The sequence below is a fragment of the Nyctereutes procyonoides genome, unplaced genomic scaffold (genome assembly GCF_905146905.1).
Source record: "Nyctereutes procyonoides isolate TBG_1078 unplaced genomic scaffold, NYPRO_anot_genome, whole genome shotgun sequence".
Classification (NCBI taxonomy): domain Eukaryota; kingdom Metazoa; phylum Chordata; class Mammalia; order Carnivora; family Canidae; genus Nyctereutes; species Nyctereutes procyonoides.
In genome coordinates, this window is record NW_026575040.1 from 27421032 (window position 1) to 27493120 (window position 72089).

The following is a 72089-nucleotide window of genomic DNA, read 5'->3' on the forward strand; positions in this document are numbered from 1 at the left end:
GAATTGGTAAGAGAAGGGATTCTCCTCTAGTGGTTCTGGAACAGAACACAGCACTGCCAATATCTTGATATTAATCCAGTGAGATCTGTATCAGATTTCTGAGCTAAAGAACTATAAAAAAATATTCGCATTATTTTGAACCTATAAGTTGGTGGCCATAGCAGCCATGGAAAACTAATACAATCATCCTTTCATGTTTACTAAAACTATGTATTGCTCATTTTATTAGTTTGAAGTTTGAGCAGAAAAAAAAATCTGGGTCTAATCACCACTAAGAGTTGTATTCTTTTTTGTGTAATAAATCTAGAGTTAGTCAGCTCATGTCAGGTGCTACTGCTTGAGGCTGTCATCTAGACTCAGACTCATTTTAGCTTCTTGGGCCATCATTCTTAGCAGGTGTTTTTCATTCTTATTGTTGCAAGGTAGCTGCTGGTTCTCTAGATATCTCATCCTTATTTCAAATAGGAAGGATAGAAAGAAGTGAGCAGACAGCAAGATGGCATTGTATGGTATTGCCTAGACAAGTTCATATGGCTCCTTTAGTTGTGAGGAAACAGAATTTGAAATTCTTAGCTAGGTATATCACTACCCTGAAGAAATGTGACTGTTAGGAAGGAACAGGGGAAGTAGGTTAGAACTTATTATTGCCTTTTACCTCTATGACTACATATTAAATTAATTAACTAATTTTATTGGAGTATAATTGACATGTAATATCCTATTTGTTTCAGTTGTACATCACAGCAGTTCAAGATTTTTATACATTACAAAATAATCCCCATTGTAAGTTTTGTTGCCATCTGTCACCTACAAAGTATATTGACTATTGTCCCTAGGCTGCGCTTTAATAGCCCCAAGACTCATTTATTTTATAACTGGGAGTTTTTCCTCTTAATCTCTTTACCTAGTTGACCTTTTTCCCTATGCCTCCCCCACTCTGGTGACCAACACTTTATTTCCTTTATCCATGCATCTGTTTTTGTTTTGTTTGTTTTGTTTTTTAGACCATAGATACATATTTTAGGAAGTACTGAGCTACTGCTGGAATAAAAAAGATATTTCTGTACTGTGAAAAAGTAATGATGAATAAATTATATAAAGGGTTAGAGTACAGCATTCATGATTTGGGCGCATGAATGATAGGGAATAAAATGTAGAGGAGAATTGCTTGGCAAAGGGATCTGTGATTAAGATTTCTTCATCAGCCTATTCCTCTTGTCTGGTTGACATTTATTTTGTCTTCCATTTATTCTTTCAGGCCTTTCATTGTAGAAATAATCTAGAACTTAAGTTCAGGACTTCTCTTTCTGTTCTTTGTAGAAGTTGTCTATGAAACTCTTCTGATAATTTTGAATATCCATAGATCCATATTTAGTGTATTGCCAGAAGTTAAATTGGCCACAGCTAATCTAAATTCTCTGGGCTGCTTTTTAAAGCCCTTTGCCAAGTTAAGGGAATATCCTTTCACCCTCTCCTCCATTCTCTAAATAAGAGGTCAGTGAAACTAGGCTTGCAGGCCAAATCCAGCCCATCACCTAGTTTTAATAAAATTATATTGGAACACTTATTTACATTTTGCCTATTGTGGCTTTTGTGCCACATTGGCAGATTTGAGTAGGTGGACTAGAGACTTATGTCCTGCAGAGCTGAAAATCCATACTATCCGGTACTACAGAAAATTGCCAATGCCTGACATAAATTAATCATCATTATTTTATGTGATGGAGTTTAATTGGGTAGAGTATATAAGTAGAGACTGAATCAACCTAATCACTATGAAATACTTTTTCCTTATTCTAGGAGTTTATCTCCCATCTCCTTATGACTCTTCAGCAGGAGCATTGCATCATGTAAGTTTTGTAAAAACACCTAGTGCTTTCATTAACAGATGAAACACCCAGAATTATTAACCTTAAATAAGAAAGGGTCAAAGCAATATGAGACAAAAGAGGAGAGGATGTTACCAGATGGATCTGGTTAATAGAAACAAAAATCCAGGCAAGTATCTTGCCTAATCCTAGGATTGCTGTAACTCCAAATTTCATAGTAAATTGTTGAGTCCAAAATATTCTTACAGTTAAATTAGAGTTATCCTAACAAGATGAAGCACAGAGTTCTACATGCTAAAAGAATAGGGTATATAAAGTACTTAGAAAGGGAAAAGAGGTTATTTCTCAGATGCAGTTGAGCTGAATTGTGAAGGATGAAGGAATCATACCAGGGAGACAAAACAAGGAAAGACATCTCAAGGTATGGGGAGGAAAACATTTAGTACGTGCTGTTTTGGGGACTTAAATAAGTGTTATTTTTTGTATTAGTTTGCTAAGGCTGCCCTACCAAAGACCACAGACTGGTGACTTAGATAATAGAAATTTATTTTCTCATGATTCTAGAAATCAAGATATTGGCAGGGCTAGTTTCTTCTGGAAACAATCTCATAGATACCAGTCTTCTCACTGCCTCTTCACATGGTCTTCTCTCCATATGAACCTTCCCTAATTTCCTTTTCTATTAAGGATACCAGTATTACTGAAGTAGTGGCCACCCTAATAATCTCATTTTAACTTAACTACCTCTTTAAGGTTCCTTTTTTCAAATACAGTCATATTCTGAGGTACTAGGGATTAGTACTTAAACATATGAATTTTGGGGTGACATGTTCGACCCATAACATATGTATTCATAGATTCAGAAGTATGTTGATTCAACTATAGGGTAAAATTATGAACTGGGGGGATGGTGAGATATGTGACTGTAAAAGTAGCCAAATCCTGATTTGAATAATGCCATACTGAGGAGTTTAGACTTACTTCCAAATAATGCAGAATGGAAGACTAATTTTAAACAGGCATTATTATCAGAATTGCATTTTAGAAAAAGAAGTTTTACAGTACTGGAGAAAGTCATAAAGTAGGCAACACTAGAAGCAGAAAGACCTGGAGGTTAGGTTTTCTAATAGGCTATGCCATTGAAAATGGAAATATGAACAAAAGCAGTGTAGCATTACATGGAAGGGAGGGGACAGATTTCTAGGATATTTTAACTTTTCTGACTCCTTGAAAATGGAGTAAAGAGAGAAAACAGAATAAGCTTGGGTTGTGGGGTTTATAGTAGTTCTTATTAGTGGAGATAGGAAGAGAGATGGTTTAAATTTGGGAATGTTTTACATTGATGTACTTGTCATGATTAGTTTCATATGTCAAATATTCTAGGCTACAGGATGCCCATATATTTGGTTAAACGTTATTCTGTGTGTGTTTGCAAGGGTATTTCTGGGTGATGGTAGCCTTTGAATTAGTAGACTATGTAAAGCAAATTGCCTTCCCAACGTGGGCAGGCCTCATCCAATCCACTGAAGGCCTGAATAGAACAAAATGCTGAGCAAGGGAAAATTCACTATTTGTCTGATGGTCTTTGAGGTGGAACATTGGTCTTCTGCCTTCAGGCCCATACTGGAATTTAGACTATTAGCTTTCGTGTTCTCAAACCTTCAGATTACAGACTTTGGAGATTCTCAGCCTCCATAACTGTGTGAGTCAATTTCATATAATAAACCTACCCTCCCCTGGTTTAGTCTTTTTTTTTTTAAGATTTTATTTATTTATTCATGAGAGACACAGAGAGGGAGAGAGAGAGGCAGAGACACAGGCAGAGGGAGAAGCAGGCTCCATGCAGGGAGCCTGACGTGAGACTAGATCCCAGGTCTCCAGGATCAGGCTCTGGGCTGAAGGTGGTGCTAAACTGCTGAGCCATCCTGGCTGCCTGTATTTTTTCTTTTAAAGGAGTATGAGGGCAGCCCCTGTGGCTCAGCGGTTTAGCGCAGCCTTCAGCCCAGGGTCTGATCCTGGATACCCGGGATCAAGTCCCACATCAGGCTCCCAGCATGGAACCTGCTTCTCCCTCTGCCTGTGCCTCTGGCTCTCTCTCTGTCTCTATGAATAAATAAATAAAGTCTTAAAAAAAAGGAGTATGAAATGATTGTGAAGAAGAAAGGGGCGGGGGGAGGGAGGGGCATTTTTTCCTCAACTGTGAATGTAGTCTTAAATTTTAAAAATGTGTAAATTGATCCTAGACCAATATTGAATTTTTTCAATACATTAATACGCACTTTTTACATAATTTTATCTTGTAGTATATAACGTCAAAAACTACGGGTAGACTCTAATCTATGAATTATTGACAGCAAAGCCAGGAGTGAGTCCTTTGAGGCTCTTACAGTCTATTTTATAAAAGTGGGGTTTTTAAATGTGTGGTTCAACAGTGTTTTGCAGTGCCAAAGAAGTTTAGAGTTGAATTCTACTTAGAAACCACATAAAAATTTATGTAGGTCATGATTATTGAGAGAATGATAGTCTTATCATTTAGTGATATCTGAATTAGTACTATTTTAAATAAATATACTTTTATTTATTTCTGTTCTCACAAAGCATGCTTTATACTTTGAATTTATAATAATAGCAAAGTGTTAGGATTTTGATATAACTTCTTTAGTAATGAAGTCATCAATATTTTCAGTACATAGAGTAAGGAATATCCCAATTTGGTGGTAGGTTCTTAGGAGGGTAATGGTTTTGTAAATGAATTTTTGCTTTTCATTTTAACAATTTTATTTTTATTTGCTTTCAAAATTTTATTTATTTATTCATGAGAGACAGAGAGAGAGGAAGAGGCACAGGCAGAGGGAGAAGCAGGCTCCCTGCAAGGAGCCTGATGTGGGACTCGATCCTGGATCCTGAAATCAGGCCTGGGCCAAAGGCAGGCGCTCAACTGCTAAGCAACCCAGGCGTCCCTCATTTTAACAACTTTAAAAATGACCCTTCTCTCCTGTATTGCCCACTTTCATATTGTCACCCTTCACTTTCTATACTCATGTCCTTCTTGACTTTAATACTTTGCATTCTACCATGCTTCAAACAAATCTCTGATAATTAACCAAACAACATGGTTTTTAAAAGGCAGACCAATAATAGCCAGGCTATGTATGAGTAAGTACATCACATAGGATTTCTTTCTATGATAGAATTTATAATTTCTTAATGCTGCTGTGCTACAGATTATACATGAAAATCATTTTGTAAGCAGAAATAGAGAACAATACATCAGAAGGTTAAAAGCACCTCAGTGTCGGACAGACCTATCTCTGAGCTCCGTCTGGACCATATATTAGACATTTGGCCTTGGGCAAGTTGCTTTAAACTGCTTAAGCTATAATATTTTAGTCTATAAAACATAATAAAGGAAGTATCCAACTGCTACATTTGTTATGATAATTGAATTTCATAATGCAGGTACAGTGCTGGCACATATTAAACATTCAATAAAAGTCAACCATTCTTATACAGACTGGAACCAAATACCTTCTCTCTAAGTCACTGATACAAGTCCCTTCTTTGTAATGCTGTCTTTAAAATAATTCGTACCTACATGAATATTAGCAAAAATGAAAAAAGTCAAACTCTTACCAGGGAACACCCTGACGTTTTAGTGGATAGATCAACACCACATGTTAGTTTTTATTTACTTCATATTTTTATTAATTGTTTGCAAACATTCTTGTATCAGATTGTTAAGTAAGAAATTGATGGGAGCCATCTATGGTAAAATGTTGCCCTGTTATTACAGTTTTTAGTAGTAAATCCCCTTTAAAAGTAGACTTATTTCAGTTTGTCTTGATATTATAATAAATTTAAAACTAATGGAGTCCAAATAGAAATTTTTTCCTTTTTCTATTTCGTGGGCTATTATGGCCACCACCAGTTTGGAATGTCAGTTCTGCTTCATCATTCTGCTCTTTGATAGAAAAAAAAGAAAGAAAGAAAAAGAAAAAAAAAAAGATTTTCGAAGATGAGAAAGCCTTTTTATTTTCATTTCAATTTTCCAGGACAGCCCAAGCTTTGTCTAGGCTAGAAAAGGCTTGAAAGAGTCTCACTCATCCACTGCATCCTTTATAATATAAACCAAATTAATCCCAAGGAAAAGAGCACCTCTCTTCAATAACTGTGAAGCTGGCATGGTAATTATCTAGCCCTTGTATACCCACCTGCCTCCATTGAGCATTAATTCCATTCTTAGCCTGTATAATATGCTTTCTACACCCAGGGCAGAAGTAAGCTTGGCAAGGGGTCAGAAGGAACCTCTTCAGCATGGCAGTCAAGAAAACCTCGGATGAATATGGGAATCAAGAAATCCATTGGAATGGATTGGAATCAAGAAATCCATTGCTGTTTCTTGGAATCAAGAAATCCATTGCTGTAAAGGGTTTTCCTATGCATTCCCTCTTCCTGACTCTACTCAGAAAAACTGTTGCTGTCCTTAATAAAGTAACTGAAAGTCCCTAGACAAAAAGCTGTTTAGCAGACTCCAGCTCAGGGTCTGTATTGGTACATTTCCAGAGTTCCCACAGAAGGCTGGGGTGCAAGATCTAGTGAATATCTAGTGGGAAAACAAATGGGAACTATGACCCCTGAGAAGTGAATCCCGACTTACCCTCACCAGTGCTCTTCTTCCAAGTGTGCTTCTATCTGTACAACTCTGTGCCATGCTGGTATCTGTCTCTGTGCTGGCAACTTTCAGGTCCTCCTAAGTTAGGGAATATAGGTGTGCTATATGCCCACTGAATTACCCCAAAATTGATTTTCACCAGAGCCAAGAGGATTTTTTTTAAAGATTTTCATTTATTTATTCATGAGAGACACACACACACACACACACACACACACACACAGAGAGGCAGAGACACAGGCAGAGGGAGAAGCAGGCTCCATGCAGGGAGCCTGAATGGGACTCAATCCGGGGTCTCCAGGATCACGCCCTGGGCTAAAACATTGGGCCACTGGGGCTGCCCAAGCCAAGAGTTTTTAAGTGGCAAGATATTGCATGTAAGTTCAGAACGTAGAATCTTTTTTTAAAACTACTTTTTGGGGCATGAGTGACATACAAAAAGCATATTTAATGTATGTAACTTGATAAGTTTGGAATAAGCATACATAGATGAAACTGTCACCATAGCCTGTGCCACAAACATATTCATCACCTCCAAAGGTTTCTTTCCACCCTCTTTATTAATTGTTAATATATTTTGTGATAATAGCACTTAGCAGACTTTTAAGTATACCATAAAGTATTAACTATAAGCACAATGCTGATCTCTGTAAGTAGATCTCTAGGACTTATCCATCTTGTCATTGAAACTTTGTACCCTTTGAGCTTCTCTGTTCTGTAAATTATTTTGGAATCTTACCTTCTATTCAATTTAATAATAATTAACTGAGGAAACATCAAGAATGGAGATCTGTGCCGAGTACTCTGAAGTATACAGAGTTGAAAAGGGCAAGCTTTTGATTTCCCGTTTATGAACTCAGAATGAGCAATCAATAGAGAAGCACAAAAGTCCATGCAACTACACACAAACAACTTTTCTATTTTCATCTAACCCCATAATGAAGCTTTAAAAAACATAGAATGATGAGCTTTTCCTTTCATACGATATAGTTGCAGATACTTGGCCTCTTAGTCTGTGTTATCCATAGCATTGTCTACTCATTAAAGGACTGATGTAAAATCTATTTTGGGGGGTCTGCAAGGCCCTGTAGTTAACTGAAAACCACTTTAGTATCACTATAGATTATGAGATACAGAGCTACTTCCTATCTAGTAAAATCAAGTATAAACTATTTCTTGAACATCAGGTTACTTTCCTTCAGTATGTTAGGCGATGTACTGGTCTGGATACCATGATGACATTAGATGTTTAAAACATCATTTCCTAAAAGCAACTTTGATTTGCAGTTTAGCACTTGTTGAGGTATAACGTGATAACTAAAATGTAAGCAAAAAGAATGGTCCTAATAAAGTAGAAATGTTGCTAAAGTTATACACTTCACTGGAATGACAATGTTCTTTGAATAAGTGAAAGAGAGAGGATTCTCAAGGAAATTTGTTAAAGCTCATCCCATGAATCAACTAAGTACATACACAACCTAAAGATTGCTTTTGTCATTTTTGTTTCAAAATTGAAAATTGACCACTGAGAATTTAAATTAATTTATTTCTAATAGTTTCTGAGTAAATTCATGTGGAAAATAACCTACAAAGTTGATGGTGAAACATCAGTTGAGTGTTGTTAGATTCAGCCTGGAGAAAAGTTTATGTCACCACCTAGGATTCCCCCATTGCTGTCCTATTCTCCACTGGGGTCTTTATCACCACCTGGAGTTAATTGTATTTTTGCCAACTTCTGCTTAGAATTAAATATTTATGATTGAACAATTAAATATGGGATTATCTGGCAAAGGATTCTCTTGTGCAACCATTTCCAGAAATAATATGAAACAGATTTCCTTAAAAAAATCATTCATAATGCATTATGGTACTATTATGATGGTGAAATGACAAACCCTTCACTTGAATTATTAGACAGCTTATATTCCTTCCCCTCCCATGTGCTCCAATAACACCTCACACTTGAACTCTGCAGTAGAGTCTCATGGTTAGAATTCCTGGAGTCAAGACAGTCAAGACAGTCTCATTTGGCCACCTTCCATTTGTTTTGCCCTCAGCATGTTATCCAATATCTGTATGCCTCAGTTTCCTTGTTTGTGTACAGAATGAGTAATTATTACATCTATATCATATAACTATTGAGAAAGATTTAATGTGATAATGAATATATGAATTTAAAGCTCTTTTCACAGTTCCTGATGCAGAAATCTCTCTCTCTCTCTCTCTCTCTCTGTCTCTCTCTCTACACACACACACACACACACACACACACACACACACGAGTTGACTTATTCACTTCCTTTGCAGATAAGCTCTTTCTCCTGATACCCTCATTTTGGTGAATTAAGATCAATATCCTTCTAAGTGCGAAGATTCAAAACTTAAACAGCATCAATTTTTAAATTTATATTGAAACAGCCTCTCTCTTTGTAGCCAATGTTATCCATTGCTGAATTCTAGCAGTTCTGGGTTCTACCATATATCTTTCTAAAGAAAGATTTTACTTATTTATTTGAGAGAGAGAAAGAGAGAGAGAGAGAGAGAGAGAGAGAATACTCATGAGCAGGGGTTGGGGCAGAGAGAAGAAGAAGCATACTCCCTACTTAGTAGGAAACCCTAATGACACAGGGTCAGGAGCCAGAATTGACCTGAGCCAAAAATAGATGCTTAACTGACTGAGGCACCTAGGACCCCTCACTGTGATGTCTTTTGAACATCTCATTTATGTTCCATCTATTCTCACAATCATGTATGACTTCTCATCTAGGTTATTGCTTCCTCACAAAGGAAGCTCCTACCTCTCCTTACTCTAATCCTTCTGAAATAGAACTTCCAGATTAGTCTTTCTAAAATTTTATTTTGACAGAGATGAATGTTTGTAATAATGTACTGAGTTTGATTATTATTCATTTAACAACTATTGATTGATCAAGTGTTATAGTCCAGGAAATGTTCTAATCACTGGGAATATAACAGTAAATATAACACAGATAAGTCTCTGTCCATAGGAAACCTGAATTCTGGTGATCATACTAGTTCTAAAATAATGATTTAAAAAATTAAAAAATAATATAACAATGTAATTTATAAAATAGTTAACTACAGTAATGCTTATCACTTGTAATCATTTGTTGTATGCCTAAACATTTTTAACTATAATGGCATATATTTCATATAGATTCCCTGTAAATTTTAGACACTTTTGGAAATTAAGCATGATTTGCATTTTACAAATGAGATAAGTGAGGCTCAAATAGATTAACTTGCTTAGCATTATGCAGTTAGTGGGAATCAGACCCATTATGTAACTTTAAGTCCATCTGATAACAAAGTCAAGCAATTTTTATTATAACATGTAGCCTCTGTTTTATGACTTAACAAATGGCTAGTTTGTTTAATACTAATCAAGACACCATCAGCGCCTGCTCAACTATTTTTTATAACTTTATAGTTCTCATATTCTACCTTCAAACCATATAGGGTCACTCACTCTTCCAAAAACTGCATTCCACTTTCTCCCCTCTGTACAATGTCACCTTGATTTTCCTAGACCTAAGATTCTCCATCTTTTTCTGTCCCTCTTCTTTCTTTCCCTCACTCCTCTCTTCCCTACCTTTCTCTCCTAGTATCTAAGATCCAAGAAACTTTCTAAAACCTCCCAACATAACTGAACGTCCATAATATAGACACCATTGAATCTTTTGTACTTTTATATACTAACTTTAAGCTACCTTTTATTATAGAATTTGAATAAATCTTTGATTCTGTTCAATCAACTAGATTCATTCTTTGATCTATCAATGTATATGATAAAGTGTTTGTAAGAATGCTCTACAAAGTGTATGAGTCCAATATGTCAAATGAAAATTGGGGAGAAGAAACAAATGATCTCTTAATTTGCATGAGGAAGTGACTGCCAACCACTCCATATTTAGATGGGCCCAATTGGTAAAAGATATAAAATCTTTAAAGAATTAATAAAAATTATGGCTAAACTATAGTTTGTAAATGCAAAATCACATGAGTTTGATCAACTTAGAGGAAGAGTGATGAAAAAAATAAGTGATTTTATTGATTTAAATGACCTATCAGATGTTGGCTTGAATCCACCTTTTTCCTTTTTTCAGTAACTTTTTGTCCCAGGTCCAATTATTATGGGATTTTCAATGGCTTCCTTAAAACAGGCTAGTAGTACTTTAGGATTTATGTTTGGATACTCCTTTGAGATAATTCCAAAGACACAGGGAATATTTAAATTTAAAGCACAATAAAATGCACCTGGGTTTTCATAACCTTGCTCTAGTTTGGAATGTTTTTAAATAGTGGGATTTTTTAAAGAGCAATTTTTTTTTCTAATACAGTGAGGCAGAAAAGCCTCAGTTCAGAAACATCAACTTTACAAAAAATGCCTTGAGGGAGGCCTAAGATGTATTATCTAGAGGCCTTTCACCTCTTCCTTCAGCCCTGGTGCCTGTCATAGCACCATCAATCCATTTCTAGCATTTTACTTAGCTATGAACTTCTTAGAGTGACAAGAGAGTGATTCATAATATATAGTAAGGCTTCCAGGAAGCTTTTTTACTTTAAGCTTCAGGGTAAGTGAATCAGCCTTTTGCTTTCTCGCAGGAACTACTTATCTTCAATCTTTCAATTAAAGGTCAAAAAATGAAAGAAGACACTCTGGTTGTCTATTACGGTGTTTTGTTCCCATTGTCAGCGAATCTGTTCTTTACATAGTTGTCTCTCAACCTGTTCAAGATTTATGCTTTTCTCCTCCTGTTTCTGATTAAAGATGTGAGAAATTTTCTCAGGATTTTTGGAAATCTTCATGAATTATCAACAATAACAAGAATAACAAAAGATGGAGAATTGTAATCACTTTCAAAAAGGAAGAATTAAAGCGCCTCCCATAGAAAGAGTAATGTTTAAAGCCTTCCAAATAAGGTTAAAGGCAAAAATTTGTAAGAGTCAAACTAAAATAACTTTTTGGGAATTTAAAACCATCCTTCCTGGTGTCTCTCTGTGTCTGCATAGCTAAGTGATGAGGAAGATAAGTAAGTTTATGCAATTAAAAAAATAGTTAACAATCAATCATTAGATGCTTATGATGTTCCAGTCTTGACATGAAATGTATTCAATCCTCATGGCAACCCTATGAGATAGTCCTGTTAATACTTCTACCTTACAGGGGAGAACTCTGAAGGATAGTAAATTGCCCACAGTGGAAGACCCAAGAAAGGACCAGGAAGAGACTTTATTTCTATGAGGTGTGATTTTGAGCACATATTCTTAACCACTTTGCATAATGTCAGAAACTAATATGGAAAACTCAGACTCCTAGCATTTAGAATGGATTTGGAGTCTGAAATGTTTTAGTGACTCCTCAGCTCTTCATTTTATATGTACATACTGAAGTAGGACACAGCTATGAACATATTATTCTTTCTCAGTCCTTGAAATAACAGTGAGGGACTATCAAATACATCCCTTAATCCAAAATCAATTTATACTTATTGAATATCTCATGACCTATTTGGATGTTCAACAAATACTGTTGGATGAATGTATGAAACTACATATTATTTAACTAAATTCTCTTATTCTACTACATTTGTAAGTCACTGTGTTAGCCGCTTCTACATACATTGTCTTACCTAAACCTCAAAATGCTTCTGGGAAGTATATTATCCCACCTTGATCTGAAGTTGAGATCACCAGTGTTTAACAGAATGAAAATAACTTTCTCTAGGTCAACAGATTGAGAGGGACAGAACTGATGTTTGGAATTCTGCTAATCCTGAGGGCCAAAAAGTTTACCAGTCATACAGGGTATAAATCACCTTTAAATAATAATAATAATAAAAAACTCCTTTGCTGAAATATATTCCTTCATGTCTGATGTAGAATGATGGGAGAATTATTTCAAGGCCAACCTTCCAAATGATAAAGAAAGCTTCTAGCAAAAATTCATTAATGGAATATATTAAAACAGTTATGGCTGGAGGATTTAAAGCTGTCCAGGTATCATAGTAATAACATGTTAACAGTATTTCAAGTACTTCTGTTTTTAGGGACTTTTAACTTATCAGAATCCTAAGCCCCAACTGTTAGCAATTAAAAGTCTTAAGAATGCTTTGTATAGTACAAATCCTTCTATATCTTAACTTATTCTGTGTATAATGAAGAGTTATTATAATTTCCTTCTGCAAATCTTAAGGAATTGCAGAATTCCTGATTAAAACAAAGATGATTTTTCAAAAGAAAACAAAATTCTAGAACTTAGAGGGGAAAATAGTAAGGTCTGAACTTCTGTAGTTCTATTTTCAGAAATTTTGCCACATTTTATGAGGAATCTAATTAAATGAAATGGATCAAAATCTCTCAGCAAAATTCCTCCATGTGTCATTGGAGTCCAAGAGAGATAAAGTCTCTAAAAAAGACATATTGATGAATTCCACTAACGTTATTATGGCTACAACATTAATATTGCTGGGAACTTAGTTCAAATTCCTCTCCAAATGGTATTTTATCCACAAGCTGCAATAACAGATCAGTATATTTGGAGATTTATAAGGCAAAAGCCACTTTCTGGTGTGCAAATACTGAGAATCAAACTTAATGAATTTGCAGAAGTAAACCTATGATATTTCTGGTTCATGGATACCTGTGTAGAATGACATTTACCTGAATAAACTTGGAAACTAATCAATAGTTCTGTGGTAAAAATATCAATAGAAGAAGGTGAATTAGACAGAGGGAAACCTTTAAATTCCTCAACTTGTCTTCAACCTTATTCAAATGTTGGAATAGGAATCTTTATTTGGCACATCTGCTACTCCAGACAACTGGATATGTCAGAAGGTCAGAGTTTGACAGCATCATCCATTAGGGTTTTCTTTTTTTTCTTAAATTGTATTTTATTGTTGTTAGAATACCTAACATGAGATCTACACTCTAAAGATTTTTTTAAAACAACATATCATTGTTGACTATAGGTACAAATGTTGAACAACAGATCTCTAGCACTTATTCATTTTATGCTTAACTGGATTTCGATGCACACTGACTCATAAGGCACATACCCTCTTCCCCCCAGCTCTTGGAAACAACCATTGCCCTCTTTGCTTCTATTAATTTGACTATTTTATATTCCTCATATATGTACAATCATGCAGTACTTGTGTTTCTGTGATAATTCATTTCATTTAATATCCTCAAGTTTCATCTGTGTTGTGGTATATTTCAGAATTTCCTTCTTTTCTAAGGCTGACTAGTATTCCATTGTATGTAGGTAGCACAGTTTCTTTATCCACTTATCTGTCAATGGGCATTTTGGTTCTTTGGCTTGACATCTTGGCTCTGCTTTTGGTGACATATTCATTAAATTGTTGCCGAGACAACAATTTGTCAAGGATCTTTTACCCTATGTTTTATTCTAGGACTTTTATAGTTTTGAATCTTATGTCCAAGTCTTCAGTTTAAATTGATTTTTGTGTATGGAGTAAGATAAAGGCCCAATTTCATTCTTTTGCATGTGGAGAACCAGGTTTCCCAACACCATTTGTTAAGGGGATTGTCCTTTCCTGACCGTATTCTTGGAATCTTTATATACAATCAGTTGATGGTAAATATGTGGATTTATTTCTGGATTCTGTTCCATTGGTCTATAAGTCTGTCTCTATGCTAATACCATACTGCTTTGATTACTGTATATTTGTGATATATTTTGAAATCAGGACATGCAATGCCTCTAACTTTGTAGTTCTTACTATTGATTTGTCTATTCGTACTCTTTTGTGCCTCCATATGAGTTGTAGAATTGTTTTTTACTATTTATGTAGAAATTTCCATTAGGATTTTGCATTGTCTCAGTAGGTTGGTTTGGGTGGCATGGACATTTTAACAATAATACATCTTTCAATCCAGAACATGGAATATCCTTCCATTTGTTTGTGTCTTCATTAATTTCTTTTGTTAATGTAGTTTTTAGTATATACATCTTTTACCTCCCTGATTGTTTATTTTTATTTAATAGTTTTAGTACTATTACAAATGAGATTGGTTTCCTAATCTTTGTCTTATGTGACAGTTAATTACTTTAAGCCCACTTTGTTTGATATAAGTATAACCATACCTACTTTTTTTAATTTATTTTTTATTGGTGTTCAATTTGCCATCATATAGAATAACGCTCAGTGCTCATCCCATCAAGTGCCCACCTCAGTGCCCATCACCCAGTCACTCCCACCCCCTGCCCACCTCCCCTTCCACCACCCCTAGTTCATTTCCCAGAGTTAGGAGTCTCTCATGTTCTGTCTCCCTTTCTGATATTTCCCACTCATTTTTTCTCCTTTCCCCTTTATTCCCTTTCACTACTTTTTGTATTCCCCAAATGAATGAGACCATATAATGTTTGTCCTTCTCTGATTGACTTATTTCACTCAGCATAATACCCTCCATACCTACTTTCTTTTGGTTACCATTTGCAGGAAATATCTATTCCATCCTTTCACTTAGTTTATGTGTGTCCTTAAATCTAAAGTAGGTTTCTTATAGATAGCATGTAGTTGTGTCTTTTTTTTTTAATACATTCAATACATCCCTGTCTTTTGATTGGCAAATTTAATCCATTTACATTTAAAATAGTTCTTGATAAGGAAGAATTTACTATTACATTTTTATAGTTATTTTCTATTAGTTTATATTTCTTTTTGCATTTTTCCCTTTTTCTGCATTCTCTTGTGTTTTGTTGATTTTTTAAAATATTCATATGCTTTGATTCCTTTCTTTTTTTCTTTTATGTAACTTTTGTAGGCATTTTGTGTGTATGTGTATCTGTGTGTGTGATTACCTTTAGGCTTACATAAAATAATTTACAGTTATAACAGTCTATATTTGGATATCTTAAATTTAATTGCCTACCAAAACTGGCCCATGCACTAGACAAAGAAGACACCTCTTCTAGTCTTTACAAATTGGCTTTGTGCAGGCAAGTACCCCCACCAATCAGTCTAGCTTGAAATTCTGGGGGTCTCTCCCCAGGGATAGAATGCAGCTGTAACTTATATCCATTTGTGCTGAGCTGAGGATAGGAGTATCTAATCCAAATCACCATTGTGTTTTTCCCTGGGTGGATAGTCTATTCCATACCTATAAGAGCTCCAAGACTGGCAAGTCAGATGGTAGTTCCTTGGGCAGTCCTGGAGAATTTCAAGTGCTGGGTATATAGACTAGCTCTTTCCTTCTCCAGGAGTAAGCTGAGAACTTGTATTTTTTATTTTATTGCTTTGTGTTGAACAGGATGGGGATCTGTGATGACTCTTTGCTCAGGCCTCCATATCTTCTTATTTTTATTTTTTGTTTTTTAAATTTTAATTCCAGTGTAGTTAACATACAATGTTATATTAGTTGCAGGTGTACAGTATAGTGATTCAACAATTCCATATATTACTCATGGAGATAACCAAGGTAAGTGTACTCTTAATTCCATTCACCTATTTACCAATCCTTTTGCTCAACTCCCCTCTGATAACCATCAGTTTGTTCTCTATAGCTAAGAGTCTGTATTTTGGTTTGTCTCTATTTCCTTTGTTTCTTTGTCTTGTTTCTTAAATTCCAAATATGAATGAGATCATATAGTATTTGTCTTTCTCAGATTGGCGTATTTTGCTTAGCATTACACTCTCTAGGTCCATCCTTGTTATTGCAAATGGCAAGATTTTGTTCTTTTATATGACTGAATAATATTCCACAATTTCTTTATCCATTCATCTATCAATGGGCACTTGGGCTTCTTCCACAATTTAGCTATTGTAAATAATGCTGCTGCAAACATAGGGATGCATATATCTCTTTGAGTTAGTATTTTTATATTCTTTGCTTCTATGCCTTTTTTTTTTCCAAGGTGGCTAGACTATGCTGGGCTCATCAAAGCTTCAATACTGGCAAGGCAGAAATCCTTTAAGAACCTCCTTTTGAAAAATTATATCTCTATCTATCTATCTATCTATCTATCTATCTATCTATCTATCTATCCTATCTCTCTATCTATTATCTATCTATCTATCTATCTATCTATCTATCTATCTATCTATCTATCATCTCCACACACCCTTTCCCTGTCCTAGGAAGTCTTTTCCTGATCATATGGTGCTGTGCTTGGGGCAAGGACTCTGGTGAGACGTTTTCACAAATCTTGCTGGCTATGATGAACCCTATTTCACATTCTCCTGGAATAAACCTTTCAGTTGGTTTCTGGATTTTTTACAAAGGGAATTTATTTGTAAAGTGTTGCTGAATTGATGTGTTTGTGAGATAGAGGAGGGTCCAGGGCTTCCTACTCTGCCATCGTGCTGGTATCATGACTATTGTTTTCTAACTGTTCCAATTTCATACATATTGAGCCAATACCGAGACATTGCACAAATTCATGGAACATCATTACAATAAAATGCAATATAAATGGTGCCCTCTGTGATAGTACAATTCTGTTGCCCTTCTATTAGTATATTTTGTAGACTGAATGGAAGTTTGTATTAGATATGAGAAAAAAAGTCAGGAAATGTGGAGCTAAGCAGTTATTAAAGTTAAGCCTCAGCTCTCTTAGAGTGATATCTCACTGTGGCTTAGTTTATATTTATTTAATAACTAAAGGTATTGAACATCTTTTTTATGTCCTTCTAGGCTATTTGTATATGTTTTTTCAAGAAATGTCTATTCAAATCCTTAGTCATTTTTTTAAAAAATGGCTTATTTGTGTGTGTTTTTTATTGTTGAGCTTTTCATATTCATTATTGTGTGAGTTCTTTATGTGTCCTGGTTACATGTCCTTTATCATATACATGATTTGCAAATAAGTACTTAATAGCTGATACCCTTTACAATGCAAAAGTTTTTGGGTTTATTGAAGTCCAACTTATCTCTTTTTCTTGTGATTTTGGTGTCACATCTAAGAAATTGTTTGCCTAAGTAAATATAACAAAGATTTACATTTATGTTCTCTTCTAAGACTTTAATAGTTTTAGCCCTTACACGTGGGTGAAGATCCACTTGTATTAATTTGTATAGTGTGAGACATAAGATCTAATTTCATTCCTTTGCATTTTGATATCCAATTAATATTGGCACAGTTTGTTGAAAAAGATGTGAATTGCCTTTGAATTCACTAGGCATCTTTGTCAAAAATCAATTGACTGAATGGGAGAATATATTTTCAAATCATACATCTGATAATGGATTAATATATAAAATAAGGAATGTACACAGCTTAATATAAAAAGCTGATTTAAAAAATTGGCAGAGGGCTTGAAGAGACTTTTTTCCAAAGACATATGATGCTATCCAACCGGCACATAAAAGATGCTCGTCATCATTAACCAGTTATCACCTCACACCTGTCAGAATGGCTATTATCAAAAAATAAAAATAAAAAACAACAAGTGTGGCAAGGACGTGGAGAAAAAGAAAACCTTGTGTGCTATAAGTAGGAATGTAAATTGGTGAAGCTACTATTAAAATCAGTACAGAGGTTCCTTGAAAATTTAAAAATAAGAATATCATGTTATCTAGCAATTCCATTGCTAAGTATTTATCCAAAGAAAATGAATATAAGAATATATGTACCCCGTGTTCAGTATAGCCATTATTTATAATATGCAAGATATAGACACTACTAGTGTCCATTAGTAGATGAATGGATAAAGAAGATATAATATATACAGTGAAATACTATCCAGCCATAAAGAGGAATGAAATCTTGCCATTTGTGACAATGTAGATAGACCTAGAGGGTATTATACTAAGTGAAATACATCAGAGAGAGAAAGACAAATATATGATTTCACTTATAGGTGGAATCTAACAAAAGAACAAACAGAACAAAATAGAAACAGACTCATAGAAACAGGAGGCAAACTGTTGGTTACCAGACAAAAGGGTTTAGGGAGTGTGTGTGAAATAGGCAAAAGGGATTAAGAAGTATGAACTTCCAATTACAAAATAATAAATCATGGGTATGTAATGTACAGATAGGGAATATAGTCAATAATATTTTAATAATTTTATATGGTGACTAGACTTAGTGGGATCATTTCATAATGTATAAGAACATTGAATCACTATGATTTACACCTGAAACCAATAAGATATTATATGTCAATTGTATATTAAAAAATCATTTGACCATAAATATAAAAGTTTATTTGTGGAACTCCCAGTTCTGTTCTAATACTCTGGATGTCTGTTCTTATTGCAGTACCACATTATCTTTTTTAAAAAAAGATTTTATTTATTTATTTATTTATTTATTTATTTATTTATTTATTTGAGATAGAAAACACAAGTTGGGAAGGGAGGGACAGAGGGAGAGGAAGAAACAGACTCCCCATTGAGCAGGGAGTCCAGGATCATGACCTCTGCTGAACGCAGACACTTACTTAACCAGCTGAGGTGCCCTTACGCTATCTTGATTACAATCAAGATTACGCTATCTTGATTACTACAAACTTTGTAGTAAGTTTTAAAATTGGTGTGAATCATCCAACCTTTTCTTCTCTTTTCCAAATTGTCTTGGTTATTTGGGGACTCTTGCATTTCCATATAAATATTAGGATCAGTTAGTCAATTTCTGCAAAGAAGCCAGCTGGGATTTTGAAAGAGATTATGTTCAATTTGTAGATTTATTTGGAGTGTATTGCCACCTTGAGAACATTAAGTCTTATAATTTGTGAACTTAGACATCATTCAATTTACTTAGGTTTCCTTTAATTACTTTCATTATTTTTTTATAGTTTTCATTGTAAAAGTCACTTTTTTGTTAAGCTTTTTCCCATGTATTTCATATTTTCTGATGCTATTGTGAATGCAATTATAATTCTTAATTTTAGGATTGTTTATTGGTAATGTATACAAGTTGATTTTTATAGATTGATATTATATCCTGTAACTTGCTGAACTTATTAGTTCTGATATATTTTTTTTAATTTGCAAATTCCTGGGGATTTTTAATGTACAGGATCTTTTCATCTATGAATAGACATAATATTCATTATCCCATCCTCTCCAGGTGCCTTTTTTTCCTTGTCTAATAGTTCTAGCTAGACTCTACTGCAATATTGAATAAAAGTGATTAGAGTGGACACAGTTATTTTGTTCTTGATTTTAGATAGGAAACATTCAGTTTCTCACCATAGATTTATGCATTTAGATGTTGGTTTTTCATAGATGCCTTGTATTAGGTTAAGAGGTTCCCTTCTATTTCCAGTTTCCTGAGTTTTTTTATTACAGGAGGATGCTGCATCTTGCCCAGTGTTCTCTTTGTCCATTAAGATGATCATGTGTCCTTCTGTTATTTATTTTATTAATATGACTTATTACATTGATTTGTTTTTGGATGTTAAACAAGCCTGCATTCCTGGGATAAATCCCACTTGTTCATGGAATAAAATCTTTTTTGTATCTTAGAAGTTTTGGTTTGCTAATATTTTATACAAGGTTTTAAGGCTTATATTCATAAGAGATATTGTTCTTTGGTTTCGTTTCTTCTTATGTCTTTGTCTATTTGTAGGACTAACATGACACTGACCTCATAGACTAACTTGTGAAGTATTCTTTCATCTATTTTTTCTTTCTGAGTTGGCTAACCATATCTGTTTTTTTTTTTAATATTCAATAGAATTTGCCACCTAGTGTATCTGGCCTCGGGCTCCTTTGTGGGAAGTTTTATTTTTTTTTAATTTTTTTTTCAACTTCTTGTTACATGTGTATTAGATTTCCTATTTTTTATGTGTTCATTTTAGTAGTTTGTGTCCATTTTGGAGGTTTGTGTTCTCCTCTTTTTTATGTGCCCATTTTGCTGGCTTGTGTTCTTCTAAATTTATCCATTTAGTCTAAGTTATCTAGTTGTTTTTCATGTAATTGCTCATAATGCTCTTTTGTTTTCTAGTGAGAAGATATCAATAGAGAGTAACTTCCGATATGAGTAATTGTTCTGAAATAATTGGCTCTTCCTGCTTACGTGGCATTCAGAGATAGCCATCATCTGTTTCCTCTCTAGTCTTGCTTATTTCAGTTTGCTAACAGGAAGTCTCATTCAGTGGAGCAGGTCTGTGCAATGCTGTTTAGATATCCATGCAACTTTCTATTTCTTAGGTCCTTGACATTCCTCATGCCTTGATTCCCTTCTTGCCCCCCTCCTTTTTCTTAGTTATCCCAAGGATTCCTTTATTTCTGTTCAATTTGGCAGCCTCTGAGAGACTATATTGGTTATTTCAGTCCTAAGGAATCACTTTAAGTCCACACTTGTACTAATTACTGTCCCACTTTTTTGGCATGAACACAGATGTTCATACATATTGTTCAGTGTTGCACATGTAAGTTCTGGCACTCCAGTTTGGTTTAGAGCTATATTAAGGGGATACAAAGTTGATTTTGAAATCTCTTTGTAATCTTGGTACTTAGCACAGGGACCTAAAAAGACCAATGAATTTAGAGATATTATATAATGAATAATGAGTAAGTCCTTTTAGTGTAGATTGTAGATTGTATTTAATATTTTATTTATTTATGAGAAACAGAGAGAGAGGGAGGCAGAGACACAACAGGATTAATGTTTGTGGGGTGCTTTACAATTTTCATGCCAGTTTTACATGTAAAATCATTTTGACTTTTTTTGGTTTATTGAGGTCTAATTTTCACAGTAAAATTCATTCTTTTAAGATATTCTCTTCTATGAATTTTGACAAATTTATAAATCATGAAACTATCACTGTATTTTAATTATTCCAAAATTTCTGTGAATCCTTTCATTTCATTTACATCTCATACCTTGGGCCTTCTCAACCACTGATCTCATTATTGTCTCTAAAATTTTGCTTTTTCCAGAATGCCATATAAACAGAACTATACAGTGTGTAGCCTTTTAGGTCTGGCTTATTTTATTGAGCATAATGCTTTTGAAAGGAATATAGCTTATTCTTTTTATTGCTGAGTAGAATTCCATTGTATGGATGTGCTATATTTTTTTATTTTTTTCAATTGATGGACATTGCTTTGTTTTACATTGAGGGATATGGTTTTTAAGAACTTTCATATATAAATTTTTGTATGGAGATATACCTTGTTCCAAAGTGGCTATAGCTTTTTTGCATTTCCAACAGCAATATGTTAGCATGGCCGTTGCCCTGTACTCTTGCCACCATTTTGTATAGTCAGGTTTTTTCTTTTCTTTTTTTTTTTTTACTTTTAATTTGAATGCTTCTAACAGATACATAGTAGTATCTTATTGTGGTTTTAGTTTTTTGTTTCCCCAATGACTAATGGTGTTGACAGCATGCTTTCATGTTCTCCTTTGCCATTTTGCATATATATCTTTGTTTGAAGTGTCTATGAAAATCTTATGCCTATCTTTTATTAGGTTTTTATACTGATTTTTGAGAGTTCTGTATATATTATCATTTTGTAATATTTTCTTCTAGTCTGTGATTTGCCTTTTCATTTTCTAAACATCTTCCTAAGAGCAAATTTTTAAATCCTGATGAAATCTAGTTTAATAATCTTTTATATGTAAGTTTTTGCTCTTTGCACCATATTTAAGAAATATTTGACCAACCCAACATCCTAGTGATTTTCTCCTGTTTTCTTCCATAAGTTTTATGGTTTTAGGTTTTATATTTAAATCTATGATACATTTTGAGTTAATGTTTTATATGATATGAGGTCAAGGTTAATTTTATTATTTAATTTTGGGCATGTAGATCTGGCACCATTGTTGAGAAGACTGTTCTCACTCCTTTGATTTATCCTAAATTGTTTATGTAAAATAGTTGACCATACATATTTGAGTCTATTTCTGGACTGTCTGGTTCCAACTCAACATTTTGAAATACAAGTAGAGGTACATACGGTTTTATAGAACTTAGATCACATCACATTTTTGTTTTTAATCTGTTTCTATTATTATGAAAATCTTTCTCTTTATTAAGTAACATTTGAAAATGAGATCACTTAACATTAAATATCATTTTGTGTAAGAGTTCCATGTTACAGCTGAAGTAAAAAGCAGATTGAGATATTAAGAAGGTAGACCGATTTTTCATTTAAATATACTTTTTTTCATCTCAGGTAGGACTAAATGAGAGTTAAATGCTCCTAAAAAGTACTTAGAAATAATGTTAAAGTGTAAAGTGTAGCATCACTAGTACATACATGCAAAATAGAGCCATTTAAAATTAAAGATTGTTCCAGACAGATCTGATAGGAAGATCTAGATTCACACCTGAAAAAAAAAGAAAACAAAACAAAACACAGTTGTGACTTGTCACAGGACATCTAGAGTCTCACTTGGTTATGAGGGAAAAAAAAAAAAAAAGAAAGAAAAGGGGGAAAAAAGCTCCTCATTAGCAACAGCTGCAACAATGAGCACCAGAGCAAGCAATGCATTTTCAGCCTGTCTTCAGTAATAAAAGTACAAGCCACAATGTGTGGGCTGCTTGTCAACTTCTAGGAACATTCCTGTCAGAGAGAAAGAGAGGCTCTAGCTGTCCAGCCAGTCACTTTGCCCACAGCAGAGAAAGAATATTATAGCAAAGGCTGGGCTGCAAAGGAAAACCTCTTAGATTTATCAGAATATCAGAAAGCATCTCAAGCTTGCTTGATTTCCTTGTTCAGAATTGTCACTTTCTCCCTCTCTGTGTATACTACTGCTGCAAGTGGCATTTTTACTGAACAAAAGAATCAAACAGAAACACCAATGTGGAGTGACTCCCTGTCCTAAAAGCACATCTCCAGAACACTTTGATCACAGACTTTCAACATTAGCATTCTGTGCAGGAGTAAAAGAAAAGCTATTCACAGTGCAGAAGAGAAACTTCCCCAAGGTTTTCATGAATTACTGTTTGTTCAACAGTTGTCAGGTGTTTCAAATCGTTCTATTGATAGTACAATACTATGTGTGTTTTATGAATGGCAGTTAAACCTAATCTGTGCTTATATAATATACTACTATACATTTTGGAAATCTGTAAATTATAGTTAAAATGAACTTGGTGCAACTTGATTTAGAATCACTTGCTTTGATTCTCCAAACATCTTAGAAATTCTTCCCTAAAGCTTCACATTAGTTAAGAAGTTGAATTCAGCTGTAGAATGAATGGTAAAGACACTTACAAAGAGAACTAAGTTCACCGTAGGCCAAAATAGAACTATATTCATTCAATTACTGTTTTCTTTATTTTAACTCAAAAAAAAAAAAAAAAAAAAAAAGCTTGGGTAATTACCAAGGCTGATGTAGGCACAATTATATTGAGGGAATCATTGAGAGTCCAAAAGGGCAATAAAGGCAGCTAAGAATGGCATTTGAAATGTGGCTGATTAACTCTTAAATCAAATTATGGAAACTTGCAAAACCAAGGTCTCACTATAAAGAACCAAGGACATCAATGCAATATACTTAGGATTTTGTCTCCTCCTGAAAATTCAGTTTGATAATTGCATTAGAAATATGTTCATGAGTTGGGGATTGTTTGGGATTTAGTTGTTTGAGTTTTCTTCATATTAAAAGGAAAACTTTGCTAGAAAAGTAATGCAGATCAGAACTTCTACTTTTCACTTGGGAATGTAGAGAGCTGCAAAAGTATCAGTCCCAAATATGGAAAAGGAAAAAGCTAGCCAAACTGCAATTTCACAATATGTCTTGAACCTAAAATGGAATCCCAACTATAGCAAATTAGTCTAATAGTGTTATAGATCACTAACATAACTAACATGACACTGGAAGGGGTCGGGAAGGGCAGAATTAACATAATTAACTTTGGAAAGTGATATTTTGACTGCATATTGTAAGGTTAAAAACAATAAGAAATGTGTAAAAATACTGTACTCTAGTTAACAAATATGTTTCCCTCTTTGGGGAGAAACAGGATATTTACATGGTATCAAGGTATTTTTCCTAAGATATTTATTAAATATACAGGGTGATTTTGCAGTGGAAAATGTGGCATACTACTCAAATATTTCTTATACCTCATTCTTAGATCTGCATCACATACCATAATATGGAAGTGCATTAATTTATTTAATAATATTTGGTTTAAATGTACTTCTTTCAATTTTGTATAATTACAAAGAGTGCAGTGAAATCAATCTTGTACATTCATCTTTGCACAGTTGTGAGTATATTGTACATATTTAACAGTAGAACTAATATATGTCAAAAGATTTCAGAGAAACTGGATCTATTTTAAAGTAGAGTCCATTGGATTATTGATGGAATGCATATATGATATGAGAAAAAAGCATAAATGATGATGAAGCTTGTTTGCTTGAAAAAATGGAAAATATGATTTTCATTAGTTGTGATAAAAACCCATTAATAGAGAAGAGTTGCAAAGACTTGGGCTAGGAATAGGAGTAGAATAGAAGGGGTTCCAGGGCCAACTGTATCAAACCTTGATGATACAAGTAAAATGAAGGTTGAGGATTAAATCATTATGAGATTACCTGTTCCTTGAAGTTTATAGTCATAGCAACAGACTCAAGTTTGGGGTTTTACCCTTTGGAAACTTTCTCACTTTCTTTTATTCTCAAATATATATTCAGGTTTTACATCTCTTTTTGATATATTTTTGCTAATTTATATTCTTCAAGAAAAATGATTCATTTCAACCTAGTTTTCAAATCTATATGTATTTAACTAGTACAAACTATGTGTGTGTATATATATATCTTTTAGATAAATATTCTGATTTCATAACCAATAATATAAAGTTGTATTTTCTTTCCACTTTATATTAATTAATATGAATGATTTTTCTATTTAATTATTTTTATTGTATCAGAGGGCATAATATTAGAATTATATCTATTTCATTTCAGTCTTCTAATTAATTTATATATATGTCCTTAGAAATGCTTTCTTTCTGTTTTTTCTAACTTTTGAGTTTATTGTTTAATTCATTCTTCATTCTTTTCTGTTTATTAGTCAATTTATATGTTTAATAGAGGTTATTTTCAATATTGTTATTTTCTAGTTACTCTACAGATTTGCTTCTCATTTTCTATTTGTTTCAAGAATAGGTTAAGAAATATATAAAAATAAATTGTAGAAAGGTTTTTATACAACTTTTAGAATTTACAAACTTTATTAAAAGTTAAGGTTATTAATAATAAATTAGTATTTATCTTAGAAAAATGATTTATTGATATTAGAATAAAATACTTATATACACCTCTCTTCCCATCTATTATATAGCTAATATTAGTCATTACTTACGCTTTCTATTTTTACTTATTTTATGTTCAGTTGTCAAGGGGATAAAAAAGTTAATTAAACATTATTGTGTTTCAATCTATTTCTTTTTTCTTTTTTTTTTAAAGATTTTATCATTTATTCATGAGAGACATAGAGAGAGAGAGAGGTAGAGACATAGGCAGAGGGATGAAACACTGATCCTGGGACTTTGAGATCACACTGGAGCGGAAGGCAGATGCTCAACCACTGAGCCACCCAGGTGTCTGTCAATCTATTTCTTTTAGAATTTCCTTCATGTACAGTTTGTGTAGTTTGATGAAATTATCAGTTATAATGTCCTTTTAGATCAGATCTTTTATTGATCTCCTGATTTGTTTTTTATTTTGTTTATCTCCCCTTTTATGCCCAGGCCTAATTTTTAAACATATAATCATTTTGAATTCTTTGATTTTACATATTTACATTAAATTAATTCATGGTATATATTTGTATTTTGTCTTCTTATATTTATCTTGGTGGAAAGTTCTTAACATGAAAGATGGAAAAATGAACTAAATTTCCTCATACATCCGTTTTCCCTCCTGCTTTTCCCATTTTTTTACACTGTCGAGATTTATAACATTTCTAGCTTCTTTTTAAATCATTATTCCCATAGCTCTAGACTTAAATTCTTAACTGCCTTGAATACCTAAATTGATCTTCAGTGTTTACTATATATAGTTTGTTCATACCAACCATATTTTTTTTTGTGTCTGAGTTCTTAATTTTTTTTCATCTGTTAGCTCTATAGATTACAGTTTTATTTATTTATTTTAAATCTGGGTTCATGGGTGGTAGAGAACTACCTATCATATTACATCTTAATGTTAATCTCAATTGTGAAAAACCTTTGAGATAGGTGGGTACACATAAATCACATAGGTGGAAATAAAATTCCCGTGACAGAGCTTTTTCTTTAAAATATTGTAAATATTGGGGGATCCCTGGGTGGCGCAGTGGTTTGGCGCCTGCCTTTGGCCCAGGGCGCGATCCTGGAGACCGGGGATCGAGTCCCACGTCGCGCTCCCGGTGCATGGAGCCTGCTTCTCCCTCTGCCTGTGTCTCTGCCTCTCTCTCTCTCTCTCTCTCTCTCTCTCTCTCTATCTCTCTCTCTCTGTGTGACTATCATAAATTTAAAAAAATTTAAATATTGTAAGTATTGGACTTTGGAGAAAGGCAGCAGAATAAGAGGACCCTAAATTCACCTTGTACCATGGTTACAACTGGATAACATCAGTGTAAATAACCCAGAAAATGACCTGAATACTGGCAGAACAAACTTCACAACTAAACATAGAGAAGAGGCCACATTGAAGAGGACAGGAAGGGTTGAGACACAGTGGTGAAATAAAGGGACCCACAGGAATGGTTATGGTAGGGTGGTAGCCACAGGTGCTAAGGGAAAGAAACAAACTCTTTTTTTTTTTTAAGATTTTATTTATTTATTCATAGACACACACAGAGAGAGAGGCAGAAACACAGACAGAGGGAGAAGCAGGCCCCATGCAGGGAGCCCGACGTGGGACTCGATCCCGGGTCTCCAGGATCACACCCCGGGCTGCAGGCGGCGCCAAACCACTGTGCCACCGGGGCTGCCCGAGAAACAAACTCTTATATCAGGATCCACACCTAGAAGTTGAATTCCCATACATTTGGTTTTGAAAACCAGAAGGGCTGAATTTTATATGTTCTTACAATCACCAGGGTTTAACACCTGGAACTTTGAAAATCAGTGGGCTTGGCTTTGGGAGAGCTGGTAGGGCAAGAGGAAACGGAGTCTGACCTTAAAGAGATAGCACAACAAACAGCCCTGCATAGATACAACATAGAAACAGCTGTTTGAAAAACTCCTGGGGCATAGGGAGGGAAATTTGTTTACTAATCTCAGAGCATGTGCTGGAAGGGCAGGGATCTTTGGGAGAATTCTTAGGGAACAAAGGAGATGGCAGGCACCATTTCCCACCCCCACCCCCCAGCCCAGACACACATGCCTGCAGGAACCAGTATTGTGCCAACACTGGCTATCTAACTTACTAACAGCACACTCATGTATTTCCTGCAGACATACCCTCCTTAGCCATGCCTTAGTTTCAGGTCTCCTCCCACAGCAGATCTGCACACACTTTGCTGAAATTGCACGCCCTGTCTCCATGAACATCTGTGGATCCACCCCTTCCAACCTGGACTGCAATTTGCCACTGACTGTAGGTCCTCATGCAGGGGACAAGCACAGACTTTGATGACACTCATGCCATGCTCTATCAAGCCTTGCAGAAGGAGTGTTCTAAAGCAGCTCCATGTCCCCTCTGTCAACAGACCTGCTCAAACATGTCCCCTCCGTCAACAGACCTGCTCAAACTGCTCAAACAGTGCACATTCCACCCCCACATTCTCCTATAGATCTGCCTTCTCCAATATGGCATTTCTGAGGCTATCCAAAGCAGTACCACACACCTGACAGTGTGCAAGCAACCTCAACAGGGGCCAAGAGCGCTCCAAAGCAACTTGTGTCGTGGGAAGAGGGGAAGATAACCACACAAACAGGTCCAATTATAGCCTAATAAGTGGTCTGGAAGCATGTATCTGGTCTGACTGCAAGCGTGGCAACAAACGATAACTTCTCAAGGGACAAAATTGGGAAAATGCCCTATAGCTCTATATTACTACATCTCTGGCAAACACTCGGTCTGGCTCAAACAAGGCAACCCTACACTGAGACCAAACCTTGCCTACAATAGGCAAAGAGACCATTGCAGATGACTAGACAGAAGGCAAAAGCAACTCAGTCACAACAACAGGGTTCACACAGTGTACATAGGAGACACCCCTGAAGTGTCAAGTTCTGATGAATAGTGGACATTGCTCTACAGGACACTATAGGACCTCTTCTTCATAATGCCACTTCTTTCAAGAGCAGAAGACAGAGCTGACTTTCCTAACAGGTAGAAACAGAGATAGAGAGTTATACAAAATGAGAAGAAGAATATGTCCCAAATGAAAGAACAGGACAAAATAACAGCAGGAGACCTAAGGGAAATAGAGACAAGTAATATGCTGGATGGAGAATTTGAAGCAATGGTCATAAGGATACTCATAGCACTTGAGAAAAGTAGAAGACCTCAGTGAGATCTTTAACAAATAGAAAATCTAACATTTACATTATAGGGATCTCAGAAGGAGAAAGGAAAGAGAAAAAGGAGAAGAAAATGTATTAGAAGAAGTAATAGTCAAAAACTTCCTTAATCTGTAGAAGGAAATAGAAATCCAGAGCCAGGAGGTAGAGAGAGCCCTCAAAAAAATCAACCCAGGAGGTCCACATTAAGATCATAGTAATTAAAATGGCAAAAAGTACTGAGTTTTGAGAATTTTAAGCACAAGAGCAAAGAAAACAATTGCATACAAGGGAACCCCAGAAAACTATCTGCTGATTTTTTAGCAGAAACTTTGGAGGCCAGAGGGGAGGAGTATGATATATTCAAAATGCTGAAAGAAAGACACCTACAACCAAGAATACTTATCCAGCAAGGCTATCATTCAGAATAGGAGGAGAGATAAAGAATTTCTTAGACAAATGAAAGTTAAAGGAATTCATGACCATTAAACCAATCCTACAACAACTGTTAAAGGGGACTCTTTGAGTGGAATGGAAAGACCGTAAGTACAAGTAAGAAACATAGAGAGCAAAAAGCTATAAAATCAAGTATTTCTATAAAAACAAGTCAAAGATTCACAACATAAAAGAATGTAAAATATGACATCATATACCTAAAATGGGGGGGAGGGAAGAGCAGTGAAGAATAGTTCAACCTTAAGTGATCATTAACTTAATATAGAACAGTATATGCATAAGATGTTACACACAAACTGGAAAAAAAAAATAAAAAGATGGTATACACAAACCTAATGGTAACCATAGATAAAAAAAAAAAAAACGGTAAGAGATATGCAAAAGAAAAAGAGAAAGGAATCCAAGTATATCACTAAAGAAAGCCAGCAAGCTGAGAGAAGAGAGCAAGAGATGAAAGGAACAGAGAGGAGAACTATAAAAATAATTATAAAATAAGTAACAGAATGACAATAAGTACATGCCTATTAATAATTACTTTGAATGTAAATGGACTAAATGTTCCAATCAAGAGACATGGAATGATAGAATGGATAAAAAAGCAAACCCCATTTATATATGCTGCTTATAAAAGGCTCATTTCAGACCTAAAGACAATGAGATTGGAAGTGAAGGGTTGGTAAAGCATTTATCATAGAAAATGAAGTGAAGAGAAAGCTGGGGTAGCATTATTTATATCTGACAAAATAGGCTTTAAAACAAAAAACTTGTAATGGGACAAAGACAGGCACTACATAATCATAAAGGAAACTAACCAACAAAAACATATGACAATTATAAATATACACCAAAATTGGAGCACCCAAATACTTAAAGCAGCTAATAACAAACATAAAATAATTAATTGATAGTAATATAGTAACAGTAGAGGACTTTAATAGCCCACAATCATCATTGGACAGATAATCCAAGAGAAAATCAACAAGGAAACAGTAACTTTGAATGACATACTGGACCAGGTAGATCTGTGAGAAATATTCAGAGTACTCCATCTTAAAACAGAATACAGAGATGAATTCAGTAAGGCTGTGGGATACAAAATCAATGTACAGACATCTGTTGCATTTTATACACTAATAATGAAGTAGCATAAAGAGAAATTAAGAAAATAATCCCACTGACAATTGTACCACAAATAATAAAATACCTGTGAAAACCATGGACTATGAAAACTATTAAATATTGATGAAAGAAATTGAAGATGATACAGACAAATTAAAAGATATTCCATATTCATCGATGGGAAAAAACAAATATTGTTATGCCAGCCAGAGCAATGTACCAAAAGCAATATACAGATTTAATGCGATCTATCAAAATACTGACAGCATTTTGCACAGAACTAAAACAAATAATCCTAAGTTTTATACCAAACCACAAAGATCCCACATACCAAAATGATCTTGGAAAAGAACAAAACTGGAGGTGACACAATCCTAGATTTCAAGATACACTATTTAACGGTAGTACTGGCAAAAATAGACACAAAAACCAATCAAAAAGAATAGCAACCCCAGAGATAAACTCTCAATTATATGATAAATTGATTAATTGTCCACAAAGGAGGCAAGAATATGAAATGGGAAAAGGACAGTGTTGGGAGGCCTAGGTGGCTCAGTTGGTTACATATGTGACTCTTACTTCAGCTCAGGTCACGATCTCAGGATTGTAGGATTGAGCCCTGTGTTGGGCTCCAGGCCCAGTGGGGAGTTTTCTTAAGATTCTCTCCCTCTGACACTATATCATACTGAAAGGGTCTATCTAACAAGAAGACCTAACAATCATGAATATTTATGCCCCTAGTGTGGAAGCTGCCAAGTATATGAATCAATTAATAACCAAAGTAAAGACATACTTAGATCATAATATGCTAATAGTAGGAGACTTCAACACAGCACTTTCTGGAAATGACAGATATTCTAAGCACAACATCACCAAAAAACAAGAGCTTTAAATGATACACTGGACCAGAGAGATTTCACAGATATATACAGAACTTTCCATCCAAACGCAACTAAATACACATTCTTCTCAAGTGCACACGGAACTTTCTCCAAAATAGACCACATACTGGGTCACAAATCAGGTCTCAACCAATACCAAAATATTGGTATTGTCCCCTGCCTCTTTTCAGACAACATTCTTGAAACCAGAACTCAGTCACAAGAAGTTTGGAAGAAACTCAAACACATGGAGGTTAAAGAGCATCTTACTAAAACATGAATGGGTCAGCCAGGAAATTAGAGAAGAATTTAAAGATTCATGGAAACTAAGGAAAATGAAGATAAACCATTCAAAATCTTTGGGATACAGCAAAAACAGTCCTAAGAGGGAAATACATTGCAATACAAGCTTCTCTCAAAAAAAAAAAGGAAAACACTCAAATACACAAGCTAACCTTGTGCCTAAAGGAATTGGAGAAAGAACATCAGGTAAAACCTAAACCAGGAAGAAGAAGGGAGATAATAAAGATTTGAGCAGAACTCAATGAACTAGAGACCAGAAGAACTGTAGAACAGATCAACAAAACCAGGAGTTGGTTCTTTGAAAGAATGAATAAGATAGATAAACCATTAGCCAGCCTTATTAAAAAGAAAAGAAAATGACTCAGTAAGATCATGAATGAAAGAGGAGAGATCACAACCAATACCAAGAAAATACAAATGATTTTTAATGTATTATGAGCAGCTATTTGTCAACAAATTAGGCAATCTAGAAATGGACGCATTACTGGAAAACCACAAATTACCAAAACTGGAACAGGAAGAAATAGAAAACCTGAACAGGTCAATAACCAGTGAGGAAATTGAAGCAGTCATCAAAAACCTTGCAAGACACAAATGCCCAGGGCCAGATGGCTTCTCAGGGGAATTCTATCAAATGTTTACAGAAGAAATAATACCTATTCTACTAAAGCTGTTCCAAAGGATAGAAAGGGAGGGAATACTTCCAAACTCATTTTATGAGTCCAGAATCACCTTGATTCTAAAACCAAAGAACCCACCAAAAAGTAAAATTATAGATCAATATCCCTGATGAACACAGATGCAGAAATTCTTTTTTTTAAAGATTTTATTTATTTATTTATTTATTTATTTATTTATTTATTTATTTATTTATGACACACACACACACACACACACACACACACACACAGAGGCAGAGACACCATGAATTCCATGGAATCACCAGAGATTCCATGAATCTTTAAATTCTTATCTAATTTCCTGGCTGACCCATTCATGTTTTAGTAGGCAGAGGGAGAAGGAGGCTCCATGCAGGGAGCCCAATGTGAGACTCGATCCTGGGACTCCAGGATCATGCCCCAGGCCAAAGGCAGGCGCTAAACAACTTAGCCACCCCAGGATCCCCCAGAAATTCTTTTTTTTTTTTTTATTTAGTTATGATAGTCACAGAGAGAGAGAAAGGCAGAGACACAGGCAGAGGGAGAAGCAGGCTCCATGCACCGGAAGCCTGACGTGGGATTCGATCCCGGGTCTCCAGGATCGTGCCCTGGGCCAAAAGCAGGCGCCAAACCGCTGCGCCACCCAGGGATCCCTCCCCCAGAAATTCTTAGCAAGATACTAGCCAATAGGATTCAACAGTACATTAAGAAGATTATTCACCATGATCAAGTGGGAATACGGAGGTAAGTTTGGTTCAACACTCCTAAAACAATCAACATGATAGACTGAATCAAGAAGAGAAAAAAACAAGAACCATATGATCCTCCCAACAGGTGCAGAGAGGTGGGTAGCCCTGGTGGTGCAGTGGTTTAGCACCACCTGCAGCCTAGGGCGTGATCCTGGAGACCCTGGATCGAGTCTCACGTCAGGCTCTCTGCATGGAGCCTGCTTCTCCCTCTGCCTGTGTCTCTGCCTCGCTCTCTGTCTCTATGAATAAATAAATAAAATCTTAAAAAAATAGATGCAGAGAAAGTATTTTACAAAATACAGCATCCATTCCTGATCAAACTCTTCAGAGTGTACGGATAGAGGAAACATTCTTTAGCATATTAAAAGCCATCTATGGAAAGGCCAAAGCATATATCATCTTCAATGGGGGAAAAACTGGGAGCCTTTCCCTTATGATCAGGAACACAACAGGGAGGTCCACTCTCACCACTGCTATTCAACACAATACTAGAAGTCCTAGCCTCAGCAATCAGACAACAAAAAGAAAGGGCATTCAAATTGGCAAAGAAATCAAACTCTCCCTATTTGCAGATGACATGATACTGTACCTCGAAAACCCAAAAGACTCCACCCCAAGATTGCTAGAACTCATACAGCAATTCTGCAGTGTGGCAGGATACAAAATCAATGCCCAGAAGTCAGTGGCATTTCTATACACTAACATTGAGACTGAAGAAAGAGAAATTAAGGAGTCAATCCCATTTACAATCGCAGCCAAAAGCATAAGGTACCTAGGAATAAACCTAACCAAAGAGGTAAAGGATCTATGCCCTAAAAACTACAGAACACTTCTGAAAGAAATTGAGGAAGACACAAAGGGATGGAAAAATATTCCATGCTCATGGATTGGAAGAATTAATATTGTGAAAATGTCAATGCTACCCAGGGCAATTTACACATTCAATGCATTCTGAAACAAAATACCATGGACTTTCTTCAGAGAGTTGGAACAAATAATCTTAAGATTTGTGTGGAATCAGAAAAGACCCTGAATAGCCAGGGGAATATTGCAAAAGAAAACCATAGTCGGGGGCATCACAATGCCAGATTTCAGGTTGTACTGCAAAGCTGTGATCATCAAGACAGTGTGGTACTGACACAAAAATAGACACATAGATCAATGGAACAGAATAGAGAACCCAGAAATGGGCCCTCAACTCTATGGTCAACAAAGCAGGAAAGACTATCCACTGGAAAAATGACAGTCTCTTCAATAAACAGTGCTGGGAAAATTGGACCACCATGTGCAGAAGAATGAAACTAGATAATTCTCTTGCACCATACACAAAGATAAACTCAAAATGAATGAGAGATCTAAATGTGAGACAAGACTCCATCAAAATCCTAGAGAAGAACACAGGCAACAGAACTTGGCCACAGAAACTTCTTGCAAGATACACCTATGAAGGCAAAGGAAACAAAAGCAAAAATGAACTATTGGGACTTAATCAGGATAAAGAGCTTCTGCACAGCAAAGGAAACAGTCATCAAAACTAAAATACAACCTACAGAATGGGAGAAGATATTTGCAAATGACGTATCAGATAAAGGGCTAGTTTCCAAGATCTATAAAGAACTTATTAAACTCAACACCAAAGAAACAAACAATCCAATCATGAAATGGGCAAAAGACATGAACAGAAATCTCACAGAGGAAGACATAGACATGGCCAACACACACATGAGAAAATGCTCTGCATCACTTGCCATCAGGGAAATACAAGTCAAAACCACAATGAGATACCACCTCACACCAGTGAGAATGGGGAAAATTAACAAGGCAGGAAACAACAAATGTTGGAGAGGATGCGGAGAAAAGGGAACCCTCTTACACTGTTGGTGGGAATGCGAACTGGTGCAGCCACTCTGGAAAACTGTGTGGAGGTTCCTCAAAGAGTTAAAAATAGGGCTACCCTATGACCCAGCAATTATACTGCTGGGTTTTTACCCCAAAGATACTGATGCAGTGAAATGCCAGGACACCTGCACCCTGATGTTCGTAGCAGCAATGTCCACAATAGCAAAACTGTGGAAGGAGCCTCGGTGTCCATAGAAAGATGAATGGATAAAGAAGATGTGGTTTATGTATACAATGGAATATTACTCAGCCATTAGAAACGACGAATACCCACCATTTACTTCGACATGGATGGAACCAAAGGGCATTATGCTGAGTGAAGTAAGTCAATCAGAAAAGGGCAAACATTATACGGTCTCATTTATTCAGGGAATATAAAAAATAGTGAAAGGGATTAAAAGGGAAAATAGAGAAAATGAGTGGGAAAAAATAGGTAGGGTGATAGAACATGAGAGACACCTAACTCTGGGAAACAAACAAGGGGTAGATGAAGGGGAGGTGGGCAGCGGGATGGGGTGACTGGGTGACGGGCACTGAGGGGGGCACTTGGCGGGATGAGCATTGAGTGTTATGCTATAAGTTGGCAAATCGAACTCCAAAAAAATATATATATACAAAAAAATTCTCTCCCTCTCCCTCTTACTATTTTCCCATGTTCCCTCTCTCTCTCTCACACACACACACAAAATAAATTTAAAAAAAAAAACCACGATGTCTCAACAAAAATGTTGGGAAAACTGGACAGCCACATGGAAAAGAATGAAACTTTACCACTGTCTTACACCATACACAACTTAATCTCAAACGTGAGTAAAGACCGGGACACCTGGGTGGCTCAGCAGTTGAGCATCTGCCTTTGCTCAGGGCATGATCCCTCAGTCCCGGGATCGAGTCCCTCTTTGCGCTCCCTGCATGGAGCCTGCTTCTCCCTCTGCCTATATCTCTGCCTCTCTCTGTCTCTCATGGATAAATAAATAAAATCTTTGAAAAAATTGATTAAAGATCTAAATATGAGACCTGAAACAAACAAATCCTAGAAGAGATCAGTAATTTCTCTGACATCAGCCATAGCAGCGTTTTTCTAGATATGTCTCCTGAGGCAAGGATAATGAAGGCAAAACATAAACTATTGGGACTACATCTGAATGGAAAGCTTCTGCACAGCAAAGGAAATAATCAGCAAAACTAAAAGGTAACCTACTGAATGGGAGAAGATGTTTGCAAATGACATATCCATTAAAGGATTGGTTCCAAAATATATAAAGAACTTCTACAACTCAACACCAAAATAACACAAGTAATCCAATTAAAAATTAGGTCAGAATACATAGACATACATTTCTTCAAAGAAGAGATACAGATGGTCCACAGATATATGGAAAAAATGCTCAACAACTCTCATCATTAGGGAAATGAAAATCAAAACCACAATGAAATATCATTTTATACCTGTCAGGATGGCTAAAATAATAAAAAAAAAAACCCACAGGAAACAAATGTTGAGGGTGATGTGGAGAAAAAGAAATATTCATTCACTGTTGGTGGGAATACAAACTGGTATGGCCACTGTGGAAAACAGTATGGAGGTTGCTCAAAAAGTTAAAAATAGAACTACCCTATGAGGCAGCAGTCTCACTACTGGATATTTACTCAACACAAAAAACACCGATTCAAAGGGATACATGCAATTCTATGTTTATTGCAGCATTATTTATGACAGCCAAGATATACAAGTAGCCCTAGTGTCTGTCCATAGATGAATGGATAAAGATGTGGTTTGTTATCTGTAAATCAATTAATGTGATACATCATATTATTAAAAGAAAGGAAAAGGGATGCCTGGGTGGCTCAGCAGTTGAGCGTCTGCCTTTGGCTCAGGGTGTGATCCTGGGATCCGGGATTGAGTCCCACAACCAGCTCTCTGCCTGGAGCCTGCTTCTCCCTCTGCCTGTGTCTCTGCCTCTCTCTCTCTCTCATGAGTAAATTAAAAAATATTTTTTTTCAAAAAGGATAAGAACTATAGGATCCTCTTAATACCTGCAGAAAAAGCAAAATACAGCAAACATTCTTGATTAAAACCCTCAAGAAAGTAGGGATAGAAAGAACATACCTCAACATCATAAATACTTTATAAAAGATCCACAGCTAATATCATCCTCGATGGGGAAAAAAAAGAGAGATTTACCCATAAGGTCAGGAATATGACAGGGATGTACACTTACACCACTGTTGTTTAACATAGCACTGGAAGTCCTATCCTCAGCAATCAGGCAACAAAAAGAAATAAAAAGCATCCAGATCAGCAAGGAAAAAATTAAACTTTCAGTCTTTGCAAATGACTGAAACTCTATATAGTAAACCTGAAAGACTCTCACCAAAAATTTGCTAGAACTGATACATGAATTCAGCAAAGTCAAAGGTTATAAAATCAACATACAGGAATCTGCTGCATTTCAGGGATCCCTGGGTGGCGCAGCGATTTGGCGCCTGCCTTTGGCCCAGGGCGCGATCCTGGAGACCCGGGATCGAATCCCACATCGGGCTCCCGGTGCATGGAGCCTGCTCCTCCCTCTGCCTGTGTCTCTGCCTCTCTCTCTCTCTCTCCCTCTGTGACTATCATAAATAAATAAATTAATTAATTAAAAAAAAAGGAATCTGCTGCATTTCAATGCTCCAATAATGAAGCAGCAGAAAGAGAAATCAAAGAATCAATTGCATTTACAATTGCACCAAAACCAATAAGTTGTCTAGGAATAAAAAACCAAAGAGTTAAAAAACCTGTACTCTGACAAGTATATGACACTGATAAAAGAAATTGAGTTGACACAAGGAAATGGAAAAACATTCCATGCTTATGGATTGGAAGAACAAATATTGGTAAAGTGTCTATACTGCCCAAAGCAATCTACACATTCAATCCAGTCCCAATCAAAATAACACTAGCATTTTTCACAGAACTAGAACAAACAATCCTAAAATTAGTATGGAACCAGAAAAGTCCCTGAAAAGCCAAAGTAAAGTTGAAAAATAAATGCAAAGGATTAAATGCAATTCCAGACTTTAAGCTGTATTACCAAGCTGTAATCATCAAGATAGTATGGTACTGGATCAAAAACAGACACAAAAACAGATTAATGGAACAGAAGAAAAAACCCAGAAATGGATCTTCAGCTATATGGTCAACTAATCTTTGACAAAGTGGTAAAGAATATCCAATGGAAAAAAAAGACAGTCTTTTTACATATGGTGTTGGGAAAACTAGACAGTAACATGCAGAAGAATGAAACTTGCATTCATTCTTATACCACACATAAAAATAAATTCAAAATGGATGAAAGACCTAAATGTGAGACAGGAATCTATCAAAAACCTAGAGGAGAATACACACTGCAACCTCTTTGACCTTGGCTGCAACAACTTCTTATTACACATGTCTCTAGAGGCAAGGGATACAAAAACAAAAATGAACTATTGGGACTTCATCAGGATAAAAAGTTGCCTTTTTTTTTTTTTTTTTTGACAGCAAAGGATATAACAAGACTGAAAGGCAACCTACCAAATGGTGACATATTGGATAAAGGGCCGGTATCTGGTATCCAAGAATCTATAAAGGACTCATGTAAATCAACACTGAAAAAATGAATAATCCAGTTAAGAAATGAGCAGAAGACATGAACAAACATTTTTCCAATGAAGACATACAAATGGCTAACAGACATGAAAAAATGCCCAACATCACTCATCATCAGGGAAATACAAATGAAAGCCACAAAGATACTATGTTACACCTATCAGAATGGCTAAAATTAACAACGCAGGAAACAATTGATGTTGGTGAGGATGTGAAGAAAGGGGAACCCTCTTACACTGTTTGTGGGAATGCAAACTGGTGCAGCCACTCTGGAGAACAGTACAGAGGTTCCTCAAAAAGTTAAAAGTAGAACTACCCTACCATCCAGCTACTGCACTAGTAGGTATTTCTCCAAATGAAACAAAAAATATGGATTTGAAGGGGCACATACATCCCAGTGTTTACAATAGCATTATCAACAATATCTAAATTATGCAAAGAACCCAAATGTCCATCAATTTCTGGATGGATAAAGTACAGGTGATCTATCTATCTATATCTATCTATCTATCTATCTATCTATCTATCTATCTATCTATCTATTTATCTATCTATCATCTATCTATTATATATACATAAAATATTACCCGGCCATCAAAAAGAATGAAATCTTGGGGCACCTGGGTGGCTTAGTGGTTGAGTGTCGGTCTTCAGCTCAGCTCGTGATCCTGGAGTCCTGGGATTGAGTCCTGCATCAGGCTTCCTGTGGGGAGCCTGCTTTTCCCTCTGCCTATGTCTCTGCCTCTCTCTGTGTGTCTCTCATGAATAAATAAATGGAATCTTAAATTTTTATTTGCAACAAAATAGATGAAATTAGAATATATTATGCCATGTGAAATAAGTGAGAGAAAGACATATCCTATGATTTCATGCCATGTGTAGAATTTAAAAAGCAAAACATGAACACAGGGGAAGGGAAGGAAAAATAAATTGAGATAAAAACAGAGGGAGGCAAACCATAAGAGACTCTTAACTATAGAGAACAAACAGAGTTGCTGGAGGGTAGGTGGGTGGGGAGCTAAATAGGTGATGGGCATTAAGGAGGGACTAATTGGCATGAGTTCTGGGTATTATATGTAACTGATAAATCACTAAATTCTACTCCTGAAACCAGTACTATACTACATGTTAATTAACCTGTATTTACATAAAAAACAAACCAAAAACCCCCCCAAAGTTTTTAAAAATGAAACAAAAGAATACACATAGACACATACACACAATGGAATATTATTCATCCACGTAAAAAGAATGAAATTTTGCTATTTCCAATGACATGGATGGATCTAGAGAGAATATTGGTACACAAAATAAGTCAGTTACAGAAAGAGAAATACCATGTGACTTCACTCATATGTGGAATTTAAGATACAAAACAAATGAAAAAAGAAGAAAGGAGACAATCCAAGAAACAAACTTTTAACTATAGAGAACAAATTGATGGTTACCAGAGGGAAGATGGCTGGGTGGATGAGTGAAATGGATGAGGGGGATTAAGGAGCACACTTATCATGATGAGCACTGAATAATGTATAGAATTGTTGAAGCACTGTATTTTACACCTAAATCTAAAATAACACTGTGTGTTAACTATCATAGATTTGATTTTTTTTTAGATTATAAAAATAATTTAAAAAAATAAACATCACTTTTTTTAGAGTGGCCTTCTCCTGTCTAAATCAGCAGCACTCACTGTCTACCATGTATTTTATCTTTGTCACTACCTTTATCTATTAATACTTGCTATAACTTACCTACTCCTTAGGTGGCAAGATTCTCAAGATCAGAGAGTTTGTTTATCCCATATACCTAGGGCAGTGCCAGATCCCGGGATGTTTTGACCAATTGACTACTGTGGACTAACAGAGGTTTTTCAAAAGCAAGTTGTTACATAAATGTCATGTTTACATTCTGGTGGTGATGTTTAATATGCTTCTCAATACCCTTATGACTTTCAGCTTTAAGAACACAGAGAACATGTCAGATCCTTTATGTACCTCCATAACTTTTGGAGAATTCTAATAGAAATACATTTCACAATTAAGTGCCTAAATGTCTTTAGCTTTTAGCATATTACACTCTTCCCTAATGAACAGCCATGGTATTATTATCAGCTTCAGGGAAAAAAAAAAAAAAAACATTTGTAAGGCAGATATGGTAAACCAAAGTCCAAGTACTGGAATATTAAATTAAAAATATTGTAAATGATGTCATGTTATTTTCTAGTACCAAATGTTATTGTGAAGCAATAAGAAATAATCTTAATGATTCCCTTGTGGAGATGATGTATTGATTTTGTTTGTTTCCTTCAGACTCTTTCTTTAAACATGAATTCAGTAAAGTCATCAAATATGATTGGACTGATATATTCTGAGTCATTGGATTTCTATTCCTTTTGACCTTACTACCCAGTTTTACTTTTATTTTTGTTAACATGTGGGAATTTATTTCCATATCCACCAACTTCAGGAAAAAAGTACTCATTACTCCAACTATTGGGAGTTGCTCTCATCTGAAGAGAGAAGCCCAACCTTTATAGAAGCATTCAGTAATTGAAAATGTCAGATCATAAAAGCTTGATCCCTTGTGCCAGATTGGGACAACTCTACAGGGTCATTCCAACTCCCAAGCCACCTCGAGATCAGTTCATGCCTTTGTATTGACTATGAACATTCAAATTACTCTACCCAACACTGCTTTCTTCACTTTTCAGGAGCGTTTATCCCCAAAGTGTTTCATAATAAAATCTAATCTGCTACCTCCTGTATCCTAGTTACATATCTATCTTTGAATATTATCAAATGGGAATGGATAGAAATCACCTGGCTGAAAGCTGAAGTAGCCACCTCTGAAATTCACAGGCTTCTTGTTTAATTTTTTCCTCACTTTTCTTGAGATATAATTTATATCATAAGATCAAGGTATACTTGACATATATATTTTGTAAAAATAAAAAACCCATTTTTATTGTTTTCCTCTGACACATTGAATGAGTCAGCATTTAATAGCTATTGAAAGTTCTCCTTCCACACACCCTTTTTATGTTTATAAAATTTTTTGACTTAGGAGTTAGATTCTTTGCAAATAAATATGATTATACTGCACACTTCTTTCTTTAACACTGCCTTCTCTATTGATCTTCTCTCTAGGATCATGCACACAAATGGTTGTCAACTATTTTATTAGTTTTCTTATCCCACCCCCCACCTAATTTTTCCAAGAAAAAGATAAGAATTGAGGTGTTCAGAAGTGCCATACATACCTTTTAGGAAAGTATGCATACTACTTACACTGTGAAATATCATATTGGGTTTTAAGATCCATCTTGATTTAACCCAAAAGGCACAATATCTCACAGGCTGTGATGTGAAATTTATAGCCATTTTTGTTTAGTCTCACTATAAATAGGATTTTCATCTCACTTTTTTACTAATCATTTGTTTTACTTAGGGAGAGAAATGAAGTAAACATGGCTTTACTCCGTCATATATTATTGAAAGTTATCCGTTTTGGGGGGATGTCTGGGTGGCTCAGTTAAACATCTGGCTTTGGCTTCAGTCTTGATCCCAGGATGCTGGTATTGAGCCCCACATCAGGCTCCCTGCTCAATGAGGAGCCTGCTTCTCTCTCGCCCTCTGCTGCTACCCTGCTTTGCTCTTTCTCTCTCCCAAATAGATTAATTAATTAATTAATTAATTAATTAAATCTTAAGAAAAATGTTACTAAGTTTTTTTTTCTCTTTTAAGCTATTGTCTATGACATCTCTCAAGAAAAAAAAAGAATCCTCATCTCAGAAATTATTAGGATATATTTTATTCCCTATACACATTAAATACACTTAAAATTGATTTTTCTTGAAATATTTAAAATCTGTATTATTGTTTATATTATCAAATCCTAAACTATAGTAGAGTGAGTTTTTTTCTACAAATGCTCATTTCTGATGCTTTTAATATATAATAACATTATAATATTTTTATATTTTTTAGATGATAATAGTAACATTTACTGAAAATTACACTGAGGTCTTCAGATGCCAGGTTTTGAAGAATTGAATGAAAATTTAAGTATTTATTGTAATTATTTATGCTAAGTATAATTTGTATGGTAAGTTGTATGTTTATGGATCTCTTGATACTTCTTTAATTATGAAATAGACTAAGCTTCCATCAGATACTTCACTGGAACTTGGCTTCTCTTTAAATACCTGCTTCACACTAATTTTTGATGCTGACATAATCAAGGACTTCTTGGGAAACAAAAAGTCCATGCTGTGGCATAGGTTAGCCAATTGGAGTTTGATTTTACATCTAGTTCCCATGAGAAATTCCTCTCTCTTTTTTTTTTTTTGAGAAATTCCTCTTTTAATTCAACGTTAGTAAATGCTTATTTATTTATTTACTTTTTAAGTTTTTATTTTAATTCCAGTTAGTTAACATACAGTATTATATTAGTTTCAGATTTTACAATATAGTGATTCACCAATTCCATACATCACTTAGTGCTCATCATGACAAGTGTACTGCTTAATCTCCATCAACTATTTAATCCATCCCCCTTACCATCGCCTCTATGGTAATCATCGATTCTCTATAATTAAGAGTCTGTTTCTTGATTTCTTTATCTCTCTCTCTCTCTCTCTCTCTCTTTCCTTTGATTGTTTTGTTTCATAATCTGACATCAATAAAATAATATGTATGGCATTTGCCTTTCTCTGACTGATTTATTTAGCATCATACTCTTTACCTCCATCCATGTTATTGCAAATGGCACTATTTCATTCTTATTTTGGCTGAATAATATACCATTACACACACACACACACACACACACACACACACACACACACACACAATAACTTCTTTATCCATTCAATTGATGGATACTTGAGCTGCTTCCATAATTTGGATATTGTAAATAATGCTGCTATAAATGTAAGGATGCATGTACCTTTGAATTAGTGCTTTTGAATTCCATGGGTAAATACCAAGTAGTATGGTTGCTGAGTCATAGGGTGGATCTATTTTTTTTTTTTTACTTTTTTGCAGAACCTCCAAAGTGTTTTATACATATATTATTGAAGTTCAATTTGCCAACATAACACCCAGTGGTCAACCATCAAGTGCCCCGCTCAGTGCCTGTCACCCAGTCACCCCATCCCCCCTTCCACTACCCCTTGTTCATTTCCCAGAGTTAGGAGGCTCTCATGTTTTGTCACCCTCTCTAATTTTTCCCACTCATTTTCTCTCCTTTCCCCTATAATCCCTTTCACTATTTTTTATATTCCCCATATGAGTGAAACCATAAAATGATTGTCCTCCAATTGACTTACTTCACTCAGCATAATACCTCCATACTGTTTTAGACAGTGGCTACATCAGTTTGCATTCCCACTTACACTGCATGAGAGTTCCTTTTTCTCCATATCCTGGCCAACACTTGTTGTTTCCTGTGTTGTTGACTTTAGCCATTGTTATAGGTGTGAGGTGATATCTCATTTTAGTTTTGATTTGCATTTCCTTGATTGTAAGTGATGATAAACATCCTTTCATGTGTCTGTTGGCTATCTGAATATCTTTTTTGGAGAAATATCTGTTCATGTCTTTTGCCCCTTTTTAATTGGATTATTTTGTTTTGGGCTGTTAAATTTTATCAGTTCTTTATATATTTTGGATACTAACCTTTTATTGGATGTCATTTGTCAATATCTTCTTCCATTCCATAGGATGCCTTTTCGTTTTATCAGCTGTTTCCTTCAGTCGGCAGAAGCTTTTAATTTTTTTTTAAGATTTTATTTATTTATTCATGAGAGACATAGAGAGAGAGAGGCAGAGACATAGGCAGAGGGAGAAGCAGGCTCCATGCAGGGAGCCCGATGTGGGACTCGATCCCGAGACTCCAGGATCATGCCCTGGGCAGAAGGCAAGCACGAAACTGCTGAGCCACCCAGGGATCCCAGAAGCTTTTAGTTTTCATGTAGTTTCAGTAGTTACTTTTTGCTTTTCACTCCCTTGCCTCGGGAGAGATATCTAGAAAAATGTTACTACAGCCAATGTTAAGAAGTTACTGCCTATGATCTCTTCTTGCATCATTATGGTTTCAGGTCTCACATTTAGGTCTTTAATCCATTTTCAATTTATTTTTGTCTACTGTGTAAGAAAATGGTCCGTTTTTCTCTTTTGTATGTAGCTGCCCAGTTTTTCCAAAATCATTTGTTGAGAAGATTGTATTTTCCCATTGGATATTCTTTCCTACTTTGTTGAAGAATAATTGACTATATAGTTATGGTTTCATTGCTGGGTTTTTATTCTGTTTCAATTGGTCTGTATCTATTTTTGTGCCAGTGCCATACTGTTTTGAATACTATTGCTTCGTAATATAGTAATATAACATGAAGTCTGGAATTGTGATGCCTCCAGCTGACCTTTTCTTTCACAAGATTACTTTGACTACTTAGGATATTCTGTAGTTTCATACAAATTTTAGAATTGTTTGTTCTAGTTCTGCAAAAAATACCAATGATATTTTGACTGGGATTGCATTAAATGTATAAATTGCTTTGAGTAGTATACACATTTTAATAATATTTGTTGTTCCACTCCATGAGCCTGGAATGTCTTTCCATTACTTTGTGTCATCTTCAGTTTCTTTCATCAGGAATTTATAGTTGTTAGAGTATAGGTGTTTCACCATGTTAATTAGGTATATTCCTAGGTATGTTTTTCTCTTTAGTGCAATTGTAAATGGGATTGTTTTCTTAATTTCTCTTTCTACTGCTATTAGTATATAGAAATGCAAGAGATTTCTGTACATTGATTATGTGTCCTCTGACCTTACTGAGTTCATTTATCAGTTCTAATAGTCTTTTAATGGAATCTTAAGGGTTTTCTATATGTAGTGTCATGTTATCTGTAAAGAGTGAAAAAGAGTGAAAGGTTTACTTTTTCCTTACTGATTTGCATAAATTTCTTTATCTTTGTTTTCTGGGTGCTGTGACTAAGACTTCAGTCCTATGTTGAATAAAAGTGATGAGAGTGGACATCCTTTTCTTCTTCCTGATCTTAGGGAAAATGCTGTCAGTTTTTCTACATGAAGACTGGTGTTAATTATGGGTTTTTCGTTATATGCCATGGTGTTCTGAAAAATGGAGAAGGCTGCTTCTCTCCCTTACAGTGCACTTTGAATGCTCTAGCTTAAGACTGAGAGTTTTTAACCCTTTTTGCTTATAAATGTCTTAATTTTCATAAAACTTAGATATGAACCTAAACGTGGCTGGGCCAAGATGCTACTAGGAATTACACACATATCCACTGCCTCCCCAAATACTTCCACACTCAATGTATGTTCCAAAAGCTTCTTGTTTTATTTCTTATGACAGTGAGCTTCTCTTGATTCTCCATTACCATCTATGTCCAGTTTTGTTTACAGTCCAACAGAGGATACTGCTACGTAAGTAATAGGCATGTTCTGTTGTTTAAACTAAGAATTCTACTTTTACAGTGAAAAATGCTCCAGTGGGGAAAATACTATATCATATGAAGTATAAACATCACACCTATGAAAAGCTAGTTGTTGTTGTTGTCGTTGTTTAAATCATAAGAGCATAATCTAGAGACTACAAACTGCCCGGTAAATACATAAATTTTTTTTCTGTGTTAATAATCCCTTTATTTTTTTAAATAATAAATTTATTTTTTATTGGTGTTCAATTTGCCAACATACAGAATAACACCCAGTGCTCATCCCGTCAAGTGTCCCCCTCAGTGCCCGTCACCCATTCACCCCCCCCCCCGCCCTCCTCCCCTTCCACCACCCCTAGTTCATTTTCCAGAGTTAGGTGTCTTTATGTTCTGTCTCCCTTTCTGATATTTCCCACACATTTCTTCTCCCTTCCCTTCTATTCCCTTTCACTATTATTTATATTCCCCAAATGAATGAGAACATATAATGTTTGTCCTTCTCTGATTGACTTCTTTCACTCAGCATTAATACTTACATAAATTACGTGGACAGTGGCAGAAATAAAAGAATGTCTGTAAGCTTTAATCAGAGATTGCAAATTGTTAAATATTTTTGTTTTCCCTACACACTGTTTACATTTTTGATAAGTAACTAAGATAATAGTAAAAAAAAAATGGTAGCTGATGTTAATTAAGTGCTTGCTGTGTAGGGCCTTACTTGAATTTCACTCATTTAGTCCTCACAATATCCTATGAGATAGGCAGCACTGCACAGTGCATTCCTTCCAGCATAACAACCATGATATGGTCTTCATAGCCTTTGAGACAACACTATTTTGAGCTCCATTTTCAACTGCAGAAATTCAAACATGGAGCAGTTGAGGAACACAGGAAAGTCACAGACTAGAAAATGTCAGAGCCAGGATTCAAATGCAGGGCCTCTGGCTCTAAAACATGCCCTGTGCTATACTCCCTCTGAAAACAGAAGATTTCATCTTACAACTCCTGTTTTGGCTCCTGTGGAATAATCAGGTGATCTTTTAACAACAGCCCTGCATTTTATCATGATGGCTGCTCCTCTGCACAAGCAAACGCACATAACCATATTAGCACGGTCCATTCCATTGTCTCCTTGACAGGGAGCACTTTAACATTTTATTTGCCTTCCTGCTTTTCCTGTGGTAGAATTGAAGGAAGGTGAAAAGCTTCTCATATACGTGTCTGTAACCCAAAAGATAGTTAAAGAGGGCCAGGTATTCTATCAGCCCCATACATACTATGTCCCTACCGGCTCTGTATACATGTGATTTGTGAATCTAGATCTAGGTTTTCAAACCAAGACCTATAAAATAACAGCAAATCTCAAAATTATACCTACAGCTATATAATTTTGAATTCCACTCTAACGTAGTAGAATGGGTAGATTTTGATCATAGGCTTTGGATTAGTCGGACCTAATTTAAATAAAAGCTTCACCACCCATTAGCTCTATGACTTAAGCTAATTATATTTTAAGCCCTGAGTCTCAATTTCTATTACTATTCAGTGTATCTAACAAAATAAATATGTTCAACACATCCATTCTCATTAAATGAATAAACAATTATATGAACAAAAATATAAATGAAAATGTATAAAATGCTAAACAGGTACTGCTATTTTCTATTATTTTTCTCCATTAACTCAGTTTCAAGTCTGAGTCTTTGATCCTTTAATAAGAAAAAGAAAAGTGCTGATATTAATCATTCAAAGCTATCTATATACTGATGATTTTTCCCTTGTAGATTCTAATCAGGATGCTGTGAAACAATGGTTAGGTGATTTGCTTAAGCTGCACTTTTCTTTGATCTATCAGTGCTAAAGGCAAAGATTCTCCTGCAGAGCTAGCAGAGATACCTGGGAATTACTTCTAAGATCCTGACCAATGACTTTATTCCACTAATGAATGACATGACTTTTGCTACTTAGATGTATTCTCCCTCTCACACCAGCCTTGAGGAAGTAATAATTTGACTGAATATATATGTGTTGTTTATTGACAAAGCATTTGCAGAAGGTTGATGAGACCAACAATGAAACTAGGATGTCCATTATTTTCCTACAACGTGCATCACTTTGCATTATACAGTCTGTATATTTGAGTATAGCGATATTAGATCCTTGGAGACTAATATTACTAAGGGCCCAGCCAAGTGTTTTACAGAAAGCAGACATTCAATAAATACTTGTCGAGAAGTAAATGAATGGATAAGTAATTGAGCACATAGCAGAACAGTTAACTGTATTTACACTCATTTGCATGAGATCACATATACAATCAGCCTGAGTATCAAGAGAGAAAGAATAATAAAAGAGATTAAGTCATGGTCTCAACAGAGACACCTTGCTTCACTAGGTTAGGTTGCCTCCAGATTTCCAAAGGTAAGATATTTTATGGAAAGCTGGCTTCAGCTACTCCTTAAGCATATGATTTCCTAGAGGGAACCTGAAGCATTTTCATTGCTGTCCCTTTAAATATACAAAGATAACCTACTTGGAAGATGGCAGTGAAGTAGGATACTAGGCTTGCCTTGTCCTATGAATACAACAAGGTAACTATCAAATCATCTTTAAAAACCCAGAAATTGACCTGAAGACTTACAGAACAACTTACTACAGATGGCAGTAAGGTCAAAGATGTGGTTTAGGAGTGAAATGGGTCATGGCTCCTGTTGTATAGAGGGAGCCACAGTCACAGAGAAGGGCAAGAGATAAACTCGCATACAAGGGAACACACTGCAAAAACAAATCCCCATAACAATTGGCTTGGAAAGCAAGAGGAGCTAAATTTCATGAGTTCTTGCAACCAGCTGGGCTTAGGCATAGAGTTTTAAAGGTCAGTGGGCCTGGTTCTAGGAGACTTCAGAGGACATTGGGGCTGCTCTTAGGGAGGAAGCAAGAAATGACTCATGGACTTACAGCATGAAAACAGCAATCTAAAGAGTGCCCGAGACACACAGTGGGGAGGTTATTCAATAATCATGGAGCAAGTCCCAGAGAGATACAGTTCATGGAAACACAACTCTAGGAGCAAAGGAAAAGGCTGGTACCATTTCCCTTCCTTGTCCCTCAACACAAGCTCAGGCCCACCGGTGGGAATCAGCACAGCATCCACACTCACTATCTAAACTTGCTTACACCTGGGATCCCTGGGTGGCGCAGCGGTTTGGCGCCTGCCTTTGGCCCAGGGCGTGATCCTGGAGACCCGGGATCGAATCCCACGTCAGGCTCCCGGTACATGGAGCCTGCTTCTCCCTCTGCCTGTGTCTCTGCCTCTCTCTCTGTGTGTGACTATCATAAATAAATAAAAATTAAAAAAAAAAAAAACAAAACTTGCTTACACCAAGCCCCAACCCCCAAAGCTCCAGTGGAACTGCTCCTCCCGTTCATGCTTGCTTTAGTCCCTCCCCTAGAAGACAAGCCCAAGCCCCAACTTACACAGCATCTACCATCTACCAATGTGGGAGTTTTGCAGAGCCTCAGTTCCATTGGCACTGGTGACAAGTCTCATTTAACAGACCAGAGAACATCTAGTTAAAATGTGTTACATTCAGGCCAGGGACCAAACAGTACCCACAATAGGCAAAGAAAGTCTCTGAAAATGACTGCCTGAAAGATACAGTAGCCAGGACAAAAGACCTGAGCACATACAGTGCACATTGAGATATTCCTGGAAGTGCTAGGCCCTGAGGAACAGGGGACAGTACACTGCAGGGCACTATAGAACCTCTTCTTCACAAGGCTATTACCCTCAAGAACAGGAGACATAGCTGATATTTTTTTTCCACAGAGAAACAAGGAAAAAGACTTAAACAAAATGAGAAGACAGAGAAATTTATTCCCACCGAAGGAACAGTGTAAGGCCACAGCTAGAGATCTAAGTGAAAGAGATTGAAGCACAATTGCCCTGCTGCCTACCTCATAGGATATTGTGAGGACTAAATGAGTGAAATTCATGTAAGGCCCTACAGAGCAAGCACTTAATTAACATCAGCTACCATTATTTTTTACTATTATCTTAGTTACTTGTTAAAAATGTAAACAGTGTGTAGGGAAAACAAAAATATTTACCAATTTGCAATCTCTGATTAAAGCTTACAGACATTCTTTTATTTCTGCCACTGTCCACGTAATTTATATAAGTATTTACCAGGCAGTTTGTAGTCTCTAGATTATGCTCTTATGATTTAAAACAGAACAACTAGCTTTTCATAGGTGTGATGTTTATACTTCATATGATATAGTATTTTCCCCACTGGAGCATTTTTCATTGTAAAAGTAGAATTCTTAGTTTAAACAACAGAACATGCCTATTACTTACGTAGCAGTATCCTCTGTTGGACTGTAAACAAAACTGGACATAGATGGTAATGGAGAATCAAGAGAAGCTCACTGTCATAAGAAATAAAACAAGAAGCTTTTGGAACATACACTGAGTGTGGAAGTATTTGGGGAGGCAGTGGATATGTGTGTAATTCCTAGTAGCATCTTGGCCCAGCCACATTTAGGTTCATATCTAAGTTTTAAAACATTTACAAGCAAAAAGGGCTAAAAACTCTCAGTCTTAAGCTAGAGCGTTCAAAGTGCACTGTAAGGGAGAGAAGCAGCCTTCTCCATTTTTCAGAAGAACACCATGGAGTTTAGCATCCTGGTGGTGCCATGACTTGGTTGCAGAAGGGGCTTACTTACAGTGTCTGGTGGACTAGGAGATACTAAGTGATGCCTGACAAGAAATGATAGGTACTTAGCATACATAGGAGTACCGGGATGATGCCAAGGCAACTCAGCATCCGTGCATAATAAAAGAGAATCTATTTCTGAGCATACATGGCACCTGCTGAATTCTCCCAGAAGCCGTGGAGAAGACCCTGCCATGGAACTGGAACTCCTTTGAAAGAAGAGGAAAAGGAACAGTATTAAAACTATTGCTCTTAATGTGATTTTATTCCTACTAAGAGGTTGGTTAAGTTTGAGGAAGCTTGGAATATGCTTTAACATATATTATAAACATAAATTTCATTTTAAAATAAATATATATTATTTAAATGGCAGAAAATCAGGGCATAGAAAGACAAAACAACTACATGCAATCATATACCTCTTTTGTAAGCAGTTAGTAAGTTTTGATGGCTTCCTAGATTTTAAGCCCTTTCTCTAACATGTGGTACATTATCCTAAGCTCTAGATTGATAATACATGATTTAATGTTTGTATCAAATGTTTCTAACTAAGTTTCTTCCATGATACATATGTGATTCTCTCTTCTATCCTTAAAGCCAGTAGAATCATTTCAATAAAGTTTATTTCATTTTTTTTCGTAGGGAGTTCTACATGTCCATTTTTCAAGTTGTGTAGAACAATCGTCCAGTACAATTTCCCTTCACTTCACTTTTTAAGTGATGAGATTTTTATTGCTTACAGCTAAGCATTTCTATACTTGGACCAGCTTTCTGTGTTGTGATGCCAGAACTAGTTAGGTTTTAAATTATAGATAATTGTTTGTTATACACATTGGCTACCACCTGTCTTTGCTTCCTTTGGCAATTGTGTGGTCTTTCTGGCAGTGTTTCTCAAAGTGTGGTGCTCAGACCACCTGCATCAGAATCACTTGACTAGCTTGTGAAAAGCACCACTTCCTGAACCTATCAGATTTCATAAATCAAATTCCCTTTGACTTTACCCACTAAAGTTTGTGAACCACTGCTATACTGGCTTTACTTTGAAGCTCTGTTTCTATGTCTAAAAAGAATTTTTTTTCTTCTGAAAATATGCAATTTAAATGAGACAATACATTTTGATTCTGAAGTATCGGTGCTCAGTTTAAGTCTTACAATCCAGTAGAAATTAGTAAGAGGCTCTAGATAGCCTCTAGATAAAAGCAAAAGACAGATTAGCAAAAATGAAAAAATCATTAATAAAGTATCATAAGGGTTCAGCAAAGAGAGAAGCATTAACACACATTGAAGTAGAATGAATAACCAAGAATTTGTGAAGGGAGCAGTTTTTATATAGGACTTGAGATACTTGGAAATTTAGATGTGGACATAGGGGAGTCCACTAGGTGAGCAGCAGAGCAAATAAATGCACAGGTCTGGAAAGATGAGAATAATAATCAATGCCAGCTCATAACTCAGTTCAGCTGAAGCATAAAATACACCCATGAGAGTTGTGAGTGACAAGGCTGGAGTTACAGGTTTGAATGGTGTGAAGTCTTGAAGTCTATGCTGAATAATTGTTATTTTTTGGCCCTTCTGAATGTCTGTGACATTTTATGTGAGCTATAAATTTAAGGTAAGAAGGCACATATTTCTGCATTGTAAGATTGTGTTTCTGATTTAATTAGCCACATTTGAAAAGCCAAAACAGAAGTGAGCCACACAGAGGAGAACATTTCAGAAAAGCTCAGTGTAACTTCTTAGTCTCTACAGAGCCTAAAGGGGGCACATACCATGTGGGTAGCACTCTCTTCATAAGATACAGCCTTGCAAGTCCTGACAAGTTCAGTTCTCATTATATTACAGTCATTTTTCACTTTGGTATTGCAGCATGATTCATTAAGAACTTACACAATCTGTGTGTTTCCATTGAATAGTATGCTTGAAATACAGAACATTTTCCTTTGGACCAAAGTCAGTGCCATCAAGACTACATTTTCATCCTGGGCATATGAAAGGATTCCTTTATAAGGAGAAAGCATAGCTAGGGCACAGGATGTCTTCCAACATGTTGGGAAATCACTTTCTTTACAGCCTCCTACTTAACACATTTAATATCTTCTAAGATTTCTGATCCTAACTTTGATAAAAAAAATCTGTAATAGAACCATTTCCTTATAATATGTTACCATATGAGATTTCTGGAACCTGTGGGACTTACACAGTTCTGATTAGTAGGATGAACCGAGAAGCCAGCCAGGTCAGCCTTCTCTGGGAGACATTACTGACCTCTAAAGAGGCTGATGTGAAGACTTCAGGATGCGTGTTAAGTGCTAAAGAGTAGACATTGGCCAGCAAAAGAGAAGTATCCAAGAAAACCTCAAAAAACTTGCCATCAGAAGTATAACCAGTCTTTTGGGGATACTGCAGAATCCTACAGGATATGCTGGGACATGAAATCACAGATAGCTCAAGTATAGGTGTCAGCAAAAGGGCCAGAGGTTGAGTTTGAGTTCAGAGTAAGGAAGAATTGTTTTTAAGGTTGACTGGAATTTGCACATATTGTAAGTACCAGTGTGGGTTCCTGATTTGTGCTTTCATTAGTCAGAGATAATATGGGCCTGAGTTAGAGTAGAAGTTAGAAAACCATTGATAAAAATGAGTATATATGGACAGGGGGATGGTTTAAGTAGGGGATGGGCATTAAAGAGGACACTTGTTATGATGAGCATCGGGTGTTGTATGCTAAATGTTGAATCACTAAATTCTACACCTGAAACTAATGCATACACTGTCGGTTAAGTAATGAATGTAAATAAAAACTTGAGAAAAAATGAGTCCATAACCTCATCTTGTAATTGAGTGTGTGTGTGTGTGTGTGTGTGTGTGTGTATACATGTGTGTGTCAAGGGAAATGAGAAAAGTGGAACTCAATGTACACATTGCTTTTGAATATTTTTAAGGAAGTTAGGGACTAGATTTAGACTAGAGATATGTACTTGTAATGAAAATCTCTAAATTGTAAAATATACTGAAACCTGTCACTTTCTATTTTTAAAATGTTAAAAGTTAGTATTTTTCATAGCACTGTCATTAAAAATACTATACTACCTCCTCTTAAACATAACCACATCTGCAGCATGATTGTTCTATGGATAATATATAATAGGACATCTGTCCTTTTTTTCTGCAACTAAAATCATTCCCCCTTGCTGGAATACTATACTTGAAGGCAGTGTGGAGTGCTACAGGAATGCACATCATATTAATGCCTGAGGAATGTCACCTTGGCCTATACTCCTAGGCAGAAAAAGAATTTGATATCTCTCACAGCTACATCTCTTTTCATGATTCCCTCATAGAGTGAGAGAATGCTGTGTAAACTTCCCCTGACAGCTGATCTCTCATAGAATTCCTCACACACTGATGTATTTGACAGAATCAGCCACCTTAGTGAAGTCCCCATACACAGTCCACTCATCATCACCCTCTAACTGTCACTGTTCCTTCTGCTCTTTATGGGAGGTTGCTATACTTCAGGCAGTTCCCTGGCTGCTGTGAAAATGCTCCTGCCTTGGCCTAGGTGGGGAATTGGCCAGGTGACAGATTTTGTGGAGAAAGGCCTTTTTAATCCAGCTAGTCAATGCTCCAGGACACTAACAGCTCGGATAGGCAAGAAGTTTCCCTGCAGAAACTGCTAAACAAGAACTCTTCTCTTTGAGCTTCTCTTAATCCTGAGCCAGAATGCGTGCATATCTGTGGAGGAAGACAACCACTCCTTCTGTAGGTCACATGTTTTGTTAAAGTTGAAGGCAGTGAGAGACATATGTGAATTCCAGCTTGGCCTTGTACATTCAGTTGTCCTCAGGGGTTCCTGTTTTCCTCACTGTCCTTCCAGTTTTTCTTGCTAACTGCTAGTCCTGCTGACCTGCATTGACTTCATCTTATCATATGATGCCTAAGCAACCTTCCACAAATTCCACAGATGACTTCATCAGCTTACATAATACTGTAGGGTGAAATACCTATCATAAATCTATTATTCCTCGTCACTTCTCTGAACAGACCCTTACTGATATCAAGGTTGTTTATCAAGAAAATGATGATAAGGCTTGCACATAAGTGCAATACCTGTAGTATGGAGAATGGGTTCGAGATAAATTAATGATCAGAATATTCTAAATAGCAAAACTCTTCACCTTTCAAATGAAATCTTATTTGAAACTTCAGATCATGGGGACCTGCTTGTTTGAAATATGGATGAGGAACTTAGGACCTGATTGTTCTTCCCACCTTTGCCCTTCTCTCAGCAATTATGGAAGTACCCAAAGTTCTGAGAATATAGTTTAACAATGTCTGCATTACGAATGCTCTTATAGGGACACCTGGCTGGCTCAGCGGTTGAGTACCTACCTTTGTCCCAGGGTGTGATCCTGGAGTCCCGGGATCGAGTCCCACATTGGGCTTCCTGTGTGGAGCCTGCTTCTCTCCCTACCTGTGTCTCTGTCTCTGTCTCTCTCTCTCTCTGTCTGTCTCTCATGAATAAATAAATAAAATCTTTAAGAAAAAAAAAAGAATGCCTTTGTAGAATTACACTATTGGAGGGGCACCTGGGTGGCTCAGTTAGTTAAATATCTGACTCTTGATTTTGGCTCAGGTCATGATCTTAGTTAAGTTGGTGAGATAGAGCCCTGCATCAGGGTCCCCACTCAGCAGGGGAATCTGCTTGAGATTCTCTCCCTCTGCCCCTGCTACTACTTGTGCTCTCTCTCTCTCTTAAATAAATACATCTTAGAAAAAAAAAGACAGGAATTACAGATTTGGAGGTGAGCATGGAGTATATGGGGCAGAGGTTAGAGGTATATAGAAAGTAAAATTAACACTGCTTTGTGTGCTTGGTGTGGAAAAGGCCAAAATCTGGGAATATTTCAGGCCAGTGGATTAATTGATGGTACCATTTCTTGAGAAGATACTACAAATGGACATGTTGATTTTAGGCAGTTGAGTTCTTGGCTTGTTGATGCCATGATGTGCAATAGGGCTGGAACTGAAGAGAGAGGTCTTCTATAGAGACATAGCTTTAAATCATTGAGAAGGCAAGTCAGGTTTAGATTATGAAGACTAGATTAAGAGAGCTAAGGCACAAATATATACTCTGAGAAATAGCAATATTAATGTGGTCATAGAGACAAGTGGTGTTTGAGTTGCCAAAAACATAGGAGAACTAGGAAGGAAGAATCCATAGGCTATAAAGAAAGGGAACATTCAAAGAAAGGCCAATCAATAGCGCGAAATGTCAAGTATGCCAAGGTGATAAAATATCCTTTATATATAGCAGTTATAGAGTCATTATGTAATGTATGAGGGATAAGGGGAAGGGAGGAGTTACCTTGAGGAATGAATGAGAAAATGGTCATGGAGGTAGTGAGTATTTTGTGAAGCAAAAGGGTAAGGTATGAGAGACAGAGGGAAATGGGGTAAAGGATGTGAATTTTTTTTTGAAACACCAACTCGATAGCAAAGAATAATTCAAGAGTAATTTAGTGAATATTAATCTGAGTCATTCATTGTTTTCATTCAATTTCTATCTCATTACTTCCATCAACAAATATCTTTTAGCCAAGATCTGTCCTGTACTCTTAAATAGCAGAAAACTCTCTGCTTCTTATAGTTACAAAATAATATGCTCAAACCTCTAAAAGCATTAATTATTAAACATCTCTTCTTCTTTGGCTCATAGTTTGGCCATACCCTTAAGTTGTACCACTTACTAGAAATGAAACCAAGCTCCCGAATGTTCACAGCCCCTGAAGTTTCTGTACTTAACCATCTGAATTCAGGGTTCTGGTTCCCCTTCCTTGCCAATGCTTATTCTTGGTTTTGACATTTTTCTTCATTGGCTTGTGTGAAACACAGTTTTAAAACAATTAGAGTAAGAACATTATTATTATTATTATTATTATTATTATTTTAAAGATTTTATTTATTCATGAGAGACATAGAGAGAAAGGCAGAGACATAGGCAGAGGGAGAGGTAGACTCCCTGCAGGGAGCCTGATGTGGGACTCAAACCCAGGACCCGGGATCATGACCTGAGCCAAAGGCAGACGCTCAACCACTGAGCCACCCATGTGCCCTGAACGTTATTATTTTTTTCTTATTCTGATGTTATAGAGGGTAAGTTCTTGATGCCTTGTTTAAAGTGATCATTTAAAAAAATTTAAAAAAATAAAGTGATCATTTAGCATTAACCTACTCCACTTTAGGTACTCTGCTTTGGAATTTTTAATCTCATTAACTCATTTAATTTTCACAATAACCCCATATAAGAGTAATTATTATACCATTTTAATAGAAGGTTATGGGTCTCAGAGAGGTTAAAAGAGTTGTTCAATTATACAAGGTTAATAAATATCAGAGCAAGAGTTAAAAGTCAGTAAATATAATAATTTAAACATAGTGCCTGACATATGGCAAGCACTGAAGATCATGCATTATTGTTAATACTATTTCTAATAGTTTTTGCAATCCATATCTAATGTTCTTCCATTATGACACAATTTTATCCCATTCTCAGACAACTGCTCAAAAAGATGACAATCATTTATGTGATATCAAGACAAATAAATGGTAGTCAATACTCTGAAATTAACACAGCTGAGTGTCAAGAAGAATGTCTGGAATAGGATAAAAAATATGAAATTGGGACATAAAGATAGATGCCCTTCCCACAGTATCAATACTAAAATTGAGTTGGAGCTTAGTTTCCAGTAATAGATTTAATGTAAAATTGATAATTTCTCACTTTTCTTTGATGGATGGTGATGAATTTTGTGATAAAGTATTTAAGAAAACACTGAGGAAAATAGGGACTTTAGAATTTATTTAATAATCATTTCCTGAATGTGAGGGGTCTGAATTCAATTGCTTTTAAAGGCCTTTGTTTACAAGATTACGTCTAGGTTTTTTCCTTTTCGTTTTCATTTTTGTTTTCTTTTACATTTGAAAGAATAACTATAAGAACAGAAAAAATGAAAACAGGTGAAAGGAAAAAAGTATAAAAGCATGTTATAATACTGCACAATACAAAGGAATGAAAAATGAGCTAGAAAGAGACTAGATTTTAAGGACATTTTGATTGTTACATGGAGGAAATAATATTGATTAATTTTGATAATGCTATTAAAGACCACGACTATTAAAAAAAACCCAGAAAATATAATAGTTTTAAGATTTTACAATCAGTTAATGAAAAGCACAAAGCTCTATAATTAGAATCCAGGTTTGTTTGACTCTGAGGATGGCTCTAAATCAATACCCTACCCTGAATTTTTAGTTCTTCAATAATCAATTCTCAGAGACTACAATAACCTTTTGGTTCCTATTAATTATCATCTTAGCAGCCACAGACAAGAGCAGTATGCTGTTATGGTTTTCACATCATGCATGATTGCTTTGATGCTTTCTAACCCAAGTGGTTCTCTACCCTGCAGCAGATTCCTTTCTTCTATCTGTAGCTGAGTGGTTTCAGAAATCCCGATGAGAATTGTTGGCCACCAAATTTGTGGATGTCAGTAATTAAGCCATCTACTCCAGCTGCAAGCTATTGGGCAGCCTGGGTAGTAGAAGGGCATCCTCCTGCTGCAAAGTATAGTCACAATGAGAACAGAAAGATCATTGCCCCCTGGTTGGTTGGCCATGTACTCGGAAGCTTGGCTTATCCTGGATTTACCCCATGGTTTTCTCATCCATTTTGTATTGTTTTTACAAGAAGGCCGTATTTACCACAAGCCACCAGGCCTGTGAGTTGCTTTTATATTTTTATAATGTCTATACACAAAGAACAACTGTTCTCTGTATCTGCCATTAGTACTATATGTCCTAGAATTATAACAGGCACATGATAATTCTATTATAGGCCTGCATTTTATTGTATAGGTTGTCCCTGACCTGGACTGGGGTTGGTTTCATGTCACTCATAATTATTTATATATTTCCATGTTTTCTATCAAAATTATACCTGTACTCTTTGGATTAGAGAACATTTGTTACCCATTTTGATTTTTACTCTGTTTAATCACTGAAGTGTAGCTACAAGAGTGAGAGTTTCTACCAAGTCTCATCTGGGATTATTTCACAATGTATGAGCATACATCCTGTTTATATGTTAGTTTTAGGTGTTTTTGATAATGCACTCTTTTGTCACAATTGAAATGTATTAATGATTGGACTGGCAATCAGTGCTGATTGTGTCCCATTATCATTGGATCTCCAACATCTAGCATGTATCTGCATATTTGCATATGGTAGATGTTAAACAATATACACTGAATGAATGAATAAATAAATGAGTATATTGATCAAATATCCTTGTTTTCATAATGCCTTTCCAAGTAGTGCCCAATTTCTGGTCTGCATTTTGATATGCAAGCTCCTTACTTTAGTCAACACAAAATATATTTTGTATTCACTGTGTGCCAGTCACTTCCCTCAAAGGGATCACATCTGTGGTAGTGTGTGTGTGTGTGTGTGTGTGTGTGTGTGTGTGTGAGAGAGAGAGAGAGAGAGAGAGAGAGAGGAAGGGATTCAGAGATTGAGAATAAGTATGATCATTGAGCAGCATGTAAACAGACATGTAAAACAGGTAGTCGCAGCCAGTGTGTAAATTAAATACAAGTGCAGTGCAGCACCGACAGGATATCACACTCAAACCCAGAGCTTTGAATGACTTCCTGAAAGAAATAATTCTTTTTAAAATGCTGAAGTAACCAGGACAAGGCAATGTGGAGAGGAAAGAGTAATTACCGGCAGAGTCATCGACACATAGAGTATGAGCAAAGCATGCAAGTAGTGAAATATGGCTGCTAGAGAGTGGTAATGGGTGAGGCCTGGGTATTGCTCTGATTCTTGACATCTCTTGACAATACTATCATATTCCAATCCAGTATTATTTCCTTGCCTACAATAAAAGCTTCCTATGTAGTTTCCCTGATTGTATGCTTCTAATAGTGTCTTTGCATAACAGCTGCCTGAGAGACCTTTTTAAAATGCAAATCATGTCACCCCTTTGCTCAAAACTACATGGCTGACCATCTCATTGGAATGAAATCAAAAAGCCTTAAAATGATCTACTCATCTCTAGATGCTCTGGCTCCTGGCTCATCCTCTGTTCTTGCTTCCTGTCAATCTCCCCATGCTCACTCCATTCCAGTAACATGGGAGATCCCTATTCTCTATGAGGACACCAAACTATCTCCCAACTCAGAAATTCTGTGTTTATTCTCTATTCTTAGAATATTATTTTCTCTAAATTTTCCCAACTCTCTGTTTTATACTTGGAAGTCACTAATGAGTTGTCTTCTCTGAATATACGATCTAAAATTTTACCTACCTTCTATTTTCTTATTTGCCTTTGTTTTCTTTGAAAGCCTAATAGCATATCACTACCTGAAAACACACTTGATACATATTTGTTTATTATCTGTTCTTGCCCCACTAGAATTGTTCCAAGTGAGAATTGGGGATAGTGCCTGCTTTGCTTACCATTTTAGCTCTAGTTTCTCAAACAGTCTTTCACATATAGGATATCTTCAACACATATTTGTTGGATTAATAAACATTAATAAATGAACAAATGAGACTTTGTATTTTTAAAGATCCTCTTCTCCTACATGATTATTATACACACAAAAGAAATTAGATTTTATCCTGAAGTAATGAGGAATAATTGAAGAATTCTAAGCAGGGAGTGCCATGACCAGACTTGTATTTTAGAAAGATCATTCTGTTATCCAGGAGGAGGATAGATAGAAGTCTTTTGGAGTAATCTAGGCAATAAATTATAAAAATGGAGCAGAAGATGTGAAAATAAAGAAAGACAGGAGGAGACACTTTAAAGAAATATTCAGTTGAGGAAATCGATAAGTCATCCTTAAATCATATGGGTGCATTTGGTAAAAGAGTAAGAAATGTGGGGTGAGTGATTTGCCTGGCATGCTCCGTTTTTATACTAAAAGTCCAGCATCCTGAGACAATCCTCATTCCTGGGTAGAACAGACTAGTTGATAACCCTAAAAAAGTCAAACGCACTTATAATACCTAACCCTTTACCCAGTCTGCATCTAAATAGTGGCCATGATTCCCAAATGAAATATTATGCTCTCTTAAGAATCACTTTAAATCCAATGTTCCTCTAAATATTCTTTACTTTCACCTCCCCTTCCACTCTGTTCCTCTTCACCATACCAAAGCCCTTTCTCATCTTCCTCTTCTGAAGGACCACAATGCCTGTTCTTAATCTCACCTAGAACAGGTGAGCTGCTAATTTGCTTTGTATAATATGTTTGTTGACCACTTTTCAAATTTATCTTTTAGACCCAAGTCTCACGGAGGGTAATGTCATGCTTTATTCATCCTATTATCCTTGCCCAGCCATGTAGTTAGTACAGCTCTGAATTCAGGTCTATTGAAAGAACTGATGCAGCAATGTATGCATGTATGAGTTTGGGAAATAGAAGGTAAAGGCTGACAGTATTGGTCTCTGCTTGGAAAAAGGAAGTGGTGTGATCACATGTTAGTGGCTACCTGGAAACATTAATCAAGGATATGTTGGCCATCATTTCTAAAGCAGGGGGAAGAGAATAGAAGAATTACCATTATTCACAGACATGACTCTCAGCATAGCCAGGGCCTACACATATGGTCCTCATGAAGACTTGCTTTGTGTGACATCTTTGGCCCATACACTCTTTTCCAAAAGGGTAAGGGACAAATATTGTGAAATAGGTGTCAGAGTCTTCAGATAAACGGACATATATTTTAAGCCTGTCCTTAAATGGAGCAAAACACAACACATAGAAATATAGGGTTTTGACCATTGCCATATCGGCCAACATTTTGAACTGGAATTTGTAAAAAAAAAAAAAAAAATCTCTAGAGAATTACTTTTTACATGATTCTATGTTCTTGGCAAATATCACATTCACACTGAATGCTTCCTAACAATGTCTCATATTCTAATGAAGGAATGTGTATGATCTTCTCAATCTCATAGTTCTTTAAACCCTAGTTATTATGTTTAAGACCTGGTATAATTCCCTTGTAGTTAGAAACAAACCTGTGTACTTACACTTACACATTATGTATAATGTATGGGAACCAACTGAAAACTTTAAAGTAAATTCAAGGGTGACAGTAGCTATTTGTTATAACTTCAACAGTCTTCTCAAAATACTTCACATAGAGTAGGAATTACATAGGAACTTAAGATCAAAATTCACAAATAAAAGGTATAAATAGTATATTATTCACTGTTTTTCCGCATGAAGACTACTTGTTTTCTTTATTAGTTATAAGATACTTTGGTATCAAGTGGCCAGTCATATCTTCCTTAAACTTGGCTGAGAGAGCCTTCTACTTCAAGCAAAGCCAGTATTCTCTTCTTTGATACCAGATTCTCCCATAACTAGTCCTCTAATCTTTTCATGCTTTCCTCTTTTGAAATGAAAAAGATATTTATTATTCTCAATATTCACCTTGCATTGTAGTAACTCTCTGAACAAAGAATTTGAAATCCTAGTGTCCCTGAGGCTTCCTGTTGAGGAGATATGAATGCAATGCAAGACTGTGGGGAAAAAATTCCTAAAAATATCCTTCAAAGTTAGAATGAATTGCCTTGACATAGAAGTAGGTTGGATTTGTTCAACAGTGAACTGAGTTCCATGATTTATAATGTCACATGATTAGGTTGCTAATATATATGAGATGATCCTTCAGGGCTATGCAAGTCCCAATTTATATCTTAAAAATCATTTAATTTTCAAAGCAGCATTGTTAATATTAAATCATGGAGACCAGTTGTACCTCTTAGTCCAAAAGGGTTTCACTCTTGAACATTGAAAATATCACTTTTCTTTTTATGTTTCTTCAAAGTTTCTTATACTTTAGGATACTCCGTTCATTATAGACATAATGACATATGAATGTCATATAGGTCTGTATGTAATAATGTGTTGTAATGCTATGTAGATAAAAAAAATGAAATGTAAGAAAGAATTCCAGTGCTGGACTACAGTCCTAGTTATTCTAAATGCTCACTCTTCCTATTCATGCCAACTCTGGAATATATAATACTGATTTATAATCATATTTACTTAACACCTTTCTTTTCTAGGCAGCCCTGCTTAGAAAGAGATGAATGTATTTAATGACCTTTGAGCCCAAGTATTCAATGATTAAATAAATAGTGTTTTAATGACATATTTTTTGGAAGGATGATGTAGTGGCCTCTGAAGAGGCTCTGCATGGCCAAGCAGGCTGGCCTAGAATTTGTACAACACTAGCAGAGGTATTGAAAGTCTGTTACTTTTGACTTAAGCATCCCCTGTTTCCACTTAAAAGTTGGACTTTTTTTTTTTAGCTATTTTGAGTAGCTCAAATAAAATGACACATGTTTCTCTGTTGTACTCACTGAAGATCTTTCACAACGATAACAATTGCTTGAGATCCCTGGGTGGCGCAGCGGTTTGGCGCCTGCCTTTGACCCAGAGCGCAATCCTGGAGACCCAGGATCGAATCCCACGTCGGGTTCCCGGTGCATGGAGCCTGCTTCTCCCTCTGCCTGTGTCTCTGCCTCTCTCGCTCTCTCTGTACGACTATCGTAAATAAATAAAAAAAATAAAAATAAAAAAAAACAATTGCTTGCTTGTGTAGAGAGATTTACAATCCACAAAAATCTTTTAACGTCAATTATACTCCTTGCACTTCACTGTAGGGCTAGATAGTTATCTCCATTTTCATTTGATAAATGAGAAATAAAATCCATCAGTAGTTATCTTAATTAAATACAGTAAATGCCAGTTATTTAGCACAAGTATAGAATATGTTATACTATGTTCTGGGTATATTATGTTCTGTTTTATTATGTTCTTATATAATCTAATTATGTAATAGGCCATATATTGCCTACCAATTTTCAACATATATTAACATATATAGGAAAAATGTAATGACCATAATTTAAATCTCATTGGTAAAAATGGGAGGATACATATACAAATTTCCTCCTTCCAAAAAGTGTATGTTGAGTAACTATATAGGACACTGTATAGACACAGTGTTGCATAAAAGCTTCTAAAGAGGTATAGGTTATGATAAAAAAAAATGATTAAAAAACTTCATTAATGGGGCAGCCCGGGTGGCTCAGCAGTTTAGTCCCACCTTTGGCCCAGGGCCTGATTCTGGAGACGTGGGATCGAGTCCCGCATTAGGCTCCCTGCAGGGAGCCTGCTTCTCCCTCTGCCTATGCCCCTGCCTCTGTGTGTGTGTGTGTGTGTGTGTGTGTGTGTGTGTCTTATGATTAAATAAATAAATATCCTTTTTTTTAAAAAAACCTCATTTATACTCATAATTTTATGATATTGACACTTCTCTCCAATTCTGTCAAGCAAGAATTTTTTCTGAAATAATAGAGTAGTGCTTAAGGAAACTGAAATAATAGTGTAATGCTTAAGGAAACTGGTGATTTCTCCATTCTAAATGGAGAATGGTTTGAAAGGTTCAACTAGAAATTCTCCCTTCTCATGGAGATAGCATTGGCTCTTCACATAGGGTAGTTAGATTGGGCAGGAGTTTAACAGAGAGCACTGACTCTCCAATGTTTTATAGAAAAAAAGCTTCATAAAATGGATGATCTTCAAAACAAAATGTCCTTGGCTGTGTGCAGAGTTTCCAGATAGTGTTTTACTTTCATTGTCCCCAGTCTCATCTCTTACAATATAGACACATTTCTGTCAAGGTAATGTCTCAAATTTCTAAGTCGGTCAACACACACTTATTGAATGTTACTATGTGCAGAACACAGTACTCAGCTGTTGTCATGGTGTCTCAGAGGAAATTGTCACTTTTCTTTACCACATGTTCAATTTTTTTTTTTACCAGGAAGAGAAACATAGCTCTATATGAAAAATCTACTTACATAGCTCTAAGCTATGTAATACATTCAATTACTAATTTTCAGTTTCCTCAGTGAAATGATCATGAGGCAATGTTAGGTATTAAAGGTAAATATTAATTACATATTAGTTGAATTTTTGATTTTGGCCTACAGGATCTGAAAAAATCCAGAGAAATCCATATTCTATATGCTGAAAATGTCAGTCCAATATTTTAAAATATTTACAATCTTTCTCTAAGAAAATGATTAAGTTGGAAATACCTGAGGCACTTTAGAAAGTTTAGAATTGGAGGAAATATAGAAGACTAAAAACAATGCTATGTTGAAGCCAATGTGAGAATGTAATGTATTTTTTTTACAATTACCTAGTTACATTTTACAACTTCTTTTTTCCCCTATGTGGTACCCTTCCCCTTTTTAACTATTGAGATGACTTCTTCTGCTTACTTGAAGATAGCATGTATTTTCAGGGGAAATAAAAAATATTATAATTTTCTTTCTGTGTATTTTTGCTGATTCGCTAACACTCTTTATGAAAACTCTATGTTTGCAAAGAATCCTTTCTCCTCTAAATACTTGGCAATATTTTCATCATTCAAAAATAGATGTCAAATATCATCTTGTCTTATGAAGATTTTCTGGAATCTTCTCCAGTGTTCCATCAAGTAACTGGTTCCACTAGGCTCTTGTAACATTCCATGTCCATCTCTACCACTGCTAACCTATTATAATGTGCATATAAGAGTATTTCCTCTCATGGACTAGGAGACCTAGAGGATAAGGACCACTGCAATAGTTACCTGATACTGTATGTTGGCTAGACAAATGGAAGTGAACATATCTTCAAACTCATTACATATATATTTTTACCTTTCCCTTAATTTGGGCTTTCTCTCCAAAGGCCCTGCTTCCTGTGTTACACATGGTTTATCACATGCATCAAGAGATTAAGGACATTAAGCAGGTGACAAATATCAACAATGAGCTGGGGATTTATTGTAATCAACCAATATGCTCAGCCTTGTAATTGCTCAGAGCTTTTTGCTCCATAATTATATGGTTGCCTCAGTGTAGCCATTCAATGATGTTATAATTAGTGGGTAATTAACAAAAGCATTTGCTGAGACGCTGCAGAGCATGAAACTTGTGTGTAGGTTGAAAACATGAGGATTGATAAACTAGTAGTCAACAATTTCCTAAAAACACTTCAGTAGATCCCTTTCAAACCTCAGCAATTGTAAACCCCTTTCTCGTTTGCAGATTCTATACCTTACTCCACAAATTGCATTGTGTGCTCTCTAAAGCCTAGAATGGGCCCATATACCTTTTGCCTTACTATGTCCTCCAGTCCATCTGTAATACCATAGATTCCCTTTTCCATTTCCACAACTCCTTAATCTTTATGGCAATTGCCAATTCATAAAGGCATTACACATATGTATCTTTATTTGACATGTGCGGTGGATTCTACAGAGCATGTACTCCAAGTTAATGATAAAAAAAATACCTTGGAGGAGCTTAAAACACTTACCTTAGTTTGAAAGACTTTTGGTAAAACAAACCTGTCTCAAAACTGGGCCTATTCAGACTTTATATTAAATGATCTTTACAACTTACTTTGGGCAAAATGGGGCATATGAAAAGTAGAAGAGGAGGCAGAGCAGAATATATTTGGGAGAGAAAGTAAAAGAATGAAGAGTAAAAGTGAGAGTTAATTTTGAAGGAAAATGATAGGGAGTGTTATTGATACCTAACAAAATACCCCAGAGGATTAATCAACACATAAACACATGCCGGATGCTAGACATCCTCTTAGGCATCATCTTTCCCATCTGTAAGAGGACAATATTAGTAGTATCTAAGACATAAGGCTGTTTGGAAAAATAGCTAACTGAGATAATGCATGTTAAGTACTTAGGACAGTGCCAGATACATAGTTAAACTCCAATGATTGGGAACTCTTAGGATGCGACAGAGAGAAGGAGAAGGAGAGAAAAGAAATGTAAGGGGTTTATGAGGCAAAATAGGACCTGCCCACTCAGTGTTACCCAAGGGAAGTAGGACTGGAATCCTCAGTTCAGTTCTGGTCTTGAGACCAGAGCATATATTGTTCATTGTGGAGATGGTTGTTCCTACTTGCCAAGTCTAACCCGCTAAGTGTTAGGATCCAATGGCTTAGCCCTCTTGTTCTGATTCCATCATTACTGAGCATTCTTCTGTTTATGATTTGATCTCCTTCAAAGCCAGGGACATACTGCACTCCAAATGCCAGCACATGCGTCTCAGTCCATAAGGCATCTATTTCACCACTATAAATTAAAAACAAATTTCATTCTAGGGATGCATTATCCACAGTTGTAGCTGGTTCTGTAACTCCTCTTTTGTTGGCTTTTTTGTTCTTCCCTATCACCTTTCCACATTTGTCTACTGCTGTTCTTTTACTTTTAAAATAAACTAGTTTTCCTGGCATCCTTGTCTCAGAGTCGACCTGTGAAGGAATCCAACCTAACACAATCACCATGCTACTGCCTGTCATCTTGGCCTCGGTCTCTTACATTCACAGAGTGAAGCATGGAGGCATGACCACCAGAAAGACTGATGTTATGTACACATTGTTCATGATGCATGAGAAGAAGAAAGCCATCCATTCAATTCTAATTCTGAAAAGTCCTGGGAAGAACTCTTGCCTACCATGAAGTAGGTATCAAGGGAGGTGTAGTGCTTTGCTTTTCCTAGCCTGAGTGACAAGCCCAGACAGGAGGGACAAGCTACTGTGACTAGCAGCCCTGTCAGAAACACAGAGTAAATAAGGAGCAATCCCCAAAAGAAAGGAAAAGAGATGAGGTGTGCTAAGCAGGCAAAAACAATAGATTTCTGGTATAGATATATAAAAAATAGTATTACTCACCAACTATAAATCAACAGTAATGATATCCTGTCATCCCTCCAGAGACCAAGGGGAGGAACTGTCAAGACAGTGTGTCCAGTCCCACCATACCCCTTGATACATGCATCACAAAAGTCTGGCCCCTGGGGCATCTGGGTGGCTCAGTGTCTGCCTTTGGCTCAGGTCATGATCCCGGGGTCCTGGGATAGAGTCCCATATTGGGTTCCCTGCAGGAAGCCTGCCTCTCCCTCTGCTTATGTCTCTGTCTCTGTCTTTGTGTCTCTCATGAATAAGCAGGTGGAATCTAAAACAAAACAAAACAAAACAAAAACCTGGCCCCCAGTGATACTTCTGGGCCCTATTCTGGAGCATCAGAACATAGCCAAGTAGTCCATCCTTGTTGCTGACTATTTAACAAATATTACTAGTGAAAGAGCACTGGACAGGGAGTCACTAAAACTGTTTTAAGCCCCTGCTCGTTCTGAAGCTATGGCTTCCTTACAGCTTCCTGTGGGTGTTTGAGTTGAATCTGTACAATCCCAGCCCTAAAATGCTATAATTCCAGGGCACTTTGTAATCTTTGTGTTCTGGAATCAAAATTACACCAGTAAGGACAAGATAAAAGACAATTTCATCGTATTGCCATTCTTATTAAGATCGGATAATGTTTATCAATACCCACTAAAAAGGTTGCTAATTTCTCATACTTAAATACAGAGTAATTTCTCAATAATAGCTTTATTTTATAATTGGTTTCACTATTGCCTGTCTTCCTAACTCTGTTTTCCTTGCTATAGTCAGAGTGATTATCGGAAAACAAAAGTTAGAAGGAAATAAGTCAGTTTTCCAACTGAAACAGACTTCCCCTATTTGGTTCCAACAGAAAATAATCTTGTTATTTTGTAATTAAAAATAATAATAACCATAACAGTAGTAACAACAACAATAATGAAGGACATACCTATAATAACTGCTTTGACTGTAAATACACTAAACACTCCAATGAAAAGACAAAAGGTGACAGAATGAATAAAAGAAGACCCATCTATATTCTGCTTACAAGATACTCTCTTCAGACCTAAAAATCCTTGCATATTGAAAGTAAAGGATTGAAAGCATTTATCATGAAAGTGGGAGTGAAGAGAAAGCTGGAGTAACAAAAGACTATGGTACTGGCACAAAAATGGACACATACATCAGTAGACAGAATAGAGAGCCTGGCAATAAACCCATAATTATATGGTCAAGTGGTCTTTGACTAAAGCGTCAAGAATATGTGATGGGATAAAGGCAGTATCTTCAACAAATGGTGTTGAGAAAACTGGACAGCTACATGCAAAAGAATGAAACTGGACCACTTTCTTACACCATACACAACAATAAATTCAAAATTGATTAAGGACCTAAAAATGAGAGCTGAAAACATGAAAATTCTAGAAAAGAACACAGGCAGTAATTTCTATGACATCAGCCGTAGCAATATTTTTCTAGATATGTCTCCTGAGCCAAGGGAAATAAAAGCAAAAATAAATTGTTGGCACAACATCAAAATAAAAAGCTTCTGCACAGCAATGGAAACAATTAACAAAACTAAAAAGCAACCTCCTGAGTGGGAGAAGATATTTGCAAATGACATATCTGATAAAGAGTTAGTATCCAAAATATATAAAGAACTTACAAAACTCAACATCTAAAAAAACAAATAATGCAATTAAAAAGTGGGTAGAAGACATGAACAGACATTTCTCCAAAGCAGCCATACAGATAGCTAACAGGGGCACAGAAAGGTACTCAAAACCACTAATCATCAGAGAAGCACAAATCAAAGCTACAATGAAATATCACCTCATACCTGTCAGAATAGTTGAAATGAAAAACATAAGAAACAACAACTGTTGGCAAGGATGTGGGAAAAAAGGAGCCCTTATTCACTGTTCATGGGAATGTAAAATGTTGCAGTCATGTGGAAAACCATAGAGGTTCCTCAAAAATTCAAAATAGAATTAGTACATGATCCAATAATCCCACTACTGAATGATATTTACCCAAAGAATATGAAACTATTAATTCAAGAATATATATGCACCTTGTGTCTATTGCAGCATTATTTACAATTGCCAAATTATAGAAGCAGTCCAAGTGCCCACTAAATGAATGGATAAAGTGTGGTATGTTTAGAATGGAATATTACCCAGCTATAAAAAAAAAGAATGAAATATTGCCATTTGTAACAGTATTATAGATCTAGATAATATAATGTAAGTGAAATAAGCCAGAGAACGACTAAATACCATAAGATTTCATTCATATTTGGAATTTAAGAAACAAATGAAACAGGAAAAAAAAGAAATGAAAAAAGGACTCAACTATAAAGAACAAACAGACGGTTACCAGAGAGGAGATGGGTGAGTGGATGGGTGAAATAGACAAAAGTAATTAAGAGTACGCTTGTCATAATGAGCTCTGAGTAATGTATAGAACTGCTTAATCACTATACGGTATATCTGAAACTAATTTAATACTATCTGTTAACTAAACATTTTCTCAATGTGTGTGTATTGTATTTTTGTTCTCTTAAAATGTCATTTATAGACCAAAAACATTGGTAAAATACAATTTATTTTATGTTCTTTTATGAATCATGCTTTTGAAGTTATGTCTAGAAACTTCTGATAGAACTCAAGGTCATGTAGATTTTCTCCTACTTTCTTTTAGGTGAGTTTTTAATATTACCTTTTACACTCAGAGCTATGATATATATTGATTTCGTATTGGTATAAGGTGTGAGACATATATCAGGGTTTACTGTGTTGTAAAGGCTGTTGAGTTTTTCCAGCACCATTAGGTGGAAAGATTATTCTATCTCCATTAAATTGTGTTTGTACTTCCATGAAAAATCAGTTCACTACATTTGTTTTGATATATTTTTGAGCTTTCTATTCTGTTTAATTAATCTCTGCTTATCTTTTGAGCATTACCGTGCTTATCACTGCAGATTTAGTGAGTCAGAAATAAGTGTGAAAGCTCTAATTTGTTCCTTTTTTTCTTCAAATTTATTTAGACTATTCTCATTACTTTCACATTCTCTAAAGAAATTATAAACCATATAAATCTGTAAAAAGCTAGTTTGAATTGTGATTGGAATTCCATTCAATTTATAGACAAACTGGAGAGATTTGACTTCAAAACAAAATTGAGTCTACTAATCCATGAACATGGTATATATCTTCTTTGGAAAAATGTACATTCAGGTCCTTTACCAATTAAAAAAAATCAGATTACTTTTGTATTTGCTATTGAGTTGCACGATTTCCTTATCATTTTAGATATTAATCTTAATCAGTCATATGATTTGCAAATATTTTCTCCCATTTTGTAGTTTGCCACCCATTTTCTTGATTGTTTACTATACAGAAACTTTTTAGTCTGATGTAGCCCCACTTATTTAATTTTGCTTTTGTTGTAAATCCAAAAAATCGCCAAGAATAATGACAGGTTAGATTTTCTCCTATATTTTCTTCTAGGAGTTTTACAATTTCTGGCCTTATAGTCGAATCTTTTTTAGTTGACTGTCATGCATGATATGAAATAAGGATTCAATTTCATTCTTTCAATTGTGGATATTAACTTTTCCCATCACCATTTATTGAAGCAATTGATTCCCTATCGTGTAATTTTGGTGCCTTGATCCAAGATGAGCTGACTCTATACGTGAGTTTATTTCAGACTTCTCAATTCTGTTCTCTGTGTGTTTTCAAACCAGGACCATACTTTCTTTGATTATTGTGGCATTGCAATATAATTTGTAATCAGGAAATTGATGGTTCCAACTTTCTTCTCCTTGCTCAAGATTGTTTTAACTATTCTACTTCTGGGGCTAATGTCACTGGAACATTTGCCATTAGAAAAATGCCACTGATAGTGAACACATTGAATCTCTAGATCACTTTGGATTTTATGAGCATTTTAACAATACTATCTTTTCCAATGAATTAATACAGGATATCTTTCTATTTAGTTTATCTTCTTTAGTTTCTTTTTTTTAATTTTATACCAACTTATTTATTTGTTTGTTTGTTTGCTTATTTATTTTTTAAATAATAAATTTATTTTTTATTGGTGTTCACTTTGCCAACATACAGAATAACACCCAGTGCTCATCCCGTCAAGTGTCCCCCTCAGTGCCCGTCGCCCATTCACCCCCACCCCCCGCCCTCCTCCCCTTCCACTACCCCTAGTTCATTTTCCAGAGTTAGGAGTCTTTATGTTCTGTCTCCCTTTCTGATATTTCCTACCCATTTCTTCTCCCTTCCCTTCTATTCCCTTTCACTATTGTTTATATTCCCCAAATGAATGAGAACATATAATGTTTGTCCTTCTCCGATTGACTTACTTCACTCAGCATCATAGCCTCCAGTTCCATCCACGCTGAAGCAAATGGTGGGTATTTGTCGTTTCTAATGGCTGAGTAATATTCCATTGTACACATAAACCACATC